Below are 72089 nucleotides of genomic sequence, written 5' to 3' on the forward strand. Positions count from 1 at the left end.
TTTAGGCACTTGTACATGAAGATACATTTCGATTTAAAGCTCAAGAAATGGTAAAAAGGGGTTGTATGGCAAAAATGTTTTAGATCAGGTTATAAACACTAAAAATGACATTATTTAGTGTATTATAATGGCATGAAACTTTGACATAAGTTTGATAGCTTTGCGTGTTGTACATATAGCTTAAAAAGTGGTAAAATATGTGAAATTTACATGATTTATGTGCTTTACTTAAGACCTGCACTATCATGAGTATAACCATTATTTTATTCAATAAATAACATGGGTTATGTTAAAATTTCAAGTCGTTTCGATTTGGGATGGTTCGGGTAATGTTTGATGCAAAACTATGCGGTAAAACGGTTAAAAATCGCCTTTTCGGAGGACTTTTACAAAACTTTTTTAGATCAGTAACCAAACTGATATTTTTGGTATAAAAACAAGTATTTTAACTTATATTAAGTTTACTTAGTGTTCGGTTAGTCATACGTGACTTCCGACGCTCAAAAATGTTACCGAAACGCTAAAATAAGTGTTTTTCGACATAACTATAATGGGTTGGTCATGAGTAAATTTTATGTGTTACAATGTGCTATGTGTTTTATAATATATGTATGATGACATGATAATACTTGACAAGATTATTTGTTTTACGCTTGAGTACATATACGCGAATATACCAAAATAATCAAAAATAATAACTTTTCGGGGAATCTCAAAGTTACGTGAAAATTCTAAGTATCAGAGAAACTTCATCATTTTTATGAATTTTGTTTATTAAATCATTCTTATTTAATTTAGGACAAATAAATAATTTGAGGGATTGTGTTAGCATATAAAAAGGCACCCAAAGGTGAGTACATAGTTCCCCTATTTTACTGTTTTCAAATGTTTTGGGGTGATTCATATGTATCAAAACGATTTTGATGTTTTAACGATGGTTTATATTAAACTAATAACGATTTCGATAATGTGAACGAGCTTGTTGGTTGTAATTACATAACAAATGACATTCATTAATTTCGGCCAAACCGACCAGTATTAGGTTATGGTACCATAGGATCCGACAAATCCCGTTATCAGACCGGACCCATGGTTATGTGTGGGTTAGGTGGGTAACGACCGAATCTGATGATTTTTAACTTACCCTTTGGTGGTTTGTTAATACGAGAACAAGTGGAACGATGAACGAGTCACAAAGGTTTGAATGTTGTTAACGAGACGACCAAAAGTAGTTTCACGATCTAAAACGAGAATGATTTAAACGACTAAAGCAGTGTTTAACGAATTAAACAATTTGGGAAAAACAATTGGAAGCAATGTCACACAAACGAGGTTTTCGGAACGATATAAACAATACGAGTTTTATTACGAGAATGATTTACGATTTGGTTTGCGAAAAACAAATGTTTTGGGTAAAGATCCATGGCTCGAGGTTTATAAATTATAGCCAAACTATTTTAATTCGGTTATTCATTTTACGATACAAACCTTTTATAAAACAAGGTTTTCTAATGACAATTAATGAGGTTGCACAATTTATTCCAACGTATAAACGAGCCATGAATCTGACACTCTCATAAAACCTATGTACTCGCTAGCATTTCTTTGCTGACTTTTTTTTTACATATGTTTCAGGTGAAGTTGCTTAGTCTTGATTGCGAATAGGAAGCATGCTCACTTAGGACCGGACGAGGCCTTAGTGATTTAATAATGATATTAGTCTATGTTTGATTTGCTTGTTTAACTTTAAAACCATGTTTAATATTTAATGAAATGAAACTCTTCGTATCCATGGTTTGAAACAATAATTCTGTTACAACACTCCCCGGCGTTTCCGCCACGATTTGTCATTTTACGTGGTCGGGGTGTGACAGAAGAGTTGGTATCAGAGCCAATGGTTATAGAGAATTAGGTTATTAGTAAAATTTCGACCTAGACTATAACTTTCTAGGACCCCAACGCAAGTTGATTTGCGTTTAGAATTTTAAAAACGAAATCCGAATCTGCTTCAAAAATTAATCGTCCGTTCTAGGATGATTAATTACTGGGTTTTGAACCCTCCCATTTTGATTCATTTTTGGCGTAGTGCCTTCTGAGTTTTCAAAATCTCGTCTAAGTTTGGGTCTAAATAATGTGAACACGTGCAAACTGGAAGAGTGAATGCCTGTACCCTGAGTTTTCTGTCTAAGGCTAGAGTGTTCGTACAAATCCACATAATCGGACCAGTCACTCTTACCTGGGAACTCTTGGGGTGAGTGTTCACTTATAGGCGAGCATGTCTTCGCGATACATTATTTCAATTCATTACTTTGATTAGTCACTGCGTGTTGTTTGTTTGTTCGAGGTAACGAACAAATGATCGCCTTCCTTATATTTCGTCGATATTTTCAAAACCTCTTTTGTTTTTCCTAATCGTCGACCTCACACATTTCCCATATTTCCTTATTAGACGATGCCTCCTCGACGTGATGCACAACCTTTTACCACTGAAGAAATCGCAGCCCTTGTCTCTCAGCAAATGGCTGCTGTGCTCCCAGGCGTTGTGACCCAAATCCACGAGCTGTACAACAACAATAACGATAACAATGCACAATGCACTTTTAAGAGTTTCAACTCTGCTAAGCCGCTAAAGTTTTCTGGGACACAAGGTGCGACTGCACTCCTCCAATGGTTCGAAAGTATCGAGAACACATTCAGACATGTGCAATGTCCGAATGGGCGTAAGGATGAATTTGCATCAAGTGTGTTCGAGAAGCGTGCCCTTACTTGGTGGAATGGAGTGATGCGCGATAGGGGTGCTGAAGTAGCGTTGGCACAAACCTGGGAAGAGCTTCGAGCTCTCATGATGAGAGAGTTTTGTCCCCGTCACGAAATTTGAACTTTGGAACGAGAGTTTGACGATCTAAAACAAGATGGGGGAGAACACCGTGCGTATACGGATCGATTTGAGGAGCTCAGTCTTTTGTGTCCTACTATGGTTACCCCGTTGGAGAAAGCGATAGAGAGGTATATCGATGGGTTACCCGATTCCATACAAGACATTGTGACTGGTGTTAATCCTACTACTGTTCGCCAAGCGATCGAGTTAGCTGCTACCCTGACTGAGTCGCAAGTCAGGAAGCGTAAACTTACCTGCAAAGGTGATAAGAAGAAGTCAACTGATTCTGCTAAAGACAAGGAAAAGGGTAAGGGTAAGAAGGGTGAGTCATCGAAGAAGTCGAGGAAGCGAAAGGGTGCTCAGAACTTTGCAGTAACTGCACAAACTGCTCAGAACCCTCAGAACCCAGCAGCTCAACCTCCTGCTAAGAAAGCATATGCTGGTACCACACCGCATTGTGCTCGCTGCAACGGTCATCACGTTGCACAACAAGCTTGTAGGCAATGCACAACGTGTGGTAAGCTTGGGCATCTGGCCAACGTCTGTCGTTTTGGTCAGAATCAGATTGTTCAAAATCAAGCTCCAGTACAGGGGAATGCTGTTAGATTCCCACCGGGTTCGTGCTTCAATTGTGGAGAGTATGGTCATTTCCGCAACAACTGTCCGAGGTTGGCAAATACGAATGCAAATCCGAACGTGAATGTCAATGTCAATGCAAATGCGAATCCCGCTCGTGGACGAGTATTCAATCTGAATGCAAACGAGGCGCGAGCTGACAACCTCGTCGTCAATGGTAAGTTTCTTGTTAACAATCGACCTGCATCTATTCTTTTTGATTCTGGTGCCGATAGAAGTTTTGTTTCATTATCTTTTGAGCCTTTGCTTGCGATACCTAGAACTAAACTAAGGAAACCCTTAACTGTCGAAGTTGCTACTGGTAAACCTCTTGTTCTCGATTCTGTTATCCGTGATTGTCAGTTAAACCTTGATAACCATCTTTTTCCCATCGACCTCACACCGATGCAACTTGGTAGTTTCGATATTATCGTGGGGATGGATTGGTTAACCAAACATCATGCTGAGGTGGTTTGTTTCGATAAGATAGTTCGTATTCCTCTTCCATCTGGTGATGTTCTGGAAGTTCGTGGCGAGAAACCATCAGGTGGTTTGAAGCTTATGTCGTGTACGAAGGCTCAAAGTTATTTGCGAAAAGGATATATCGCTTTCCTGGCACATATCACCGAGGAGAAAGGCAAGAGCAAGAGTATTCAGGATATTCCGATTGTTCGGGATTATCCAGAGGTGTTTCCTGATGAACTGCCTGGGTTGCCTCCAGTTCGTCAAGTCGAGTTTCATATTGACCTTGTACCCAATGCCAACCCGGTTGCGAAGGCGCCTTATCGTCTTGCACCATCGGAAATGCAAGAGTTATCAAAACAACTTCAAGAGTTGTCTGATAAAGGATTCATCCGTCCGAGCTTTTCACCTTGGGGAGCTCCTGTCCTCTTTGTGAGAAAGAAAGATGGATCTTTTCGAATGTGTATCGATTATCGTGAGCTTAATAAGCTTACCATCAAGAATCGATATCCCCTACCTAGAATTGATGATCTCTTCGACCAGCTGCAAGGTGCTTCATGTTTTTCCAAGATCGACTTACGTTCTGGGTATCATCAACTTCGTATTTTCGAAGAAGATATTCCCAAAACTGCTTTCCGTACAAGATATGGGCATTACGAGTTCACTGTCATGCCTTTTGGTTTGACGAATGCCCCAGCTATCTTCATGGACTTAATGAATAGGGTTTGTAAACCTTATTTAGATAAGTTCATCATTGTGTTCATCGACGATATTCTCATTTATTCAAAGTCTCGAGCCGATCATGAACGACACCTTCGTTTGACATTGGAACTCCTAAGGAAGGAACAACTTTTTGCTAAATTCTCCAAGTGTGAATTCTGGCTTAAGGAAGTTCAGTTCTTGGGTCATATTATCAATGAGAAGGGTATTCATGTAGATCCATCCAAGATTGCTGCAATTAAGGATTGGAATACACCAACGACACCAACAGAAGTTCGTTCTTTTCTTGGTCTTGCTGGTTATTATCGTCGATTCATTTCTAATTTCTCGAAGATCGCGGTTCCGCTCACTGCTTTGACTCAGAAAAATAAGCCTTTTGAGTGGGGACCTAAGCAAGAAGAAGCGTTCCAAACACTGAAACGAAAGCTCTGTGATGCTCCTGTTCTATCTCTGCCTGAGGGAAACGATGATTTTGTTGTCTATTGTGACGCGTCGAATCTAGGACTTGGTTGCGTTCTTATGCAACGTGGTAAAGTCATAGCTTATGCGTCTAGACAATTAAAAATTCACGAGAAGAACTATACGACTCATGATCTTGAGTTAGGAGCTGTAGTTTTTGCACTTAAAATCTGGAGACACTACCTCTATGGAACGAAGTGTGTGGTTTTCACAGACCACAAAAGTCTCCAGCATATTCTCAATCAGAAGGAGCTGAACATGAGGCAACGACGTTGGGTTGAACTCTTAAACGATTATGATTGCGAGATCCGCTACCACCCTGGTAAGGCGAATGTCGTAGCCGATGCGCTTAGTCGAAAGGAACGAGTCAAGCTTCATTCTGTTCAAACCCTATCTGATATTCGATCTCGCGTCCTTCAAACTCAACGATCTTGTGTGATCAAAGACTTATTGAAGTATGAGCTACCGCTCCAACTTGAGCTTAAACTCGAAAGGAAAGACGATGGTTTACTCTATTTTGAGAATCGTTTGTGGATTCCGAATCAGGACGATCTTCGCACCTTAGTAATGGACGAATCTCACAAGTCTCGATATTCTATCCATCCTGGTGCTGATAAAATGTACAAGGATCTTCGTACCCAGTATTGGTGGCCTGGTGTGAAGAAAGATGTTGCGTTGTATGTATCGAAATGCCTAACTTGTCTCAAAGTCAAGGCGGAACATCAACGACCTTCTGGTTTGCTTGTACAACCAAAGATACCGGTTTGGAAATGGGAGAACATTGCAATGGATTTCATCACCAAGTTACCGCGTACGTCTAAAGGTCACGATGCTATTTGGGTCGTAGTTGATCGTTTGACAAAATCTGCTCACTTCTTACCAATCCGTGAGGATTTCTCTGCTGAAAAGCTTGCCAAGATCTATGTAGACGAGATTGTATCACGACATGGTGTTCCCTTGGATATCATTTCTGATCGTGATGCTCGATTTTCATCTCATTTTTGGAAGACCATGCAATCTGCTTTGGGAACCCAACTGAATCTAAGCACTGCTTATCATCCCCAAACAGATGGTCAATCTGAGAGGACGATTCAAACTTTGGAGGATATGCTTAGAGCATGCGTGATAGACTTCGGTGGTAATTGGGATTCTCATTTACCATTGATCGAGTTCTCATACAATAATAGTTATCATGCTAGCATTAAGATGGCACCATTCGAAGCTCTCTACGGTCGAAAATGTCGTTCACCTGTCTATTGGGATGAGACCGGCGAAGCTCAGCTTACTGGACCTGAGATCATTCTGGAAGCAACAGACAAAATCAAGAAAATTCGCGATAATCTCTTGACAGCTAGAAGCCGTCAAAAGAGTTATGCGGATATGAAACGCAAGCCCGTAGAATTCCAAGTCGGAGACCGTGTCCTACTCAAGGTGTCACCTTGGAAGGGAGTGGTGAGATTTGGAAAGAAAGGAAAACTTGCACCACGATATGTTGGACCATTTAAGATTGTTGAAAGAATTGGAAAGGTTGCCTATCGACTAGAACTACCTCCAGAGCTTGGAAATGTTCATCTGACTTTTCACGTGTCCAATTTGCGAAAGTGTTTAGCTGATGCTGATCTTCACGTCCCTCTCGACGAGATTCAAATCGATGAAACGATGCACTTTGTCGAGAAACCTGTGGAGATAGTGGACCGTACATACAAACAGTTGAAAGGCAAACGGATTCATTTGGTCAAGGTTCGCTGGGAATCCAAACGTGGCCCCGAGTTTACTTGGGAACATAAGGACCAGATGAAGGAGAAATATCCGCATTTGTTTTCACAAGATACCTCTAAGTAAAATTTCGGGACGAAATTTCCTAAAGTAGGGGAGACTGTGACAACTGTGATATATAATCATCGTATTATGTAAAACAATGTCCGTTATCAATAAAACAATATGCTTTGGTGTTATTATGTGTTTTTTTGGTGTTACTATATGTGCAATTGTGTTTATTAATTTTACAATTTGATTCGATACCAATTTCAAGCTTTAAATTACTTTCTGGAAGGTTATACGCAAACTGGTGCTTAAACGCAATCAGTTTAAAGCAACATACACTCCGGAACTGTGACGTAAGCCAAACATACCCTAAATATCCCTTACATAACTTAGAAATAAGTTTCGAAGGATTCGGTATGGCGAAAACATGTTTATTTGAACTAAAGAACTAATTACGACAAAACTGCGAAACGAACGTTGGTGACCGCCCGGATAATATTTAAATCCCACAAATATTCTATTATGATTAAAATCTTATTTTAATCAGGTTCGTGTTGAAAAATAAATTAAAACGCTTAAAAACGTTATTTTTCAAGTTTAAGCGCGTACCGTGTGTTCCTACGCGACACAGTGCTTATACTGCAAAACACAGACAACGCAGCAAACCTAGGAATATACCAGGAATATGCCAGGAATATGCCAGGAATATGCCAGGAATATGCTAGGAATATACCAGGAATATGTCAGGAATATGCCAGGAATATGCTAGGAATATACCAGGAATATGCCAGGAATATACCAGGAATATGCCAGGAATATGCTAGGAATATACCAGGAATATGCCAGGAATATGCTAGGAATATGCTATATGGAAGGTCTATAAATACCACCATACCATAACTCCATCATTCCACACTCAACACTACACTCCATCTCTCCCTCTCTCTATCTTAATCTTCTTCATATCTTCAAGTCTTGTTCTTGAAGATTCAACATCCTTTCTAGTAAACTTCAAGATAGTGTGAAGATCTAAGGTTGTTCCCAAGGTGTTGTCAAGTGAATACAAGCTTCCTATCATCCCATAACTTACTTGAATCTTGAAGGTATAACACTTATATTTAAATCATACCTTTGGTTCATAGTTGTTCTTGATGATTTGAAGTTTCTCTTGAATCTTGGGATTTTTCACTAAACTTGAAATCTAAAAGAAATGGGTCATGAAACAAATAAAAAAAATGATGGTGTGTATACATATGTGTATAACCGTACATATATATGTGTGTATATGAGTTTGAGTTTTGAGCTTTATTTTGATAAAGTACTTGTTTAAGTGTTTCATGTTCTTGAATGATGGAAAAAAAATGCAAGTATTTGGTGATTTATGTATGATATGTTAAATTTAAATTACTTCAGCAAATAAACCTAAAAACAACACATATTTGATGCATTTAGATCAACATAAAATGTTGATGCTATGTTAGTATGCTTTAGGCACTTGTACATGAAGATACATTTCGATTTAAAGCTCAAGAAATGGTAAAAAGGGGTTGTATGGCAAAAATGTTTTAGATCAGGTTATAAACACTAAAAATGACATTATTTAGTGTATTATAATGGCATGAAACTTTGACATAAGTTTGATAGCTTTGCGTGTTGTACATATAGCTTAAAAAGTGGTAAAATATGTGAAATTTACATGATTTATGTGCTTTACTTAAGACCTGCACTATCATGAGTATAACCATTATTTTATTCAATAAATAACATGGGTTATGTTAAAATTTCAAGTCGTTTCGATTTGGGATGGTTCGGGTAATGTTTGATGCAAAACTATGCGGTAAAACGGTTAAAAATCGCCTTTTCGGAGGACTTTTACAAAACTTTTTTAGATCAGTAACCAAACTGATATTTTTGGTATAAAAACAAGTATTTTAACTTATATTAAGTTTACTTAGTGTTCGGTTAGTCATACGTGACTTCCGACGCTCAAAAATGTTACCGAAACGCTAAAATAAGTGTTTTTCGACATAACTATAATGGGTTGGTCATGAGTAAATTTTATGTGTTACAATGTGCTATGTGTTTTATAATATGTGTATGATGACATGATAATACTTGACAAGATTATTTGTTTTACGCTTGAGTACATATACGCGAATATACCAAAATAATCAAAAATAATAACTTTTCGGGGAATCTCAAAGTTACGTGAAAATTCTAAGTATCAGAGAAACTTCATCATTTTTATGAATTTTGTTTATTAAATCATTCTTATTTAATTTAGGACAAATAAATAATTTGAGGGATTGTGTTAGCATATAAAAAGGCACCCAAAGGTGAGTACATAGTTCCCCTATTTTACTGTTTTCAAATGTTTTGGGGTGATTCATATGTATCAAAACGATTTTGATGTTTTAACGATGGTTTATATTAAACTAATAACGATTTCGATAATGTGAACGAGCTTGTTGGTTGTAATTACATAACAAATGACATTCATTAATTTCGGCCAAACCGACCAGTATTAGGTTATGGTACCATAGGATCCGACAAATCCCGTTATCAGACCGGACCCATGGTTATGTGTGGGTTAGGTGGGTAACGACCGAATCTGATGATTTTTAACTTACCCTTTGGTGGTTTGTTAATACGAGAACAAGTGGAACGATGAACGAGTCACAAAGGTTTGAATGTTGTTAACGAGACGACCAAAAGTAGTTTCACGATCTAAAACGAGAATGATTTAAACGACTAAAGCAGTGTTTAACGAATTAAACAATTTGGGAAAAACAATTGGAAGCAATGTCACACAAACGAGGTTTTCGGAACGATATAAACAATACGAGTTTTATTACGAGAATGATTTACGATTTGGTTTGCGAAAAACAAATGTTTTGGGTAAAGATCCATGGCTCGAGGTTTATAAATTATAGCCAAACTATTTTAATTCGGTTATTCATTTTACGATACAAACCTTTTATAAAACAAGGTTTTCTAATGACAATTAATGAGGTTGCACAATTTATTCCAACGTATAAACGAGCCATGAATCTGACACTCTCATAAAACCTATGTACTCGCTAGCATTTCTTTGCTGACTTTTTTTTTTACATATGTTTCAGGTGAAGTTGCTTAGTCTTGATTGCGAATAGGAAGCATGCTCACTTAGGACCGGACGAGGCCTTAGTGATTTAATAATGATATTAGTCTATGTTTGATTTGCTTGTTTAACTTTAAAACCATGTTTAATATTTAATGAAATGAAACTCTTCGTATCCATGGTTTGAAACAATAATTCTGTTACAACACTCCCCGGCGTTTCCGCCACGATTTGTCGTTTTACGTGGTCGGGGTGTGACAGATGGCGTGGGCGGGAGTTTCGTTATTAAATCCATAGCTATACTCTCCCACTTCCATATCGGTATCGGCGGTTGTTCGAGTAAGCCGGATGGTCTTTGATGTTCAGCCTTGACTCTTGCGCAGGTTAAGCAACTTCCAACGTAAGAGCGATATCACGTTTCATACCCGGCCACCAGTACTTATAACGCAGGTCCTGGTACATCTTATCTGCATCGGGATGAATAGAATATCGGGATTTGTGGGCTTCATTCATGATAATCTTTCGCAAATCGGTCTGCTTAGGGATCCAAATTCGGTCCAGATAGTAGAATATCCCATCTGATTTGCTTACTAACTGAGCTCCATCGTGATAGATCCTCTCTTTCTTCAATGTAATCTCGTTAAAGCAAGCATGTTGAGTTTCGCGGATGAGGGTTTCGAGGTTATGTTGGGCTTGAATGTTTCGGATACTGAGCACATAACTCTTCCTGTTGAGCGCATTGGCAACCACATTCGCCTTGCCTGGGTGATAACGAATCTCACAGTCGTAATCGTTGAGGAGTTCTACCCATCGGCGTTGACGCATATTAAGTTCCCTTTGATTAAAGATATGTTGTAAACTCCTGTGATTAGTGTAGATTGTACACTTAGTGCCATACAGGTAGTGTCGCCAAATCTTCAATGCAAAGACAACCGCGCCTAGCTCGAGGTCATGGGTTGTATAGTTCTTCTCGTGGATCTTGAGCTGTCGAGATGCGTAAGCTATAACCTTGTCTCGCTGCATGAGAACACAACCAAGACCAAGGTTGGAAGCATCACAGTAGACAATGAAATCGTTGCTTCCGTCGGGCAGCGTAAGAATCGGTGCGTTGCACAGCATGTGCTTGAGGGTTTAAAAGGCAGACTCTTGTGCGGTTCCCCACACAAAAGGCTTGTCTTTATGAGTAAGAGCGGTAAGCGACACAACGATTTTGGAGAATCCTTCAATAAATCGTCAATAAAAGCCCGCTAGTCCGAGAAAAGAACGAACTTCAGACGGGTTCTTAGGCGTAATCCAACTTTTGACGGCTTCAATCTTCGCGGGATCGACGTGTATTCCCTGACTAATCACGATGTGACCCAGAAATTGAACCTCCTCTAACCAGAATTCACACTTGGAGAACTTGGCATAGAGCTGGTTTCCCTGAAGTAACTCGAGAACCAAACGTAGATGTTGCGCGTGTTCGGTCTTCGATTTGGAATAGATCAAGACATCGTCAATGAACACGATAACGAAACGGTCTAAGATGGGCTTACACACGCGATTCATCAGATCCATAAAGACCGCGGGTGCGTTAGTTAAACCAAAAGGCATAACAACGAATTCATAATGGCCATATCGGGTTCGAAAAGCGGTTTTGGGGATGTCTTCCTATTGAATCCGCAATTGATGATAGCCTGAACGTAGATCGATCTTCGAAAAATACTTGGCACCTTGTAGCTGATCAAATAAGTCGTCTATTCGGGGCAAAGGGTATCGGTTCTTAATGGTTAGATTATTCAACTCCCGATAATCGATGCACATCCGAAACGACCCATCCTTCTTTTTGACGAAAAGGACCGGTGCGCCCCAAGGAGAGGTGCTTGGGCGAATAAAGCCTTTTTCGAGTAATTCCTGGAGTTGGTTTGACAGTTCCCGCATTTCGGATGGAGCGAGTCGATAAGGAGCTTTGGCAACGGGGTTAGCTCCAGGAATGAGGTCAATACGAAAGTCGATATCACGACTTGGTGGTAGTCCAGGGAGATCGTCAGGGAACACCTGAGGAAACTCACGGACCACTGGAACATCTTTGACTTCGGCTTTCTTTTTCTTTTCCTTCTCCGCTACTACAATGTTGGCCAAGAAGGCTCGGTATTCCTTGCGGAGATACTTGCTGGCTTGAACACACGACATGAGCTTGAGATTTCGAAGCAGTTTCACCGTACACACATAACAAATCACCGTTTGTGAACGAGAATCGAATCATCTTATCAAAACACACAACTTCAGCATGGTTTTCGCGAAGAAAGTCCATGCCTACTATGACGTCGAAACTTCCGAGTTGCATCGGAATAAGGTCGATAGGAAAGATGTGATTGTTGAGCTCTAGGGTACAATCACGAAGAACAGAGTTAACGGCGACAGTTCTTCCAGTAGAGACTTCGACTTCGAATGGCGAGGACAGATAAGAGCGCTTACAACTAAGGAGCTTCTCGAATTTAAACGACACAAAGCAGTTATCGGCTCCAGTATCAAACAAACACGATGCATAAATACCATTCACAAGGAACGTAACATTAACCACGTTGTTATCCGCCTGAGCCTGACGGGCATTGATGTTGAAGGTTCGAGCATGGGCTGGGCTGCTTGCTGCTGTTGCTGAGGCTGCTGTTGTTGCTGCTGGGGCTGCTGGGGCTCTTGCTTAACCACCCTGTTCGGGCACCTGTTTGCAAAGTGGTTGGGACCACCACATGCAAAGCAGACTCGAGCATTGGCTGCAGGTGCTTGAGCTGTTTGTTGGCCTTGAGGGGCGGGGAGTAGAGCTTGGTTAGCAGTTGCTTGCACTGGGGCTTGACGGTGACCAATGCGGCAGTTCGCAGTGAAATGACCGTAAAGGTTGCAGTGAGCGCAAAAACGACAGGCTAGATCCACTGGATGATGATACGAACATGTCGGGCAGAGCAGGTGAGGGCCTCTGTATGCACGCTTCGCTGGTGGTGCATTGATCACTGGAGCTGAGCGGTGGTGCTGTTGCTGCTGAGCTGGTACAGCTTGTAGAGGAGCAGCAGTTGTTGCGGCAGCACAGCTCTTGTTGCTGGAGCTGTTGTTGTTGTGCTTCTTCTTTCTTCTTGATGACTTGGAGGATTGAGCAGATGAGTCGGTGGGTGTTGCGGTGATGGCATGGTGCAGAGACTTGGTATGCTTATCCTAAAAACCAGACTTCACTCGCTTGTCATTGATCTCAGCGGCGAGTAGGTAAGTCTCTTCAATCGTTGCTGGCTTGGCGGCGTGAACAAAGTCGGCTACACAATCGGGCAGAGCTCGAATGTACTTCTTGATGGTTTGATCTTGGGTCTTGACCTGATCGGGACATATGATGCTAAGCTGCTTGAAACGAGCAGTGAGAGCAGCGTTGTCTCCATCCTTCTGCTTGATGGTCCAAAACTCGTCCTCCAGCTTTTGGCGTTCATGAGGAGGGCATAATTCGTCGATCATAATTTCCTTCAACTCCTCCCATGTTAGCTCGTAAGCTGCATCATTTCCGCGCTTGTTTCGTTCGGCCGTCCACCAGTCTAGGGCACGGGACTGGAAGACGCCTGTTGCGTTGAGGGTACGGAGATTCTCAGGACATCCGCTTTGTCGCAGAGTGACTTCGACCGAGTCAAACCAGTGAAACATGGCGGTAGGGCCATCCTCGCCAGTGAACTCTTTGGGTCCGCACGCTTTGAACTGCTTGAAGCTGAAAGCAGCCTTGCTAGCATCTTTGGGTGCGTCTGTTCGTGATTCATCAGTCGACTTGCTGACGTTTTCATAAACATTGCTCACAGCTTTTGCCACGCTTTTGGCAATGATAGCGGCAAGACGCTTATCTCTCTTCTCTTGATGAGTCAGATGGTGTCGGGATCCAGACGACGACATGGTCTGCAATAGACATCGTCACAGGACTCAACACAACGAAGTCGAATCTCACCTCACACGTCTAGACTACTAAAGCTTAGGAACACGTCGGAACATATATCACATAAACACATAGGCACATAACCACAGATACACGTAAACACAGAAGCACATAAGCAATCAGGGCATAGAAACACATAAACACAGAAGCACATAAGCACATAGGCATCTAATCATAGATGCAGTCAGAATACAGAAACCTATCATTCAAAGCTCGCGTGTCGTTCGTATATAGCATGCTGAGTAGTATCGTATAATCGTATAGCATGTCGAGTGTAGTATAGCATAATCGTATATCGTAGCATAGTATTGTCTAGAATTTTAGCGACTTGTTAGCGTTTTGAGATAGGATAGCAATGCGAGTCGTGTGTGTCGATCGAAGTGATAGCAAAGATCGGGCGAACATCAAAATTAAACACATAAGCAGGTAAATACACATAAAACACGTAAACTCAATGAATCAAAACACCAAAAATCGGGAATTGGAGCGTCTGCGGCTACTAGACATTGACTACCCAAAGGATTCGACTATTCACAGTAGACTTGTCGTCACTTTCGACGTTCGGGATCGTGCTTCTGCCTCAATTCTTGGGCATTCAACACGCATTCCTTAGGTCATACTTGTGAGTTCAGGTCGTTGGAGTCCGTCAAAGCTTTGGTGAGATGAAATAATGTTCGGAACAATTTGCCAAGGTTAGGGTTTCACCCCTGGCTTAGCAATTTCTTCCTTGTTTTAAGGAAATCTAAGGAGAATTTTCATCAAAATGGGGATTTCACTCCTGATTCGGAACAATCGGTAGCGTTCAAATAGTTTGAATAGTGTGTTCGATTGTGATTTTGATAAGTAACATATGTAACACCCAAAAGTGCTAAAGCAAAAGGGGTTCGAGTATACTCACAGTGATTGATTATGGATTGAAGGGAGCGCTGAGAGTAGGGTTAGCCTGAATAGTTCGATAGCACAATAATGAGTAACACGGGAATGCTAACAATGTAAATGGATCGAATAGCCTGGTCGATCGAACAGCAGGTTCGATCGAACAGGCTGTTCGATCGACTTGAAAATCCGTTCAACAGTCCTATTCGATCGGCCGGTAGGCTCGATCGGCTGGTCCATTCAAGTGGATTGTTTCTTCCTCTGATGTGTTTGTGTATGATGGTTTGAACTTTTGAAGTTTTCGTTGTAGTATCTGAGAACACTGAAGTGTTCTTACCTTTCAGGTCGATCGATCGAACGGTCTGTTCGTTCGGCCGGCTTAACTGATTGGTTAGGAACTTCAGAAGTAGTTCTCAGTAGAATGTCACTTGATCGAACAACCTGTTCGATCGGCTGGCATTCCGTACTACGAGCGAGTTGTAAAATCGGTTAAGTGTTGAAGCATAGTATCTCATGATCCGAAAAGTAATGTTTACCAATCGAGTAGCATATTCGATCGAACATCACTTCGTCAATAGCATACTTCATGAGGCTTTTGAAAAGTGTGGAACCATGTGCTAGCCGATCGGCTGCTAGCCGATCGGCTGGCCCGGCCGATCGGCTGGTATGTTCGATCGGCCAGCATTTCTGACCTGGTCGGCCTTTCGTCTAACACTTGGCTGTTTTGGTTATTTGTCATGATTTTAAGGTATTTTGACAGCGAGTTAAACCATAGAACGTGGGTTCTTACTTGCTTCACCGGTTCGGACAGGAATCACCCAAGTCCGGCCGGTGAACTGTTCGGAACGGTAGTTTGATGTTTAACCCGAAATCGGTGAACCTCGTAGATAGGATCCGAATCTTGAACCTCTTGACTGTTAGAACGATTAGTTAGTTGGTTCAAGCTCCGTTTCTATCGGTTTTAAGGTTTTGAGTGTAAAAGGGTTGAAAGAAAGTTGGAAATCCTTCCATGAAATGTTAAGATTCTTACAAATCCTAGTTGTTTATGTGGAAAACGGTCAGATCTAAGCTATTCACGGTTGAATGAGGCCAAAGTATGATGTTCTTCAAGAACACCATGATGACATTATCCAAGAACACTTAGATCTTGGTGATTTCACGGTTAGAAATCAAGTTTTGAAAGATAGAAAGGTGTAGAATCGTGTAATGATTAAAAACGTACAAGAATTAGAGTGAAAACTTACCGAAGTTGAGAGAAATCTGAGAAAAGGTGAAGAATAAGGGCTGGTTCGGTCAGAGCTTTCCAAAAGTAGTAAGAGTGCCAATGACAGGACTATTTATAGGCTCCAAAAGAGGAAAGTGTCAGCCGATCGCCCAGGACCTCCGATTGGCTGGGCTGCTCGATCGAACAGCATGTTCGATCGGCTAGCCTGTTCGATCGGTGATTCCTGTTCGATTAGGAACACCTTCTTGAGTGTTTCACGACGATTTTCGATATTTCGATTTCGATGGACGATGATACGAATACGATAGAGTTCCTAGTCAAATTACTTTCAGTCCCAACTACTATATCTAACTTACAATCACCTATAAGTCACGTTTCGATGTCAGTTTCGATTGAGTTGATTGTTTTTCGAGTTTCGATTCGAGTTTCGATTGATTCGATTGAATACCACACAAGACATAAAGTAAACATGCACAAGTAACACATAAGGCACACACATACATATAGCAATACCAAAATTCGCATAATTCGAGGTTCGAGTTCGATGATTGATTTGATTAGCTTGATTATTGATTGATTAACTTTATCGCATTGTTACTTCCTACTATTCACAGTCGTAAATCGGTCGCATTGATTAAACATTCGGTCATTTCATTTAGACAACACTTACTCCACATAATACAAAAAGCAAAAAGAACCCTTAACAGTCAAAGAAGTCTAAGTTGACTTGGGCTTTGACTTTGACTTTGACATTCGAAAACACGGGGTGTTACATATGATGTCGGGTATGTCACTAGATGCTCAGATACCTCCACCCTTTGCGGGATTGTTACCTCCACCAGTTTATGGAGGCGAGCAGCAGACCCCATATGTCTATGGTCAGTATCCGGGGTATGACCAGTGGGGGGGGGGCAAAGTGGTTATGCTTATAGTGGTCAGTTCGGGTGGCAGCAGGCTGGAGGTTCAGGGACCCAGCAGATGGAGGAAGATTCAGAGGACGAGTAATGTAGCAGACTGCAGCAGCATATATATCCTTTCATGTTTTATTTTATTTATGTTGTTTCAGTAGTTCCATTTAGTTGTATCCGTAGGACATATATTTTATTTTTCATTTGAACTCTAGATGATGGTATGTTGAACACGTGGTACTCGTATGTTTGGTATGGTATTTATGTTTTAGGTTGATGATATGGAGCCGCTTTTCGTTCGTGTGTGAGAGAGTTTGGTATTGTTTGCTGAGCACGTTCGGTATTGGAGGGCGTTTATGTGGAAACGACTGGCACTTTGACAGTCTCACATATTCAGTTAAGTCGTTTTCCTTGTTGTTGTTGTTGTATATTTTTTATTTATTTCGTTGCAGTTTTTATTTTTAGGTAGTTGTTGAGTCGTATTTTCGTTCTTGCATTAGGGACAATGCAATCTCTAAGTGTGGGGATGGGAATATATGTAAATAATCGAGTCTTAAAATTGAAAAATACAAAAAAATTTGAAAAATAAAATGAAAAATCCAAAAAAAAAAAATTGAAAAACCAGAAAACGTCTTTCGAATAAAAAAGAAGTTTGCAAATTAAAGCGGAAAATGATAGAGAAGATGAATTTTTGCTTGGGTTCGAATAATAATAATAATAAGAGAATAAAATAAATCGAGCTTGCGTCTAGTTAGGGATATGTGGATAGGCCCGGGTTTAGTTTTAAGTCCCTTTGAGTTAATATACCATAATTGTCGGTCCGCTAGTGGGTTTTCGCCTGGGAGATATGGGAAACTAAAACTGCCGATAATAGTATAAGGGGCACCGTTATAAGTTAAAACCGTTAGAGTTTGTGATCATGCGAAAAAAATAGAATATAAAGTGGGCTAGAAACTGAATGAAAGTAATGCACTCATATGTAATTGGAGCTGGGGATAGCGACTCTACAGCAAGATTACCGCTAGGGTGTGTGAAATCGACCGTGCTAAAAAAGAAAAAATAAATAAATAAGTACCGAAACCTAAGTAATCTGTGGTTGGGGATAGCGACTCTACAGCCGGATTGCCTCTTGGCTAGGGAAAGCACTGTCTAGACTCACGAAAGAAAAAGAAAGAAAAAAAAAGAGAGAAAAAAACTGATTGTAAACTCTCTTGGTTTTGATATAAAACGGTTGGGAATTGGTCAAGTGATCGCTCCTTTAGTCCTATAAGCTTGAGGCGGGAGTAGGTGGACTGTTGATTCGAGTGTGAGACCCTAGGTGGATTGACCGCACTTAAATTAAAAACACATGATAAGGGCTTAGGATTGGGTTCGGGTTTAAAGTGGACAAGTATATTCGCAATCGCAGCTAACGTAAGCCTTGGTTTTAATTAATTATACCTATAATTTTCGACCCGAGTGATTATTTGTCTATTATTCCGTTGCATAATTCTTTTTCGAGGACGAAAAAAGAGTAAGTGTGGGGATGTTTGATGTACTGCAAAAGTACATATGTTTATAGTGTATATTTTGGTCAGTTTTCAGTCGTTTTGAGTCTAGTTTAGGTTAGAATTTCGATACTGCTGACGTTAAGCTTTGATTTCAGGTCCCGTAGCTTAAAGTGATGAAAAACGAGTAAAAACGAGCAGTTTAGAAGAAAACCGGGATTCGTACGCGCGTCGGAGAAGCTGGAAATCGAAATTAAATAAAAAATAATAAAATCAGGACAGGGAGGCGCCGCGTGATGCCCCCCCCCCCCCCGCGTCACGCTAAGCCCTTGAATCGTGGAAAATGTTTGGCAACTAGGGTTTTTGATTGATGATTCCCAAGAAACTTGACGAGAACCCTAATTACGAAATTGGGACATCTTTGGGCGACTTTGGAGCATTCTTGGCAAGCAATCGGAGATTTGAAGGCGTGGGAATCATTGGTATGAGTCGAGGGCGAAGAATCGAAGATTATGTCAGGTTTTCTAATCCCTTGTTTTGTCGGTTATTTGTCTCGAAACTTTGTTACAATGAATTCTGTTCTAGATTTCTTTGGATTGATGATACGTTTTAGTATGCTTGGCTAATTTCATAAACCGCCTAGACTTGATGAATGGATTAATATAAAGTTTTTACTGTTTTTATTAATTGCATGATTTTTATGGATTAATTGTGTTTAGTAAGAAGTTTGATTTAATGATTTGATGTATATGCATGCTTTGATTTGGTTTATCATCATTATTTGCTTCATATGATTCTTAGTGACGGTCTATATCACAACATAGAGTCATATTAGGGTTTAGGATTTCGGTGAGTGTCTATATCACGTTAGAAAACCTTAAGTCTTTAGGGTGGAATTGCGCAATAACCCCTAGAAGTAATTGGTAATAAGTTGCTAAGTCTTAGTGTTCTACTAGTCCTAATATCTGGGAAGTGAGGGGCTATTGATAGGTCTTACCCGGCGAATTGCTTTAGATAGTCCTTGGGAAAGGTCGTGTCTTGGTTTACCTGTCGGTTTTACTAGTCTATCAAGTCAAATTAATTATTCCAAACTACCCTAGATCTATTATTGGGAAAGAGTAGGTCAACATTAGGGTACTTACACAATAATTAGACAACTGGGAAGAAGTCTAATAACTGGTAGGATTAACAGCCTAGGTAGTTCCACAGATTTCTCCTTTAGAAGGGTCGAGGGGCCTCGTTGGTTCTTAATAGGTTTAGTATTATAAGATCCCGGTTCCATAACTCGCGCATTTAACTTAATCAGTAATCTCTTAAAAATGATCCAGGATTCTTGTCTAGGTGGTCTCGTTCTCATATAAAGAAAGTCCTCAGTCTTATTTCGTATTAGTTTAATTCTAGTTTAATTTAGTAGTTTAATATAGATTTCCTAGATTTTCCATAACCCCCCCCCCCCCAAAGCAATTAAAACAAGTTAAGTCGTGTCTGTCAGTGTCTGTTAGAGTCTAATTTGCGTGATACATAGAGTCCTGTGGTTCGATATCCGAATTTCCTAGGTTATACTACATTGATCGGTACACTTGCTGATTGTGTGGTTTAGGTCGAGTCTAGAATTTAAAGCTTTGTCGTGTCTAGCTTAGAGAGTCTAATTTAGTTAGTTTTTATAGTCTGTTTAGCACACATCACCTGTCATCATGGCTTCGTCGAGCGGCGCGTGAAGTGTACGAACCAAATGACGACATTGTCTGCAGCAGACACCGCCATATGATTTTAGACGAGATTTGATTATATCGGGTTTCAAAAAGTTTAGCGTTTAACCAACATACTTATTATTAATATTAGGTAAAGCACAGGAACACGTCAGCACATAAACACGTAAGCACATAAACCACATAGGCACATAAGCACATAGGCACGTAGGAGCACATAATCCACGTAAGCACATATTTTGCACGTATTCACCTATATTTTGCACGTATTCGCCTACATATTTTGCACGTATTCACCTATCTTTCAAATCCGCGAACGCATTTGAGAGTTGCGAGCGATTGCGAGTAGCGCGTGCGAGTAGCGTTGCGAGCAGTATAGCGAGTAGTATAGCGTGTAGTATAAGCGAGGAGCATTACGTACGAGTGTTCTTAGTTTGTCTGTGATTTGCTAGCGTTTTAGATTTCAAGAGCTGTGCAAGTTGTGCGCGTTTAGTGAAGCGAGGAACGATAAGCATAAAATCTCCAAAGTCGAAACATATAAACATATAAAACTCATAAAATGGATAACTTATAGAATCAGCGGTTGCGGGCTCAGAATCAAAACAGAGTACCTTGGGTGTTAGGCATCGACTACCCAAAGTGGTTCAATTATTCACAACGACCTCGAGTACACGCTTTGGCCTAATAGACTGTGCTCTCGCCGTTACACGGCGAACGACACTCATCCTTCTAGTTACTACGTGACTCGAGTCATCAGAACGATCGAAACTTTGGTGAGTTTTGTAAAATCCAAGTAGAGGGTGGAACAAATCATTAAGATGCGGGTTTCACCCCTAACTTAACGATTTCGTTCCTGAAAGTATGGCAAAACCACGAGATAGAGATGGAGAATTTTGTCGAGATATGGATGTCACTCCTAACTCAACGAAGATTCTCGTGCTGAGAGTAAAAATACGCGTAGAGTGAGTGATCTTATCGAGAGTTCTTGGTTTTCACACCTAATCTCGACTCAATCACTTGATTGTGTTATGCGAGTGTTTTCGAAAACGTGTGTATTATTCAGCCTTAGGAAAGAAAAAAAAGTTTTAAACCTTAGGAAAGGTTCCCTTGTGCGAAGCTGTAGTATGCGGTGTTCACACAAAGTTGTAGTTTTCACGAGTTCGAGCAAGAATAACAATAGTAAGCTCGTACGAAACCCCTACTAGGTTCGCACAAAGCGGTCTGTTGGTACTTAGACTGTAGACTAGGTCAATCCTAACACACGACCTAATTCCCTATAGTTATGGCTCTGATACCAATCTGTCACACCCTAATCGATGGCGGAAACATCAGGGCGCGACACTAGGCGAACCAGATTGCTCAAGAGATCCATAACAACTAATTGTTTCCAATATTTTTAAACGTTAATTGTCCCATACCAATCAACAAACATTCAACAAGTAATTATTACAGATAACGAGTTCCTCTCGAACAAAACAAGTCTGACAAACTAGATTTTCTATTTGTGTAGTTTCTAGACTGCCTATCTTGATTCATCACAGCATAGCAAAGCATAGCATCCTATTAACCTGTCACATATGTTAAAATAAAGTCAATACATAAGATATAAAGGTGAGTACATAAGTTTGCATAGCATATAGTAGAGAAAGCGTTTACGCATAACCAGCATGTAACACGTAACGGGCGATGCAAGTAACTATCACAACTATGTTCACATTTAACCACGAGACTGCATTGTAGAGTATGCGCGACACATGTTCAACGAACACGTGAAGTAAAAAGATGTGATCCCTAGCAACCCCTGTCCACGACAGGTGCTGAGTCCAAACACAGTACTATCGTTGCTAGAGGCGGTATAGTGTAACACTGTCTAGCATAGTACAAGCATTCAAAGTACACGTATAGCATGCGGGAACGGTTAGCGTTAAAAGTGTTTGCGTTGTATGATGTGTTTTGATATAGTGAACGTATGTAACACCCAAAAGTGCGTTAAAAGAAAATTGGTTCGAGTATACTCGCAGTGTGTGTTTAACAAATAAACACAGCCTTGATTGGATTAAAGGGAGCGCGTTGGAGTTTAGCCTGAGCATAGAACAGTAGCGTAAGCATTGAATAGTGCGTAAAACAGAGTGTCGGATGTGATGAGTATCGAATGGTGATCCGGTCGAATGAGTATAACCCATCCGAGCGGATGACCATTCGAACGGATGTCCATTCGAATAAGCTGTGGGTGTTTGTAAATCGTTTTGAAAATTTGAAGTTTCCGTTGTAGTGTTTAAACAGTGTAAAGTATAGATGTCAAGTCATCCGGTCGGATGGTCATCCGGACGGATGGCCATTCGATCGGATGGCTATTCGATCGAGAAGTCGGTAGTTTGAAATTTTTCATAAAATTTTCTAAGTAAAAAGTTTCGAAGTTTAGCGGAGACGGCATGATGACGTGTCAAACAACAGAAAAACATACCAATGTCAGTTCATTCGATCAGATGGGAATCACCCCATTCGATCAACTTTACTGTTCTTGGTGAAGTTTCATGTTCAACATGTAAATTGGTCATCTCTCCAGTGGGAATCCGTTTTCAAGCCGGCTCTCAGCTAAGAAACGAGTAGAGAGTCTGAATGAGTCTAGATTCCATCGGTTTTGTGTAGATAGTTGAAGAAAAGTTTGAAAATAGAAGAAAAGTGTGGAAATCTTGTTGAGATTATGGTAAAAAGTGTGGAAATTCTTTAGATCTGAACCAAACTTGATGAGATGATGCCACACAACAGTTTGCATAAGCAACTGAGGGAGAACCACCTTCAAGGAGTCCAAATCAGGCGATTTCGAGAAGAGAGCTAGTGTTTATGTGTGATTTTGATGAAGAAGATGATGTAGAAGTGTTTGGTGATGATGATTGTACAATATTTGAGGAGAAATACTTACGAAATGGCCTTGAATCGAGAGAAAAGCGTCTGAGAGTGACTGGAGTGCAGGTGGTCGGATGAGAGTGTCAAATCAGTGAAAGGGACGTGTACGGCGGTATTTATAGAGGGTGAGAGAGTGTAAGTCGGTGGAGAGGTGGCGCGTTCGGTCGGATGGCCATCCGAGCGGATGGTCATCCGGACAAAGGTCCATCCGATCGATTATCCATTCGGTCGGTTCAGTTGCGTTTTGTTGGTTTTCCAACTTTCGTTTCGTGTGTTAAGCGTTGCGTTACATTTAAGCGAGTTGCGAGTAAGCGTTTGAGCGTGTAAGCATTGCGTTTATACCACATAATATTTAAAAAATTAAACACTAACACACATAACAACTAAAATGCATAAAAGTAAATACACGTTTCGGGTTTGCATTGCGATAGCGTTTAGTATAAACATGCGATGTGATATGTCGTAATAATGCGTTGTAAACAACGTTTAAATGCGATAACCGCGTTTGGAATAAGCGTTGTAAAGTGTGTTGTAATATGCGTTTGAAATCATGGTTTGAAATAGTTAACCCATAGCGATCGATATCTCGAGAGTACAAGCAATTAAGCAGGAAATGACAGATACAAGTAATGACCCGGAAAGTCGGGTTGTTACAGTTCCCAAGTCTTATTAGCCATAAGGGCTTGAAACTCGTCGAGCATGGCGTTTTTCCAGTCCAGGTTGGATAAGGCTACGTGGGGTGTTTTAGGTAACGGTGAGATAGGGTTAGAGGTGTGGAGATTAAGAGGAGCTTTAGGTTTAAAAATACCCGCCATAGAGCTGGTGGTCATGGTTCGGTGTTGAGTTGCGGGTGGAGAAGGGAGCGTAGGAGAGGGATTAGAAGTGAGAGAAGAGGACATGGTGAGAGGGATTAGTGAGGGTTAGGTGACGTTGGAGAGGATGAGTAGGGTGAAGTGTGAGTAGAGGTTGGAGAGGTAGGTGTATGAGGGGAAGTTTGAGTAAAAGGGGTGTGTGGTGGATTGTCAGTGGAAGTGGCAATAGGGTTAAGCCAAGTGTAGGGATGCACATCATCGGTTAGGAAGTCATAGTTTTGAGGGGTAGGAGATTGGGTGGTAAAAGGGAAGATGCTTTCATCAAATATAACATCGCAAGAGATAGTGATTTGCTGTGTTGCTAGGTTGTAGCATTTATATCCCCTGTGATTAGATGGGTAACCAAGGAATACGCACGATGTGGACCTATCCACCAGATTGTGAATTGTGGAGGATGGTAGCAATGGGTAGCAAAGACAACTGAAACCCCGTAAGTGGTCGTAGGTTGGAAGACGAAGATATAAGTGAAGAGTGGGGGTAAAGTTGAGAAGAACTTTGGTGGGTAGGATGTTAAGGAGATAAATGGCATGTTCTAATGTCACACCCTGGCTTTTGCGGAAGCGTGGCTATTTGGTGTGACTTCTTAATACCATAGCAACAATCACAACAATGCTATATGATAAAAATACGAGATGTTCATCCATTAAATAAAGTGAGAAAATACCATAACACCATTGTTTGAAAACATAGACACTTAAAATAAGTTACAAGCCATTACAAGTTTAACTGAGTTCACAAGGACTCAACAAAAGTACGTAAATAAAAACCCGAGTTTAGAATTATGTACCCCGTTCAGGAAAGGGATACACCTTCTAAACTCAACAACCCCGGATGACATCTTTATTTCACTACGCAGCTTGACACATGCATACTCCGCCAGATCCACTAATTCCCTGAAATACATGTAGTTTGAAAAATCAACAAAAGTTGAGCGAGTTCATGTGTAAGTTTGAGTGTATAAACCTTTAAAGTATGTCTGTATGTATGAAAATCCTTGGTATGTAGCAATTAAGGAAAAAGAGATCACCAATGGGTTGCAAAGCCAATGGTATGTGTGAAATGGTGCAGGAAGACTCAAACCTAGCAAATTTGTCTCCGGGATGAAGACATAGTCACCACATGGGCCACCCTGGTCCCCATGGGTGTGGGCTCGCTACACCCAAATAGATCTATCACTCATGTCCCTTGGTCCTACAATGAGGATTAATGGCCTTAAGTGTCGTACCCACCACTCACATGATCGCGCAGTAAACCCTCCTTAAGCTAATCATACCATGTATAAAACGTTTGTAATAATTGTAACATGTATTTCACCCCCGAAGTATAAAACTGAAAACAGTTAAAAGAAAAGGGGGACATGAACTCACTGTAGTGCGTCTCCTGCTCGTAACTCAAGTTCTGTCAGCTACACGACAACCTACACGTACTAATGTCTATTAGACGAATGGGTCGTGCCTTTACTTAGTATGAAGGTTTTTGAGTTACGTTTTCTTGGGTTTCCCAATATTATTCCAAGTATAATTATTAGCTAAAATAATAATTATTTTAACCTTGAATTATATTTAATTTTGGAATAATTGTGTAAACAATATTCTTGTATTAATACTTCACAGGTATTTTAACTTCCGTATTTCCTTCCCAAGGATGGGGGTATTTATACATGTATTTTGTAGCTCCAAAATATTATATTTTTAAGTCTCACTTAATATATATAACTAGGTTAGAACCCCGTGTATTACACGGGTTGACTAAATGTAATTTTATATACTAAATAATAAAACAATATATCTTTAAACACTCGTTTATTACAGGGTTGAGTAAATATAATTTTATATAATTAAAAACTAAAAAGTTATATCTTTAAAATCTTTATGTATTGTATGGGTTGAATAAATGTAATTTTATTATATCAAATAATAAACAAAGTTATATCTTTTAAAACCCAGTGTATTATACGGATTGAATAATGTAATTTTGTGTACTAAATGCTAAAAAAATATATCTTTAAAAAACCCGTGTGTTGTATACGTTGAATAAATATAATTTTATATACCAAATAATAAAGAAATTATAACTTTAGAAACCCCATGTAATACATGGGTTAAATAAATGTAATTCTGTATTGTATCTGTTCGAAATTCAGAGTAAGATAAGATTTAATATTGATTTATTATTTATTTAATTAATACAAATTATGTAAAAAAAGAGGCAGGATAATATTAACATATTATTAAATTTTTATGCATGATAAAATTAGTATAACATATTATTAATTATCCAATATCTTTATTAATATATATTATTAGTTATCCAAACGGATTATATAAATCTTGAATGATTGGATATATTAATTAATTAATAATATAATATTTTAGGCGATGATTGGATATATTAATTAATTAATAATATAATATTTTAGGAGAAAAATCTCATATAGAGTACACCGTAGAATGCCATGTGTCCCTTATATGGTTTCTTTTATCATATAATATAGATTTATTTGTCAAAAATAATGTATTCCAAAATATATATTTTTCCCAAAAATAATATATTTTCACTTCTTTAGTTTCCAAAATAATATTTTACCAAAAATATATGTGTAAGAGTATTTTCTGGAATATTTTATAAGTTACGTTTTTGCGTTCGGTTTCACAATATCAAGCGTGTAACTTAAATATTTATTCCTTGTGATTTTTGGTATCATTTTAGAGTTGTGATTTCCATGGTATTGTTAAGTTATATTATTTTACCCTAAAATAATATAACTATTCCATATAGTAAACAAATATTCACACAAGTGTCTTAATATAAAATATATATTCTAAATATATATTTGCCCATTTTATTTACGAAAACCAACATCCGATACTTTGTCTTTTTGTGACAAAACCTATGGCGAAGTTTAGTTTGAAAAACAAAGCTAAAACATATTTGTAAACACTTGTTAGAAAATAATTTCTATGTGTTGGAATTTTTAGAAAATTTCGCCATAGTTTCCTTTGTAAATGGAGGTGTCCATGCTAATAAGCATATCATTTACTTTTCGAAAAATCATTCAAATCAATCAACAACCATACCCTAAACAATATTACACTTACCAAGTGCAAAACTATTCTATTTATAACACAACATGAACTTGATGTTTTATAAAAACGCATAGTAACTTGGTAAGGTGCTTAGTGGCTTTAGTTACCCTCCAGAGTGTGTTTACTTTTGTTAAAATCTCATTCTCGGGATTTTTAGATGTTCACAACTTGTGAACATATTTTACAAAAATATTTATTTGCAACATTTTCTTGTTTTACTAGCATCCATATACTTCTTTTATTTCTAAGAATAGTGTAAGTATATGTAAGAATCATGATCTTTCAAAAACCATCTCTTAAACTTGGTTTGTTTAGCAAAATCATTCACAAGTCTTGGGTTTACAAGTTTACTAGTTCATTTGGTTGTTACCTTGCAAGAAAATCATTTTTACTTTCAAGTTCATATTAGTCTAGAGGATGATTATTTCATGAAAGCACATAATCATCTCTAACTTGTTAAACCATGTTTTTAATCATGCTCTAACAAGTTCCATATGATGATCAATCATCATATTACTAGGAATCAACAAGTATTCATCAACATAACCAAGACAATATCATTCTAGTAATATTTCATTATGTTTCATCCATTTTTCATATTATGTAAAGCTTTATGTTCAAGACTTATGTGCATGATCTTTAGTGTTCTTGTAAATTTCAACATACTATATCTATTAACCACCAAAAATATGAAGTAAACAAGGGTTAACAAGAAGCTTACAACTAGCTTAAAGCTAGGGAAGATCAAGATGAAAAAGTGATGGATAAAAGCACACTAGAGGGGTCCTTCAAGATCCGAGTGTTCCACACCTTCTAAAACACCTTTGTGCACCTTGTAGTAACCTTGGAATGGATGATGGAAAATCGAAAATGGATGTGGTGTAAGGGGGTGTTCGGCCGAAATTTGTAAGAGGGGAGAAGAGAGAGTGTTGTGGTGTGTTTAGTGAAGAAGATGAAGGTACTTATAATCTCTAACTCTTTTATCCATAGGTCCTTGTGTTACTCAAGTACATGACAAGATCAATATCAAATCCCAAAGCAAGATTGTGGAAGATTTAGCAAGATCACAAATCTTGGAGTATTGGGGTCCCCTTTGGGGACGGTTACTATAGGGGGGGGAGTTAAAATGTAATTTGTTGTGGTAAAAGGTAATTAGTGGAAGGTAAATTGTGAAAGTCTAGTGTTTAGTGTGTTACATGTATTATGTAGTATGTTTAAGTGTTCTGGAACCAATACTAGCTCAGAAAAAGTGAAACAATGTTTTTAACAATATTTTTGTGTTCCGGGTAATGTCGGTTGTTCGGTTAGATACCGTTCCGTTAAAGTGCTAAGTTATTCCGTATAGTGTCTTTTATGTAACTTTTTTGTGACACTTTTAATTCCCGACACTTAGGAAAGCATACAGGACCATTTTGCCATATTTTTGCACATTACCAGCATGTTAAAATGCTGAATTTTGTTAGTTAATGCAGAATTCTGCACTTAGAGTGGGTTTTAGGCACTTTCTGACACTTAAACTATCACCTAGTGACGCAGTTTTATGGTCCTTACTTCCCTACACTCCCTACTAGTGTAGTACCCTGTCTCTGGCTCATAATGGGCCTCAAAACATTATGTACTGGCAGTGTCAGTATAATTCTGACTTATCCGCTCACTGTGCTAACTGTGCTTTGTGCATCAAGTATGTCACTAAAGTTTGTATGTAATGAATGGAGTGACAGTATGAAATGTGATGCATATGTATGTATGTAACAGTAATCAGAAAGCAGTTAAATCGTCAGTTGAAATCAAGCACAATCATTAAGCACAAACTTAATATTAATTAATTGTACAGATACTTGTAATTGTGAGGGTTGTCACATCTAATGCATGAGGCCATAAATTATGAGGTACGAACAAGTGGGACAAAACGGTTCACATTATGTTATTTATTGAACGAATTTTGTGTTCTGCTTTGCCATTTTGAGATGAGGTGTATGGACAAGAGAAGCGAAATACCATGCCATGGGATTTACAAAAATTATGAAAAGAATTATTATCATACTCTCGACCATTGTCACACTGAAAAATTTTTATGGATGTATTAAATTGGGTTTTAACTAGTTGTGAAAATTCAAGGAAAGCAGTGAATACGTGGGATTTGTTTGAAAGGACATATGTCCACAAGAAGTTGGTTTTATCATCTAAAAATAATATGTAGTAACGACAACCATTTGAAGATAAAACCAGGGAAGTCCATAAAACACTATGAACAACGTCAAAAGGTAACAAAGTACAAGTTGCAGAATCACGAAAGGGAAATTTTATTTGTTTTCCAAACACACATGATTTGCAAACATTAGAAGTCTTGTCAAAACGAGAAGCAGATGGCAAACTAGATTTAAAGAACATAAAGTATTAATGCTAGGGTGGCCAAGACGATGATGCCATGTGTCTTGGGATACATTGAGGAAGGCGGATGAATAGGAGACTTGAACTTGAGGTCTTGAGGTGATGCTGAGCGGATAAAGATCGCCGGTACTGTTATATCTGATGAGTAGTGTCTGGGTATGGAGATCCTTCACATCAAAACCAAAGGGATCAAATTCAATGGAAACATTATTGTCGGTTGTAAATCGACGCACGGAGATTAAATTTTTAACTAGATCTGGTGCAAAAAGAGTGTTGTTGATTTTAAAGGTTGAAAAAGGTGGTGGTAAGGTGTGGTGGCCAATGGTGTGGACTGGAATTTTATTGCCATTTCCGACAATAATGTTTCGGGAAAACCCCTTATTTAAATAAGATATGAGTAAACGAAAATTGTTTGTCGTGTTACCTGTGGCCCCGGTGTCTATGTACCATTGTTGATCCGGCGGGTGCAGTGACATGGTATTAAAAGCTTGGTCCAATTTGGTTGCTGTAAAACCCATGTCAAAAGTGACATGGGCTTGCTATGGTCTTTGTCCTAAGATTCCGTTGTGTGGGCTGTTCTGATTGGGCATGTTTGTTGCAGCTGGGGCTGTAGGGTAAGGGCATGGTGGGATGACCCATTGATACATTTGAGTCCAAGGGTGTGGCCTCCATTGCCCATAACCTGGTGAGAATTATGATGCTCCAACCGGAGGTGAGGACCAATTTTGAAATTGGCCAGAACCACAACCACGGCCACGACCCCAAGCTCGACTGCCACGATTGTTGGAGGAGTGGGGAATAGCGCCGGAACCCGAAGAGGGTGCTTGAGTAGAAGCATTAGCACCCGAACCTGAACCTGTTAGTAAGGCCGAATCAGTAGAAAGGCGGTTGGCTTTGTTAGTTTCTTCAAGCACAAGAGCAGATCTGGCTTCGTAGAAGTTGGGGAAAGGTTTCTGGCTTTGAAGAATTGTGGCAGTAACACCGTAAGCTTCACTAAGGCCACTGAGAAGTTGAATAACCAGTCCTTTTTCGGTTACCGGTGAGCCCACATTGGCTAATTGATCTGATATAGTTTTTCCACAAAAATCAAAGTGAATTAACAAATGACTTGGTAAATCCTTTATAAAAATGGTAAAAATGGATTAGCTAACGGGTGTCGATTGTTGTGATAAGTTTGCTTCTACACGATGGTTGAGATTTGTAGGTAATTACATGTTCGTTGGGGACGACCATTTGCATTAGGGATCGAGGAGCACATGAAAAATGAACAAACCATGTGCATACGTTTCTTTTCTTTTAATTTTTAATTAATAAATAAGTGGAATGTATTTTGTATATTATTAACCGAGGTGAAGTTTGGGAAATTGGTTGTGTCACATCCCTTGTGCAATTTAAAAGTCACATTCTTACGCATTGAGGACAATGTTAACCTCAAGTGTGGGGATGGGGAGAAAAAGTTTTTGATTTTGACCATTTCATTTAAAACTACACATTGAGGACAATGTTGATCTCAAGTGTGGAGATGGGGGAACAGTTTCAAAAAATTTTCAAAATGTCTTTGTTCGAGCGATCTAAAAAGCACAAGTAATTAAGTCAATGAGGGATGACATAACCCATTTGGTCTTTTGTCATGGTCAAGTTCGATTTATTAACATGATGGGTATTTAGCGGGTAGTTATTTGGAAATAATTCGCTTAAGAAACTAATGTATTTTGCATATTACATATCCTACCCCTTTTACGTGAGATTTTGAGCCACTTTTACACATCATATGTATATATATTTCTTTGTTTGAGTGTGCCATTAGTTACGTATTGTAGAACTTGCAACTTTTGATGCATTTGAGACCATAGACCGAATACGACACAGGAATGATTAAGGCATTAGGTAAACCTTTTTCTTTTTACACCATTATCTTATCCTTACCCAAAATCAATCCCTTAGTCTCCAACTTTGAGCCTAAACCTTTCGTTTGACCAACCATTTAGCCTTTGACCGTTAAACCGTTTATTTTTAACCTGTGTGATGAAAATTCGAATTTAGGACTAGTTTGTTTTGTATAGTTTTGATTTATATTCGAAAATAGACGAAAATTCAAAAAATAACATGAAAAATAGCAGAAAATTGTTCTGAAAAAGCACAAAAATATGTGTTGTTAGTTGGTTGAAAAAAAGGCGAAAAATGTTGCCTTGTAGTTTGATGTTCGTAGTTAGTTTGTTTAATAGTCTTTGTAATAAAAATCGAGTTTTCATCACCTTAGCCACTTTTAAAATATCCTATTCCATACCCTTAACCTAGCCCCGTTACAACCCTTAAAGACCTTTTGACTTGTGCTTAGTATTCGTGTTCAGTGGTAGAGAATGATTGAGTTGCAAGCCTATGCGGGTACGTGTTCTAATCGGTTTGAGTGATCAGTTGAAACATGTTAATGCATCATAATTAGCTAACTTTTTAAACCGAGTGGAAAGAACATTGTGAGGGAAGTGTATGATGTGTTAGTTTCAAGGGCGGGTTAATCTTGGGTAACCATTTTTATGTGATTAATCACTTTATCGCTAAATATTCTAAAACTTGTGAGAATTGAATCATGAACCGGGCATGACATTAGACCTTAGCTTGAGTTTCAAGAATGGAAATTGAATTTCTTGTTCGAAGTAAAAGACAAGTGTGGGGATGTGATACGTGGTTGAAAACCGGTGCTTTATTATGTTTAAGTTTATGTTTTTACATAACTTTTAGTTTTGAATGGCCTACTTTTGATTAGAATTGTATTTTGCAGGTCTAACGGAGTTTAAGGAGTTATATGGAGCATCGGGAGCGAACGGGATCAACCGGGAACGCGAGATAAGCAAAACACGAAAAAGTACCCTACAAGGGGTGTCGCCGACGCCACCAGGGCCGTCGGTGACGCACCCGCGTCAATGGAAATGGCGTAGGCAGCAGTTTAAAGCGTCCCTTTTGGCATTTCTCGGGGGAGTCGGCGACGCGGGGGGTGGAGTCGCTGACGCCCCCTCCTGGTGGCCGACGGCTTTGTTTCGCGTTTTTTAGCGAATAAAAACCCAATTCTGGGTTATTCAAAAGGGGGTTACGAGTTTTGTGAGTTTTGAACTTTATCTTGGAACCAAGAACACTTCAACCATCATTTTCCATCAATCCCAATCACCTTCATCAATCTGAATCATCGAAACCCTAATTCTTCATCATTCCATCCACAATCCATTCTCCTCCATAATCCACCACAAACCCTAAACCTCATCACCCTCATCCTCAAAGCTTCAAGATGACAAAGTTTGAGTTCTCATCATCCGTTGATCATGTTCCGTTCACCATGAACGGCTAATTCTCTCGGGTTTCACCCCGATGTAGAATTTTGTAAGGATTACTAGGGTTTGCTACTTGTTTAATATTTGGTTTGTTACAATTTGAATTGCATTTGAATCATTACATAATTGTCTTGCATTTGTATTGAATCCATAAATTGTTAAGTGAGTTATGAAATTTGACTTTGTGGAATGTTTATGTGCAATTATGCTTTATCTTTTGATAGGATTTATTTGTCCAAGGTAACGAAGTGCATTACGGTCTGTCTTGTACGTTGATAGCAATCGGCACCTAAGCCTCGTGATTCTAAACCGTTTATGAACTAATTCAATTAAGCCAAGTTAAAACGTGTAGTAACCCTAGGTCCTACAATTGTCGAACCGGGTGTGAACCTTGTTCTCCACTATTGTTTTCAATCCATAAATCAAGTTTTCGTGCAGGTCTCAATTGATCAAGTTTTCGTAGTTAAGTAATTAAAAACAAATTTGCCGGTTTAATCTGACATCTCTTCAAACAAATAAACATTCAATTTAAATCATTAGCAAGCTTCATAAAAGTGACATCCGTTAATAATCAATCACATCCATACACAAACCACAAACTCTTCGTGGTTCGACCCCTTACTACCACTAATGCATTGTTAAGGGTAATTATGGTATATAAATATTATCTTTGACCAGAGCGCGACACTCCGATCAGTATGCCAAAACCACATGTGCATCCGGATGTCGATCTAATGGCTCTTCTGGCGTTGATGATTAGTTTATTTCTCTAGCTTGTTTACATTTATTTCTCTAGTTTGTTTACGTTTATTTCTCTTAAGTTTGTTTAAGTTTAATTAGTTAGTTTGTTTAAGTTTTACTATTTAGTTTGTGGTTGTTTAATTATATAGTTTATCCACGTTTAATTATCTACAATATATGCTTTATAATTTTAATTATGCAATTTGATATTTTTATTTATGTAAATTTATATAATTTTTTTTTTGTTTTTTTATATTTTAAATTCATATGATATATTTATTTATATAAAAAAGGAAAAAGAAATAGGGTAACCCAGTCTAAGTAGCGCCACCAAATAGGGTTGGCAAAGGTAGTGGATGGTCTAAGTGACGTGGCGAAAGGAGATTGATGGAACTTACGGTAGGGGTTAAGTGCCCCCTCCCCCTTATTGAGTTGTACTTATTGTATTTTGGATGTTTTATGCAAAGATTGATTGTATTTTGTATTTATTTGTTTATACCCCTTGTGGGTATTTTAAGCCTTTCTCTTAGTTGATTGAGCCTTATTTACTTCACACACACCCACAGCGTCTCTACTTACACCACATCCTCCTCCGCCATTCAGGGTCGCCGATAAACGCCTTTATTCTTGTCGATTTCTCTCCGGAAAACCTTTTAAACCTTAAGGTAATGATGGTTTGTTTGGTTAGAAAGTTGGGCTAGGGTTTTGAAATTATTTTCTGTTCGTCCTGGATCTGTTTTGGTGTTCCATTTGTCGTTGAATGATGGTTGTATACCGTTTACGCCTTTCAGGGCTGTGTTTGGAGACTTTTGGGGGCAATTTGTTTTTTATAGCTTGATTGTGATGTATCTTCGATTACTTTCTAATGAAGATGAAATCGTTGTTTCACTAGAGGAATTTTGGTTAATAAAATTTGTTCATCTTTTTTCCTTTCACGTTTTGCCTTTTAGGCTAATGTGTGGGATGTTGTAGACTACTGTTTATTTGTTGTTACTGTTTCGATGACGATGAACATGTTTGTTCGTCCGAGAATCAGGTTGATGGACATTGTTTACGTTTGTTTGGGATGATGTTGATTACTCTTTTTTTATGAAACATGTGTTGATTTTGTGAGTTGTGGTTGATGTTTTGGTGATGATGAACATCTTTGTTCATCTGAGACTTTGTTTGATGAGGATTGTATTTGTTTGTTTTTGGTTATTTTTGTTCTTTGAGATATTGTTTTTGACGACAATGAATATATTGTTTCATCTGAGAAACTATTGCTCGGGTGGACGTTTGATTTGTTGGCGCAAATAATTCTATCCTAAAATGTTTTTTGTGTTTCCAAAGAGTATGTAGAAATTGTTTAATTGTAGAAGGTTTTGTTATGTTGGATACTAGGCCAATTTGGGTTTGCCCGCTTGGTAGAAACACATGCCTCTTTAGGGGGACAGGTTCAAACCTGGGCAAAGGGGAATAATTTAGAATTATGAGTGTAAATAAATTTCAGATATTGGTGATCTCTATGAGGATGGGTTGTAGCTCATCTAAGAGTTTTTTCATTGTGTGTTTAATGAGGCGATGATGTTGCTTTTCATTTGGCATGACATGATGTAATGTATCCATGATAAGCTTTTGAGCCTCAAGGCTTGCTGATTGAAGTCGTTTAGGCATGTGATATGATTGTGTTATGCTTAATGACTCGTGTATTTGTTACTTTATTGTAATACTATCGATTTGCAACAAGTGGATGCTTTATTGAGTTGTACCTATTGCATTTTCGGTGTTTTAAGCAAAGACTGGTTGTATTTTGTGGTTATTTGTCTGTACCCCTTATGGGTGTTTAAGCCTTTTTCTAGGTTGATTAAGCCTCATTTTCTTGACACGTAGGTGCTTTATTGAGTTGTACGAATTACATTTAAGTTGAGTTGTATTGTGGGTATTTTTGGTCGTACCATGTTTGGGCATTTAAACTATTGTCTAATTTGCATACCAAATTGTAACACCTATGTTAACACTTGATTGTACATGGCGAACGGGTATAATTACTATCATGGTGCACTTTGTTTGGCTAGGTGTAACACCTTGAAAATTCATACCCAATAAAATAAAGACACGTGTCATGTAATACAAACGTGTTATGAAAACGGATCCAGATAAAGATGTATGGTAGGATTTAAAAGCGTCGATATGTTAATTAATACCTCTGAACAACCTATTAAAAAATCCCTAACCATGATATACTTAATCAACATCTAAATTATGTAAATAAATCTGGTTGTCCTAAATAATAAATTGATTATAACCTAAGACATGGATCCAATGTGAATTCTCGGTATTTTCGACATTTTAAAACCTCCCACAAGATCCAAAATGTGTAAGTACATGCAAAGCATGCAAAGTCTGAACACTTGGTCCCTCTACTGAAAAGGAAAACATAAGATTCAGACTTGTAAGAAATGCATGGTCAAAGCTTGGAAGTTTACAAATTTTTGGATTCTGGTCATCGGATACGGACCGTATGGCCTTAGGCTTACGGTCCGCAAGCCCTGCAACTGGGCGATTTAAGCAAGGGTCGGTTACGGACCGCATCCGTTTAAGCATACGGTCCGCAAGAGGAGCATATGGACCGCAAGGACTTCTGCTTACGGTCCGTAAGCCAGTCGCTGGCAGCAGAAATTGGACAGCTGCCTGTTCAGCAGGTTGCACCGCCTTATATGGATGGTTTTCAAAAACAGGGACCTTGCAACTGGTATTGGGCAACATAGGGACACCTGGGATCATCCCATAACATTTGTAGAGTGGCTTGGCATGATTTTGTGCATTTGGGTTCACTATATAAAGAAATAGAAGTTGCAACATTTTTGTTCACTTCAACACTCACTTGGAAACATTGCTCTGGAGCTTCTCTGGACTTCAACAAGTTTTCTTATAGTCCCTAATCATACTTAGGACCCTTGTAAGTGTCCTTAATCCTTGTTAATTCAGTTTAGCTTAGTTAATTAGCTAAAAGTCAAACCGTCGTAATTAAGGTTTGACTTCGAGATTTCTCAATAATTATCCAGTCAAATCTCGAATTAAAAATACCTATGAGTAGGTAATTATGTGGGTAACAAACCCTTAAAAGGGTACCCTCTGATTCCCACTCTAACTAGGTCAATTGTCGGGTCAAACTTGATCTTAAAAAGTCAACAGAAAGCTTTATTTCAGATTAATGCATAATTAGCAATGTAGGATCCATGCAACCTGTTTATTCATTAAGATAACTTGGTAATTAATGTAAGAACATGTCTAAACGTGTTCACCGTGACAATTTTCAGTTTAGGTTCGGTTCGGAACCGAAAGTCGTAAAGTTTGACTTGTACTTTGACTTTTAGTTCTGACCCGTTTAAGCCTAGTTTAGGATTGCCTTAGAGCTTCTTTTGGACCTAGTTACATGTTCGTATAACCCTCTGTGATTATACGGCTTGGTTCACTAGTTGTCCAATTATTATGCAAGTTTCCGTTAATTGCCTAAATGTTGACTATTATGCCCGTTTTACCTTAAAATATGATTTTTGAAAAAGTAAAAGAGTAGGAACCTTCACTACTGATTTATAAACTTGTACCCAAAATTTGATATCAGTTTGAGGTATAGAATAGGAGTTATGCTCATTAGCGTAAATAAGAAACTTTTTAGTAATTAAATGGCATAATTAGCATATAGCATATCTAAACTCAAATTTTTTGATATCAAACTTTGTACCTGATATAAAATAATATTTTGGGATTTTTGGATATTTTTATTTATTTTTAGGCTGAGCATAACTTAGAGTTCTAAGCTTATTTCGGTTATTACCGGTTTTGCCCTTTCGGGCTATAAAATGAGTTTTGCGAATCCTTCTGATATCAAACCTTTTTCTACTGGTCTAATATGATAAGTAAATTATTTTGAGCCTTCTAGAATAATAAAAAATATCAGTTTTCCTTTCAAAACCCGGAAATGGCTCCAAATCGCCTTTTAAGCGTTTTTAACGCATAGTATGTGTCAAAACTATTTTAAACATATAAGGGTTAATGCCTACTGATATATGCAGTAAATTTTCATATTTTTACAGTAAGCAAAAGACTTAAACTCAGATTTCCAGTTTTGACCTTTTAGGCTTATGTGAAATTACCAAAATGCCCCTACGGTGCTTAGTATGGTTATAATTAATAAATTTCACATATAAGTTATACCCTACTGATATAACTTAGTAAATTAAGTATTTTTACTGTTTACATCAGACCTGAAACTCAGAATTAAATTTAAACTCTTTTATAACCTTTTAAATGACCAAAATGCCCTTACGAGGCATAGTTTGGGTTTAAAATCATTTTGGGCATAATAGAAGATATCTTACTGATGTCACAACATATTTAGTGCATGTTAACTCAGGGAACTTGTATATGATTCATATGGTTACTCATTACGCACTTTTCGCGTTCGGATCGGCTTATGTAACTAGTTTACACATATTAGCCGAAGCAGGTCAAACCATATCATTATTGTCTCAAAATCCAGAATGTGTTTAAGTTACCCATATTAAACAAGCATGCAAGCTTGTCGGGTCAAAACCACATTCTAAACCAGTCTTCGCCTTTTCATGCGTTTGAACCGTATCTTCTTTAAAACTAACCGGTCTAAGCTTAGGCTTAATTAAAGACCCGTTAGAAATCTAATAGGTTATTATAAACCTTCGTTCCAGAATAGGAAACCCGGTAAAAGCTAGGTGCACTTGCTTGTTGTGAATTATACTTGCAAAGGTAAATAATTTTAACTTATTTTCCCTTATACGGGCTTGGGGTACGGTATATAAAATACCGCTTGGTCGGGCATTTGACCTTAATTCATTGGTGGTTAAGTATTATCAAGATGACCCGTTTAAAAATTTGGTTTTGTTTGTTTAACGCCATTGGGAGTTTAATGACCATGTCCCGGATATCCTTGACATCATTCATAGAATGGCCACGACCTTAGCACACGGGTGTAGGCGTACACCCGTCAGTGCATTTATAATTATTAAGGTATAACCGCCAGTTACAAGAATATCACGGCGGGACTATATCATGTGGTGTGTCTATTAATCTTTAACCCGGCACGAACCGGGCAACTGAACGCATAACAAACATGTAATTCTTTTACAAGTTTATATTCAAATAATTATCCCAAGTGATAAAAATCTTTTTGTGCCATGTGCATTCAAATCAATTTTAAACCTTTTCAAAATGAGTCAGTTAAATTGTATTTACCAGTGTAAACTAACGTATTTTACCAAAAAGGTTAAGTGCAGGTACTACTCGTAATAGGCTGGCCTCTCCTTAGCATCAATAAGAGTCTCGCAAGCTTGGATGCATTAAATCTGTTGAACAAGTTTCCTCTTTAATTTGATCCGCCTGTGGATCTGTTTCAACTGTTTGTGATACTTAATATTACAATTCATTCAGTTGAATTAAATCGATCTTTTGCTTCCGCTGTGCATTTAAATATTGTGTTGTTTGACTATGATGATATCAACTACGTCACGATACTCCCCACCGGGCCCACCGGTAATACGTGGAAATATCGGGGTGTGACACTAGGAAACATTTGTTGCGGTCATGTCACGCTTCCGAGTAATAGTAAGCCAACGATTTGTTGTCAATTGATAGTATTATAATTTACAACATTATTTGGAGTTTGTTATTTAAAGTTGGTTGTTGTGAATTGGCTATGATGTTTTGAATTTGGTTTCATAAAATTTGTGAAGGCTTAATGAAAGCAACCGGCATGAACCAGATTTCAGAGCCCAAATATTCTTTTTTTCATACTTGAAAAATAACTCTCGATTTTGATTTGTATTTTTTGTTTTGGATCTTTTCGTCTGTGTTTACGCTATATTTTATTGGCGATGACAAGCATTCAGTTTTTGATGGTCTTTATGGCTACCATCACGTTAACAGAAAACATTGCCACAATTATGTATCGAGCCTATTTGTAGCAACGTGCAAATAAGTTTCAATAATTTTTATAATTATGTTTTATTTGGTTATGGTACAACTTAAATGACGTCTTAATTCATTTGTATTAGTATGTCAACTTCCAACAATATGTGGACGTCTTGGAACGTCTAGCTCGGCTTTTTAGAGGACGTTGCAGAGTTGGAGCGTCTAATAAATAACAAACTAATTGACCTAACTGAAACAATTAGCAAGATACATTACACGCTAAACAGGTCGAGTTGCAAGTTGAAGTAAACGCGCTTATCTTACGTTTCGATAGGCCTAATGTTGTTAGCAGGAAGAAATAAATCTACACATATATTTGTGGTTATAAACGTTGAATGTTAATTTGTTGCATTAGTATAAACAATTTATCTAGTTTCAAAACAACTTCCCTAGTTAGTTGCTTAGGTGGAATTATTTTGTCATCAACCACATAACAACATTTGGCAGGGACGTAGTTCATCTTTGAACCACTTTCCAATTTTAAGCACGGGGGATCTGTGTGCTCTATCATTGTGCCCCACTTTGTCTTAAAGTAGTACGTAAAGCATGACTACCTGCGGTGGTTCCTTCCCTACAAGATCTGTTAGTACAAACTGAATATCTTTTGTTAGCTCGTCAGTCACTCCAAACATGATATACTTCTGGTTTGAAGGGCGATGAGTCACACCCACACTCAGTCCAGCAACACCAGCTTAACATCGTCTATAAACATTGGGATGTTCTTGGTATGCTGAATTTGTGGAAGATACTCTAAAAGGAAGTAAATAACATGCAAATTCATAAGATTGGCATGGAACGATAGTCTGTATACATTACCAATCCGTTAGAAGTGAGCTTCAGCTTCTGGATAGATCCTCTAAATGCAGCAGTACCATAGTGAAGGTCGCCTACTGGTCGAAGCGATGGGGGAACATGGCTCCAGCAACCAAAACCTTTAGCTTGAAACGATGTGCCTTCATTATGGAATTCAATGCCCACAGAACATCATAAAGGACACTCTGAGAATTTCCATCCAAGAAATGTTGTAGTCCTGAAAGGTTTAGGGTTTACAAACGTGATTATGCATGGATAAGACTTGCGAAATCTTTGAACATGGTAACATCCCTCTTGCAATGGAGCTGCACTATATAAATGGGCTCTGCCATTATAAGCTTTGGGGGGACTCAGCAGAACATAACTTCTCCTTGATCAATAGCATGTCTGATTTTGGAAGTGATGTTTTCATGCACGAACTAGAAGAAGAGGTTGTCTCTTGTTTAAAAGCAACATAAAATTTATAAAGAAATATAGTCGTTGACTGATTAAACGTCACTAGGAAATGATTGACGAGAAGCCCGATGGATCTTAATGCAAGTGTGTTAGTATTGGAATGCCCAATTGGTACAAGATCACTAACTTGTATATCATCCTAATCCTCGTCATCATCCTCATCCTCATCCTCAAGCTCTAGACCTAATTAAAAAAAATAAAACATCACACGTACACATAATGACACTTGACATTTAATATTAGATATGAAATGAAATTAACTAATCATAAATATAATAACTATCAATTGCAATTGAATGATTTTTTTCTCTAGTGGTCAGTGAGTGACGAACTCAACTAATAACACACTTACCATGTGGCCCCAGCTTGTCCATAGCATCAGGAATCATATTCATGGATCTAATAATATTAAATATGAAATTAATCATGGATCTATATATGAAAAGCAAACTCGAACAAGTTATATGAAAATAATCAGGGAAATTAAGCACTGGCGTAAAAATGTGGTCCAAGCTTATCGTACAGTTGCCAAGAGGCGAAGCATGTCTGACATCCGCAGGCAGCGAAGCATATCCATCCAATGCTAAAGCTAGTGAAACGGATATATCGTCACCCATTTGCTTCATAAGTTTTAATCACACCATTAACCCTTTAAGGTGAACTATGACTGTTGGAGTTTTCCGAGGGATTGTGAAAAATGAATATTTTTTTCTTCTTAATGAAAATGATATAGAGGGTGGATATCCTTATTTTTAGAAGATGCAAGCACTTGTCCTAACAACTTTATTTGTTGTTTACAGCTATAAAGGTTTTGAAAATGGCCATATTATGATGTATGTCTTTAATAAAGGAATTAAAGTCCAAGTCTAAAATCAACACTTCAATAAGGGTCTGGCACCCCTGATTTATTTGGACATCCTGGTTACCTTATACGACGCGTATAGGATTCATTAATTACTAGCCAATCATTGGCTGGCAGCAAATGACTGGTTCAAATATTTGCCAAAAACGTAACTAATGTCCTAAAATGACATCATGATACGAACGCTTTTATCGGATTGTTTCGTTTGTGAATTTTCATTTAAGTCAAATGGTCCCCGTATTCTTGGCTTTATAACAAATTTCTGGACCTATACGACGCGTATAGAGCTCTATACGCATCGTATAGGGTTACCTTTTCAGACTATTCCCCTGCAAAGTCAATAACATTCTTTAAGAATCTCGTACATCATACATATACGTCGTGTATAGGGCTATACGTGTTGTATTAGTCATGCATTTAATGCATTGAAACTCTGTGCAACACGTATAGCCTATATGTGTCATATAGAGGGGTGCCCAAACAATTTTGGGGGATGTCAAATAGATTAGCATTTAGAATTTTGAGGTGCATTTTGTAACTTATTTTCCCTTTTTCCTTTTTTAGTTTATTCATTTTGTTTTCTGATATTTAGGGCTGCAAACGAACCAAACTTTCGGCGAACAGTTCGTGAACTGTTCGACGGGAAGTTCGTTTGTGTTCGTTCGTTTACTAAACAAACGAACACGAACAAGAAATTTCGTTCGTTTAGTTAAATGAACAAACATAAACAGAGGTCGTGTTCGTTCGTTTATGTTCGTAAACGTTCGGTAACGTGTTCGTTTTTGTTCGATACTTTATTAGTGTTTTTAGTTTTTATATTTAATTAAATACTTCAAAATTCCAACAAATTAAATATCTAATAAGTGTCGGTGTATTATATATTCTGTCCATGAACGATTGTTTATGTTCGTTTGTTTCCATTTGTGTTCATGAAGATTAGTTTGTGCTCATTTGTGTTCGTCAATGTTCGTTGCCTAAAATTAACAAACAAACACAAACGAACACGAACAAGTTCATTTCCTTAACAAACGAACACGAACATAAAATCTCGTTCGATAAGTGTTCGTGAACAATTCGCGAACACATATATTTCTTAACAAACGAACATGAACAAGGTCTTGTTCGTGTTCGTTTGGTTCGTTTGCAGCCCTACTGATATTCCCCAAATGGGAGAGAATATATGGCTAAAAAATGACAAAACATATATTGTAAATCATGAGGGTCAGCAGTTTACTTAAAAAACGTGCCTCATTCATCAGATCTAGTAAAAGGATATTTTAGAAAATCACCTCATAATGTCTACAGATCTAACGTTTTAGGAAGGGTGAGAAACTTACCTCATTCAACAGATCTGGCGGTGGAAGTTCTCCAAAAAAACAATTGAAAAGTTCTATGACCACAGATCTGAAAGTTGTAAATCCTATAGAGCTTGGATGAACATAGTTATGGAGTTTCTTGATTCAAAAATCGAAAGTGGAGCTCCAAGAACACAGACCTGAAGATTGACATGGAGAAAACGAGATGTGATCGTTGTCAGTCCCACAGATGGCGCCAATGAAGAAACACGAAATCACATTCTTACCGTATTCTACAAGATACCAAGAATCACACATTGTTCTTTCTCATGAATCTAGATCTGCAGTGCAATTAGGGAAAAGGAAAGAAATGTGGGGAGTAGAGATGGCTGCTAGGAGAAGAATCTCCTTTCACAACTACAAAAATGTGGTTGGCTCCATGTCTTGAGCCATAAAAATGAGGTGAAGACCTCCTTATACAGGGGACATGAGTCACCTCTAACTTTAATGGGCTAGGCCCAGTTACAAGCCCCCAACGCATTGTAGTGTAAACTAGGGATAAGTTTTTTTCCCAAATACCGTATGCCTACTAGTACATGTGCACGTACCGGTTTTAGGTATTTGGCACACGTATTGGTACCCAGTTTTATTTATTTTGATATTCGGTATCTTCAGTATCAATATGAGTAAAAATGGTTACTGGTATTGAAATTTATATAGACCTATAAAAGTTTTTTTATATTATATTTTACTTCGTATTATGGTATTTGTGGTACTCATATTGATTTTACCTATTTGGTACCCGTATCGTATTGGTACTCATACCAGTTTTACTTATCTGGTACTCTTACTATATTGGTACTCTTTTCGATTTTACTTATTTAGTACCCGTATAAGTGCTCAATAACTAAAATAAAAACAAAGTGGTATTAAAGCTGCTACCGTATCCGTACCAATTTATTTGATATGGTATTTGGTACCCACTTTTATTCAAATTTGGTACCGCTAGGTACCGGTACGAGTACGTTTACGGGTACCGTACCTAATAATAAATAATATCATAAATGCGATAAGTGATAGAGAAAATCAATGTCATTGGTTCAAATACCATACCTCTTCATAAACTAAGCCTGTCTTCAAGGCGCGTGTATCATCCCCGCCCGTGCCAAGCTGGACTTGTCCTTTGCATTGGAGATATGCGTCCGACAATGTCCGAAGATGAGGAGCCCAGGGCGTGGTTTGCCTTGGTCTAAACAAATGATGGGTGGGCCTAGATCCGAAGGAAATTGAAGGAGACGAAAGGTTTTTCACTGGAAGTTCGTGGGAAAAGAAAATTTTCACCCAACTTCAGCTATTTTGATTTCTTTTATTCTGATGAAGTTTGCAAGAAATAATAAAAACTCAAGTTGCTGGTGACTGGCTTGTTGTGTAAATCAGAGAAAGAAGCTAATATTTTGAAAGAAAAAGAAAAAAAATACTCCCTCTGTCCCATCAAATGTGTCTTATTTTGAATTTTCAAAGTGTTTATTTATAAACTTTGACTTTAATTATATATTTTTTGTGTTATATAAACTTGATGAAAATTAACCCGATAAAAACACTTGTAAAACACACTCAAATCATATAACTTTCATTAAGTATTATCTAACACAAACAAAATTATTTAAGGTCAAAGTTTATAAATAAAGACTTTGAAAATTCAAAATATGACACTTTTAATGGGACGGAGGGAGTACATGTTTGCAGAAGGTTGGCGTGAAGAAGAAGCAAAAAACTCAAAAAGTCAAAAAAGTTGATTTGAACTTAATATATATTAATATAAGAGTAAATTACAAGTTTTCTCCTTTATGTTTGCGTCAAATTTCAGGCGCTGTCCTTTAGCGCAAAAGTTGACAGGCGGTGTCCTTTACCTTTCAAAATCTTGCACGTTTTGTCCTTTAGGCCAAACCCAGTTAGATTTTTTTGTTAAATCTAGTCATGTGCCTTGCACATGAGGGCAGTCTTGTCATTTCACCATTCCAAGGACTATTTTGTAAAGAAATTTTATGCAGGGGCTATTCTGTATTAAAGTTAAAAATAAAAAAAATTCTATCTTCAAACACAATCAACCATTCTCCCTCACTCAAACAAAATCACCAGATAACTTGCCCCCTCTCTCTACTCTCTCTCTCTCTCTCTCTAAAACAACCACCACAACTCATCTGCCGTTGACACCAGCCGCCACCGCACCCACCTTCGACAACCACCTCTCTCTACTCTCTCTCTCTCTCTTCACCTTATGACGCCACCACCACCGTCTTCACCAACACCACCATATGCAACCACCACCGTTTCATCTCCTCCCCTGCAACCACGACTGTCTTCACCACCGCCACCGTTGTCTTCACCATCCAACCACCACCTCCTCCACTGCAAGCACCAACTCCAACACGCCTCCCCCATCGTAGGGTTTGAAACAGTTGATGTGCGTGTGAGGTATAGTAATATTGAATGACAGAGAAAAGTACTGGCGATTAAACAAACCTGAAAATGAAAAGTGTCCAGCGATGAGGTGGGGAGAAAGAATCGAGTTACGGGTGTCCGTGAAGAAGATGACTTGCAGAGCAACCTTCAGCCGAGCTGCTATGAATTAGGTTAGATATAAGCCCATTTTCAATTAGGCCACATTGAACTATTGGATTATTGGAGTATTGGGTAGAGGTGTAAAGAAAACCAGTTTGGTCTGCTTGTATGGGTTTTTGATTTGGGTTTTTGATTTATTATATGATTTTCTTGAATATATGTGTAATTAAAATCCATCCTCTGTTTTGATTTGGTTTTTGATTTATTACTAGGATTACGACCCGCCGCAATGCGGCGGGATGCTTTATTTATAACTAAGTCGATCTACGACCCACACGTTGTGTTAAACCTGTCAAACGGGGTAAAAATAGACGATGTAAAAACGTTCACCCACACACGCACGTTGCGTCGTGTTAACTCGCAAAATTTAGAACGAAACGTAAAAACGTTAAACCAAAGACGCACGCTGTGATGTGTTAAGTCACAAAATTTAGAACCAAGCATAGAGCGCAAAATTTGCGGAAAATGAAAACTATAAAGGACCAAAGTTGAAAGTAAAAAAAGTTATGAGGATAGATTGTAAAAGATAAAAAGTTTTGGGTTAAAAGTAAAAAAACAAATAGTTTTGGGTTAAAAGTAATTTATGAAATACTTTTGGGTGAAACGTAAAAAAATCAATTTTTTTTTTTTGGAAAACCCCCAAAGCCAACGTTACGACAACCATATGCATAACAATTTTTTCTTTGAAAAATCCCCAAAGCACACCCCGCGTTGCGGCGGGGCATAAAACAGTGTCAAATAGTACTAATGTCACACAACCGTCATCGACAACCAACACTGACTCGACCTATAATATGCGTATTGCGACGAACCTGTCAAACATGGAAAAATAGAAGTAAAAACGTTGAACCACACATGTACGTTGCGTCGTATTAACTCAAAAATTTTAGAACTATACGTAAAACGAAAATTTGCGAAAGATGAAAAGTATAAATGATAAAGGTTGTGAAGTTAAATTGCAAATAATGAAAAGTTTTGGGTTAAAGTTAAAAAAATAAATTATGTAGGGTTAAAATTGGAAAATGTACAAACCTTTGGGTTAAAACAAAAAAATCAAGTTTTTTTTTGAAAAACACCCAAAGCACAACTTACAAGTCCTAATGCACAAAAACTTTGCTAATTTATATAGGTTTTAATATGATTTTTGAAATATATTTTGTTTTGTTTTGGGGTTTTAATCTGCACAAGTTTATGGGCTGAATCTGGTACAAATATTTTATTCTGGGACAAAAAAGTGCAAATTTGGTCTGATTGTATGGTGGTTGTAGATGAAGGGTGGTAGTGGTGGCGGTGAAGGGTGGTGGTGGAGGTGGAGGATGGTGGTGATAGGTGGTTCTCAATTTCAGAAACATATATGATATATTATTTTGTTTTATTTTTACATAATAGCCCCTTGATATAAATATCTTACACAATAACCCCTTGAATGCTGAAATTACAATAGTACCCTCATGTGCCTTGCACATGACTAGATTTAACAAAAAAAATTAACTGGGTTTGGCCTAAAGGACAAAACGTGCAAGATTTTGAAAGGTAAAGGACACCGTCTGTCAACTTTTGCGCTAAAGGACAGCGCCTGAAATTTGATACAAACATAAAGGACAAAACTTGTAATTTACTCTTAATATAATAAAAATTATACATATATATTAACTAAATGTTATAAATTATAAACTAAATAAATATTTTAATTATATTTTAATAATGTGAGTATATATATTAAAAATAAATATAGGTGATGATGTGTAAAATGTAAGGATATGTAAGGATGTTTGTAGAGTTGGAGATGAAATTAAGGGGTTGTTTGACAACTTCTGAATGGTTAAGTGTTGAACCAGTAAGAGATCATTAAGTGCTGAACCAGTAAGAGGTGTTAACCATTAAGAGCCAGTATAATGCTTAACCATTCAGGCGCAAATGTTTGACCAATTCAGATTAGATGTTTTAACCATTCAGACTCAGTATAATGCTTAACCATTTAGAGGCAAATGTCTGAACCATTCAGACATCTGCTCGCGAAACAAACAGTCTGAACCATTAAGTACTGAACCAGTAAAAGATCTGAATCATTAAGAGCATCGTTAAGAGCTAAACAAACAGCCCCTAAGACTTTTTAAAGATTTGTAAGGATATGACATGGCAGCTGACTAAGCAGCTAAGGGCGCCAAAGGGCGTGCTTAGCAGTAGAGATAGTCTAACCACTCTTAGGATGCTTGATATTCAAATTTTGGGAATTGGGTCATGTAAAAGCAGAAGGGGTGTTTTACATTATAGGCAAATTAGATTTAAATAATCCTAGCTTTTTCAATTTGACCGATAATAATCCCAACTCAGTTATTGGTGGTCCACTTTTGGCAGATAATAGTCCGACGTTAAAAATAGTTTAACGGAGTTAAGTTTTTTTCCGAATTACAAACTGATGTTTTATGGATTTTGATCAGAATGAGGATACAAGTCGAGTTATGTAAAACTTACCTCGAAACGATGCTTCAAATGACTTAATTTTTGTTAATTAGAAGTTTAAATACCCGAATTGAAGCACCGTTTTCGTCGTTTGGGGCAGTATTTCGAGGTAAATTTTACATCAATCAACTCGTATCCTCGTTCTAATCAAAAGCCCTAAAACATTAATTTGTAATTCGGAAAAAAACTTAACTCCGTTAATCTAACGCAAACTATTATCGGCCAAAAGTGGACCAGTTCGGATTATTGTCGGCCAATAACTGAGTTGGGATTATTATAGGCCAAATTGAGAAAGCTGAGATTATTTAAATCCAATTTGCCTACATTATATTCCGAACATTCATATATCTAGCAGATCAATCTAGTTTAGGGTATTTAGTAAGTATACTGTCTGATAGGGATGCTGATGATTCAGTCTTCAAAACAAACACATTTAGGTGTTCATTGAAGTTGGTTATTTTACTGCTCATGGTTTTATGTTTCTTCAGGAATATATCCATTACGTGCACAAACAACAATAATTAATTACCTGTTTTGGACAAAAAACGTTCTCAATCTGACCCGAACCAATTTAAACATATAATTAATTACCTGTTTGACACGTTACCTAACCTGCCTGCTGTTCATTGTCACTTCTGCAAATAAACTATATGCTTTGACTCATTTCCATACAGCAACTGAACGAAGGAAAAACACGCATAACGATTACACGACGATGGAGAGAGCGTTGCAAGTGAAAAAGGTCAACTCGACGTTTCATGTCAAAATGGGTTGAGAGCATAGCAGACGCAGCTAAGAAAGGTGAGTGTGGTCAGCAACAACTAGATTGAAAAGGAAATTGCTCTTCAACAAATTTAGCAGTCTGTTAACGTGGCAAAAGCAAAAGAAATGGCACGAATACGGGCAGAGAAACGCCAAAACCAAAAGCTGAGAAAGTGGTATCATGTTACAAGAGTAAAGGGTACACAAAGAAAAAGTCAAAGGAGGGGAAAAAGTGAAACTTTTTCTTGTGTGGTTAAAGACTCTTATAAAACTACTTGCTTGCTAATTGTCATACAAGTTTCTTCAGTTCTCTCATCGGCTATTTAGACCTTCTCTTGTTATTTAAACACTTCTACTAATTAACCAGCCAAATATTGCAGTGATCATTGGGTAAAATTTGTAACTGTTACTATGATACAGATTCACAGGAAAAGGTCTGTAAGCAGTCAACTGTCGAGATCAAAGAGCTTGGGAAAGACTTGACCTTGACCTTTTGAAAAGAGACACAAGGAAAGAAGACGTTTCTCTTGCAGATCAAATTCGCAATGTGAAGAACAAAAAAGCTCAGGTTTTCATCAATGGAGCTATGTGAACGACAGCCCATAACCCATTATCATCCATTCTCTTAAACGTTGTATCAACTCTATGTTTTAGTCATCGTTTATTCGTTTTTGTAAAACCAGAAGACTATTTTGTTGGATTCAGGTACTTTGATAGAAGCTAGATGAGTATATTATGATATGAGAGCCAGTTGTTGTGGACTGGATATAGCTTTTGTGGTGATACAAGACCATTCTTTGAATGCATCACAGTTTCTAGTCAGTATACATGATAAAACTTTCTATATACAATAGATATATCATTTTCTTCTTGTACATTGACACCTCCAAAGTTTACGTCTCGAACTCGCAAGGTTGTATAAATAGCTGAGTCGAGTTCAAGCTAAAGGTAGTTTACTCTCTTGCTTGTACTAGACAGTTTGGTAATGTATTATGAAGACTTGTATTATTAAGATTGCTCGTTCAAACGCTCTCGACTCATTCTAGCACTAGTTTGAGCCCGGGTTGGCTCTCACTCAGTCACTCGGCTTTAACTCATGTAAAGCCCCCTCATGTGGTCATAGAAATGGCCAAGTTAAAACATAGCATAATATAACGTGTGACATGAACCAAAATACAATAAGTTAACAACCTGATTATCAAGGCAAGTAAACACCTCAAAATTAACCGTTAAGCAGTAAAAAGTTATTAAACTAAAGCAAAGATTATATAACAATCTTATGAACTAGACAAAACTCATCAGGTCCAAGTAACTGAAATAAAGTAGAATTTGCGCTTCATGTCTATTATATGCTCACTGATAGTTCTGTGAATAGTTTGCTGGAGGGGGCATGTCTCTTCCAGGTATGTCCTGGCTCTGGTAAGGGTTCCCACCACCTCCATTTGGTCCATAGCTGTTTGGTCCCGGTCCAGACTGATAAGGTGCACCCCCATAGTTTGGCCCTGGTCCAGACTGATGAGGTGCACCTCCATAGTTTGGCCCTGGTCCAGACTGATATGGACCGCCTCCACTGTTTGGCCCCGGTCCAGACTGAGATGGACCGCCTCCACTGTTAGGACCTGGTCCATACCTTGCCTGTTGCTGGTAACCGGGAGCATTTGGCGGCATACCACCGCCCATGTTGTTTTGTGGCGGCATACCACCACTCATGTTGTTTTGTGGCGGCATACCACCGCCCATGTTGTTTTGTGGTGGCATCCCTCCGCTCATGTTTGGTGGGCCCCCGTTGTAGCTTTGACGGGGAGGGCCCCAGTTAGATTGACCACCAGCATTAGGTGGTCCTCCCATGCCGCCACCTTGTTGCATTCCACCCATGTTACCAGGCGGTGGTGCACCGCCAGCATTGGTTGGTCCACCTACGTTGTTTGGAGGTCCTCCCATTGAACCACCGGGTGGTCCACGGTTGTTCTGCATGTTTTCTCTTCTCCTCTCAAAGTTTCTTGACCTATCAAAGTTGCGAGGCCTGTCATTTCTTCTGTTTCTCTCGTTTGCTCTAGCGTTGTTTCTGATCCATTCCTCATGGTACTTTGGATCGTATGGAACAGCTTTCCCATCAATAAACGGTTCCCCTGCCACATGAGTATGCAAATGCAATATAAACTTACTTTTCACACGTAACCTCGCAAATTGAGCTAGTGAAATATTATATTGAATGTGATACCTCCATAATCCTTGTTCTTAACATCCAAATAAGAATCAGGTAGCACCCAACGAACACCCGGTAACTCTGAACAAAAGCAAAAGAATATTTGTAAAGATTGTAATAAAACCCGATGAACAAAAGCAAAAGAAAATTTGTAAAGCCTGTAATAAAAAACCCGAGAGTAAAACAAAAAAGCAGCTAACTTGTTACCTTTTAACTTGTATGAATCTTCTTCAGAGACAAGGGCTCCAAAAGCATAATAGCATCTAGTAGAGACCGAATAGATTTTCATCCTTGCTTCATCATAGCTAGAAACAACAAATTATAATTAAACCCAACATAAACTTCATAAGATTTTATACCTAAAAAAACACAAAGCAATGCATATATGTATGCAACCAAACAATCCTGTATATTATAGTTATACACAAGCTATAGATTGATGAAATGATAAAACGCTTGATATTTGATGGTCTGAATTCTAAAATAAAAACAATGATAAATTATCCGAAAAGTTATTTTTGACCAATCCAAAAGTGAACTTCATAAACTTCAAATCAAACTAGAAACACAATACAATGCATACGCAGCCAAACAGTCCTGCATATCGCCATATTGTAGGTACCCAATCTAAAGTTTAACAAATGATAAGGTGTTTGATCTTTGATGATCTAAAATGATATTAGTTCTATACTATCCCAAAAATGCATAGAGTCCACCTTCAATACTAAAATCAATACTATTCAACAATAAACAAACCCTAACACCTAAAAATTACAAACAGACATGAATATATACATTTCATACAACAAACAGCAACTAAAAAGGTTACATAAACTTGCTTTACAAATAAAAATTAGGTTAAAAAAGTACCTTCCAACAACCTTCGCTAACGTGTTAATATACGAATCAATAATCTCATCTCTAGTAGGTTCACCTTCAGGTTTCTCAACAACAACAAGCCAGTGTTCAAAATCACAGCCATCAAGCAGGATCGTCTCCTTAGGGGGGCGATTAGACCAGTTAGGGTTTGAATCGTTTAGAGAAGATGTGGTTTGGCGCGTGGAGAAAGTACGGATCCCAGTGGCCACAAGTGAGGCGTGACGGAGGCTGTTGGCGGCGGCGACAAGCGGCCGGAGGCGGAGGATGGAGGCGGAGGTGGTGGTGGTGGTGTAGAAGCGAGGGGTTAGGGTTTGACTGGCGGTGGTGATGAGCGAGCGAAGGAGAACTCGAGTCGCCATTTTCAGGGTTTTTGAAAGTGTCTAAAACCCTAGTTGTTGATCAGGATAAGGGAGATGGGAGAGTGTATAGCGTATAACGTACATTTATACTTATTTTAGTTTCATACTTTTGGTTAATCATTTTTGGGTGAATATAATTCAAAATTAGGTATTTGGGTGAATATAATTCAAAATTTGTAGTTTAAATGCAAATTGGATTTAAATAATTTTAACTTTCTTAGTTTGATATTAATTTCAACTCAGTTATTTGCCGATAATAATATGAATTTGTCCACTTTTGGCCGATAATAGTTTGCGTTAAAAATATGTTAACGAAGTTAAGTTTTTTTCCGAATTACAAACCAATGTTTTAGGGCTTTTGATTAGAACAAGGATATGAGTTAATTGATGTAAAATTTACCTCGAAATGCCTCAAACGACGAAAACGGTGCTTCAATTCGGGTGTTTAAACTTCCAATTTACAAAAATCAAACCGTTTGGAGCACCGTTTCGAGGTAAGTTTTACATAAATTGACTCGTATCCTCTTTCTGATCAAAATCTCTAAAACATCGGTTTGTAATTCGGGAAAAAAAAAACTTAACTCTGTTAAGCTATTTTTAACGGCGGACTATTATCGGCCAAAAGTGGACCAGTTCGGATTATTATCGGCAAATAACTGAGTTGGAATTATTATCGGCTAAATTGAGAAAGTTGGGGTTATTTAAATCTAATTTGCCTAATTTAAATTATGTTAAAACGAGTTTTTAGAATTAAATGTCTGGTTGGTCCATGTGATTTGCAAATATTGCAGACTTGGTCCTAGTGGTTCAATAATTACACATTTGATCCCGGTGGTTTTAATTTTTACACTCGGGTAATCCTTATCAGTAGACTAGGTTAGATTTCTCAGTTAAGTGCATGTTAAATGACTAGAATACCCCTTCACAATTAAAAAATAATAAAAATATAAAACATATTAGCCTACCTTCTTCATCATCTCTCTCTCTCCCTCTCTCTCTCTCTCTCTAAAACCTACCACCACCCTTAACTACCGGCCTGATGGAATGGATCTTGTGAAGTTAAGTGGATTCTTTGGATCTCTTATGCAAAGGAGCACACTATAACGTATGAGCCATTTCCGTCCGCCATCATGTGAAGAGGTTACATCCCTGCTTTCACCACCCATTGTCGATAATTGTAATTTGCTCCAACTGTTTGACAGAAGACATCAAAGGCTTCATCGTAAAATAGGTTCCAGTAGCTGGAAAGATAAACACTGAACCAACAACGTGAACGGGTTCGTCGGAACTTAGAGACGATGACCGGAAAAGGACTTACCTCTGAACGGCTTCACCGTAAAACAGAGTTTAAGCGGTTCACTGTCGATAAACTGACCTGCTATCGCCGGAAACCGGTTCACTATCGATACTGGCAACCGGAATAATTATTGTGTATATGATTTGGTTTATACGTGTTAGAGTTTTGTGAAATTGTAATGATTTGTTCACTTTGACTTGGTCTATATGATTTATATAATGGCAGTGTATTATTCTAACTTTTGGTGAGATGGTGGTTGTGACGGAGATGGTGACGGTGGTTTGGGGAGATGGTGGTCGGTGATGGTAATCCACGGATTGCATGGTGGTGGCGGTTTGGGGAGATGGTGGTGGTGGTAGGTGGCTCTTAAGAGGTGGAGTGGGGAAGAAGAAGAAGGGTGGGATGGGGTGGGGCCTACTCATTTCTATTTGTTCTTTAACCTTAGGGGTAATATAGTCATTTAACACATACTTAACTGAGATATTTAACATAAGTTAGTGATAATGATTACCCGAGTGCAAAAATTACAACCACCGGGATCAAGTGTGTAATTATTGAATCACTAGGACCAAGTCTGCAATATTTACAAACACAGGGACCAATTAGGCATTTAACTCTAATTTTTATAAACAAATATTTCTCATTAATTGAAATTTGAAAGAGTAATGTACATAGATGGTCTTGTGGTTTACCAACTTTTGGATTTGGTCATTCTCTTTCCAAAAGTACATAGATGGTTCCTATTGTTTGCACTTTGTAACGCATTTAGTCCCCAACTTTTCTCAAAAGTGCGTAGATCGTCCCTGTGGGTTACACTTTGTAACGCATTTAATCTCTAACTTGGACATGCTAAAACCTTTGGATTTGTTGGCTTAGGACTAAATGTGTTACAAAGTGCAAACCACAAGGACCATTTGTGTACGTTTGGAAAGCTAGGGACCAAATCTAAAATTTTGGTAATCATAGGGACCATCCGTGTATTTTACTAAATTTAAAAATATTAAGCATGTCAATTTAAAATACCAGTTGTTAACCGCGCTTCATGGCGGCCGGCGGGTCTTGATAGTGTCGTGTTTAAGCAATTTACGACAACAATTCATATCATGTTGTTTATATACATTCATATTGTTTGTGGCATGTATTAGGAATGGTGGATTATTCATATTGTCGGTCACAACTATTACAAATGGCAGTTTTCAGTCTCATCTTTAATTTCAGGACTACTAATAATGTATATTGGCATAATCATATCATTAAAAAGTAGCAAAAAGAAATCTAAAATCTACTAACATGTAACATAGTGAATGTCTCATTTACAACACATGTATTATGAGCAACAAATCAATGATAGACGGTTTAGATTTCAAATTTGGAATGTTTGTATAAAATACATACATAAATTCATCTTTAGACTAACCCTAATTCAAAGTATTCTGAACTATATGCAAGAGTTGCGTCAGAGATTTCACTTATGTATAATCAAGAGTAAAGTGCAATTTGTTTTCCTGTGGTTTGGTGGCAGGAACAAGTTGCCCCGTGAAACTTTTTTTTTTTGCGCTCCCCCATGCTTTCAATGTACCACAACCTGCACCCCTGCCTCTAACGAAATTAGCTTTTCCTATTTAACAATTTAACGGTGGAGGGGTATATTGGTCCTTTCACCTTCGATAAAACCCTAACCCCCCCCCAATCCAAGAAAATCCCGCTCGCACTTTGCCTCCCCTTACTTCCCCAATTTCCTTGAACTCGCTCCCACCACCGATAGGAAATCACCAAACCGCCCATCTCCCATAACCGATCGGCCGCATTCGCTCCCACCGTCGGCTAACGCCACTAAACTGACCAACCCTACAACCTGCAACATCTGATTAGCACCCGCACCACCATCGGGCTAACACCACCGCACCATCCACCACATCGAAGTCCGCCTTGAAATGGTGTTCCAATTTAAAATGGTGATGGATTCATCGCCCGTCAACAGTAAACACTTCGATTTTATCTTATTTCACTTAGATTTGACTTGATTTTTGTTAGTGTAATTACTTTTAAATTGAAATTGGAGAATAGTACAAGATTACTTGAATATTGTAGCTAGGATTAGGATGAATGGTAGCGACACCCAACATCTTGTTATCCACGTGAGGGTGGTTCTTCGGTTCCCGAACAACTAGAGCTTTGATTTCTGCTTTCAACGTGGAAGGCAAAATAGAGTGGAGTAGTTTGCTTTTGTAATTATGGGTAGATGCGTTTGTAATTATGGGTAGAAATAACATTTGATTATGCGTCATTGTGATAATTATGTAGGTTATGGTTTGGATGGTCACTAGGAAATCAGTAGTATACAAGGATTCGAAATCCGAAAGTATGCATTCTAGGAGTACATTCTAAGTATATTGGTTGGAAGAAGAACAACCGGGAAGTGAAAGTAGATATCGTCTGGTAGAAACGAGAAAGGTTTCAGGACGAAACCTCTTTTAAGGGGGGTAGACTTGTAACGCCCCAAAAATCGAATTTTTAATTCGCTAGCATGTTCCCTTGTTTTATGGAATGAAATGAGATAACTAAGTTTTTTAACTTGGTTAAAATATAAGTTCAATAATAAGGAATTCATTTTATGGCTAAATAAAATAACAAACAAAACTATAGGGGATGAAAGCAGACAAATTGTAAAGTGTTTTAATTAAAACATGGGAGAAAAAGAAAACCCAGTATTTAGGTTGATGTGTGTGTGTGTTCTTATGAATCAAATAAGGAAGAAGAAGAGGATGGATTCAAATTTTCATGGATAATATGTGAATTTCAAGGTGTTCATCACCTTCTAAACGTCAGGTAAGTATCCAATTCATCTCTTAAACTTTCTTGGTTGAAGTTCTTGGTGGGTTATGATGAGTTACCCTTAGTTGGGTAAATTGAAGGATTGGATGGTTGAATTAGTGTTTAAATGCACTATAGTGTCAATAATGATATCAATTTAAGACTTTAACGTGAGAATCCGTGTTCAAGAATTTGGGACTTTTGATTGTTTATGGTGTAATATGATCTGGAAGAAATGTGGTGTTATACTATATTTAATGTTATGAAAAGAATGATAATTGTTGTAGATAGGAAACTTGATGAATGGGTTTATGAGATAGGAAGACTATTGCTAAGGAGGCATGTTAGATGATTATGAGTGTGGGAGTCTTGTATGAAATCATGGTAATTATATGTGAATTTAGTAGGAATTATGTTAAATGTATGCTATGTTAATGTTAATGTATGAATGAAAATTGTTTTGGGAAGAAACACGATGATTCATACCATGAGCAAGGAAGTTAACTATGTGTGTACTTTGTGCTTTACATGTGGTACGTATGCCAAGTGTTTGATAAAATGTCTAAATGGCAATAACATGTGAAAATTGTATGAAAGTAGTGGACAAATATGTATAGAAAGTGATAGGGATGTATTTGATAGTAAACTAACATGAGGAATGTGTTCTAGACGAAGTTCATATGGAGATTTGATTTGTTAGTATGATGCAGTAGAAGTATGCCTTAGGAGTAGTACTGTGTGCTTAAATGGTGTGATGCTCACTGTGACACCTGTGCCTCCACGACCATCGGACAAATACCAAATCAATGAAATATTGTATTTCATACTTGGGATTTGTATAAATATGTGTATCATTTGCACATATCAATTCTTGTTTGATTTCGAGCTCTAAATCGCTTTCTGGAAAGTTATACGCGCACTGATGCGTAAACGTAATCAGTTTAACGTGACAAACACTCCGAAACATCAATATATGCTTAACATACCTTAAATAACCTTTACATATCTTAGATATAAGTTTTGAAGGCTTTGGTGTGACAAAATCAAGTTTATTCGCTTACAGGGACTAATTTCGACAAACTGCGAAAGTATGCCGATTTGCACTGTAACTGTCACACCCCGACCGCGTATAACATTCAACCGCAGCGGAAACGTCGGGGAGTGTTGGGACATAATTAATTGTTTCATAACCATGGAAATTAAAGTTACATTTTATTTATCAAACAAGCGTATTGCATTGTCTTTAAACAGGAAATAAAGAGTTTATAACATAATTAAACTAGTCTATCTTCGTTTTATGTCTCTAAGGCACAGGTCCGCCCTAGTATCACAATCATCATCCTAAGCAACAGCTCCTGAAAACACATGTGAAAGTAGGTACGTCAGCATAAAAATGCCTGTGAGATACATAGGTTTTGTGAAAATGGGATTCATGACTTGAGTTTAAGGAAAACGTTTAATAACAGTCAGTCATGAACCTTGTAAATTGTTTAGCCTTGTAAATCATATGAGAGACGATAAGATCAGATGATATGTATAAATAAAATTAATGAGAGTAAAAAATGAGTTTGTATAAGATAAGTTTGTTTGTAAAACAATGTCTTGTGAAGAATATGTTATTTGTGAAAAAGGTAACATGTCTATACTGAAATGATTTAAATAATGCTACGATAGGTAATATTATACAAACATTTATATATAGGAAGTACCAGCGGCGTATCCACCATGTTTGTATCATATTACATATGCCACGTTACTCAAACCATTTACCCAAACCAACCACCAAGTAAATTGTTCATGTATAAATCAATTGTCAAGTGTTATTTTGTTAACCACATCGAAATGTCTATGTTCAATGTAAACCACCCAATGTGTATATCAATGTCAAAATGTTTATGTTTAATGTAGATCATGTAATGTGTACCAAAAACATATCATGTATGGTAAGTGAAATATATCAACTAAACCATATGTAAAATGCACAAAAACAAGGTATTGAAGTAAAACATGGTTTAAATCAAAATTATGTTTTGTGGAACAAATGCATGCTATACAGATACAAACATCTATGCGGTATTGTGAAAATGCATGCATCCAAGCCTTGAGACTGTGGCGATAAACCCTTAAACAAATTAAAGGTTTATCTAAGTTATGTATATCGAATTCGGTCATTCCTTCCATCCAAACCAACCTAGGATGTCCGGAACGGGAGTTGTCAATTCCTATGGTACCGCTACCTACTAACGAACGGCGTAGCTAATGTTAATGAATGTATTGTTCCATGTTAAACAAACCAAATGTCATACCAAAATGAAAGCATGTGATGTAAACAATTGTACTAAGTATGCACACAATAGGCATAAATAGCATGAAATGTAATGTGAAACAATGTACTAAGTACGCACACAATGGGCATACATAGCATGAAATGTAATGTAAAGCTATGTACTAAGTACGCACACAATGGGCATACATAGCATGAAATGTAATGTGAAACAATGTACTAAGTACGCACACAATGGGCATAAATCGCATGAAATGTAATGTGAAACAATGTACTAAGTATGCACACAATGGGCATATATAGCATGAAATGTAATGTAAAACAATGTACCAAGTACGCACACAATGGGCATACATAGCATGAAATGTAATGAAATCATGTACTATAATGTACTAACGAACATAGCAGGTATATGATGTGAAAACATGGAAATCATGAAAGTAACAAGTAAGCACATGTGTTTCACCCCAAAATGTTTGGAAACAGTAAAAGAGGGGTCTATGTACTCACATAAACTCCTCGAAAACATGTAAAAGATGGGGTTCTATGTACTCACCTGAGATTGCTTTGTAGTTCTTGTATAACAACCAAATAATGCTAGAGATCACGGATATCAAACGGCACCTAATAGGTAGCTATATTAATATACCGGACCAAAATCGGAAGGATCGGATAGTATGCGGGTTCATAAACCAAAACGAGTATGGAGACTCGTGTAATATGGTTTAACAAAGCCTTTATACTAAAATGAAACCTAACCTAAGTGCTTACGACCCATTACGACCCGTTTAGGTAGTTTATGCTACCTTAACGCGTCGTTCGCGTAGAACGCGTTTGGAACGCCTAACATCGTGACCATAAGGTATAACCTCGGAAGGTTACAGCTATGGTCACCTAATGTGTTTGGTCGGATCCTAATGATCGACCAAATGGGTCGGGTTCGAAAGTGTAAGCGATTGTTTAGATCGCTTACCTTACGACCCTATATAGGCACTAAACTAAAAGTGACAAGCTAAGCATGTTAGAACATGCTTAACTAAGTTTGGAAAACAGGTTTGGTATCAAAACAAACGGTTTTGACACTCACGAGTAGTTTGGTTACAAAATACATAAGAATGCGCATTTTGGCCGTAACTACGACTCGTCGCTGAGCCTAGATAACGTGGTGATCAGTAGGTGTAGTCACTAGGGACTATAACCATCGTGATCACGCTCACGTTATGAAGTTCCAACGAACTTCGTGTTGACCATAAGCTGGTCAACGCAGAAAGTCAAACAAAGTTTGACATTAGCACTAGAAAGCGATTAAAAGAACGAAAGAACACTTACGAAGGGTCCCCGAAAGCTAATCTCGATCCAGGAGCTCAGGTATGAAGCAAAGGCCTCAACTTAGAGCTTTAGATCAGATTTTGTGGGTTTTTAACCAAAGGGGGGAGGGTATTTATAGTTTTTCCCGAACCGTTAGGATCGTTTCTTGAATAACGTGATCGAATCTCGTGCGTACACTTGTTGGAAAGTTGTGGTAACTAAAAATGGCCCCTAATGAGCTGAAAGGGCAAGTGTGATTGTGTGGATGAGGTTTAATCAGCTGAAATCTGCTGACTAATTGATCTTATCTGTTCTGGGAGCCTGACGCGGCCCGCGTCAGGATACACACAAAACTCAGGCGGGCCGCCTGGCCTTGTCTGATCAGCACAAACTTTCAGAAATGACAGTTTTGGTCCCTGTTGCATATTTAAGCCATTTCCAACACTTCTAAGGCCCGTAAAGCCAACTTTAAGGCCCTAAAATGATGCCTAAACATTGTGGACATGAAACATGCTCAAAAATATTCCGGATGTCAGTTCGTTTGGTCGTACGAACGCGATGTTCGCTTAATTACAACGGAATGCGCATAAGTGCGAAAAACGATCCAAATTGCGCGACGAATGGATTTTTCTCATGCCAAACACTAAGGCATAATATAAGGATACTTACATAAATTTTTGGATGTCCGGATGTATTCAGAACGTAAGTTATGTGCGAAAGTGCAAACTTATGCACTTTTTGACACTTTTAGTCCCTGAATGATCCAAAAGTTTATTTTAGCATACCAAACCCCTCAAAGCCTGTTTCTAAGCTATGTAAAGGATATTTATGGTATGTTTAACTTATGGACATGTTCTGGAATGTCTGTTTTAGTTCAAATTGGCATACTTTCACAGTTTGTCAAATTTAGTCCCTGTAAGCGAATTAACTTGTTTTTGCCATACCAAAGCCTTCAAAACTTATTTCTAAGTTATGTAAAGGTTATTTGGGGTATGTTGAGTATATGTTGATGTTCCGGAGTATTTGTCGCATTAAACTGAGTACGTTTACGCACCAGTTTGCGTATAATTCTCCAGAAAGCGATGTAGAGTTTAAAATCGAACAAAAGTCAAAACATGAAAAATGTAAAACACAACCAAACAAACATTGGGATCAAATAACATTGTTTTATTGATAATTGAACTGTTCATAATGATTTCGAGCACAAATGTTACAGTAACGGACATTCCTGAACTTGATCATAAGTTAAACATACCCTAAATATCCATTACATAGCTTAGAAATAGGCTTTGAGGGGTTCGGTATGCTAAAATAAACTTTTTGGTCATTCAGGGACTAAAAGCGTCAAAAAGTGCATAAGTTTGCATGTTCGCGCATATCTTACGTTCTGAATACATCCGGACATCCAAAAATTTATGTAATCATAAAAATATTTTATTTTAGTGACTGGCATGAGAAAATTCCATTCGTCGCGTAATTTGGATCGTTTTTCGCGTTCATTCGTGTTTCGTCGTAATTAACCAAATAACGTGATCGTACGGCCAAACGAACTGACATACGACATATTTTTTAGCATGTTTCATATCCCCTATGTTTAGACATCATTGTAGAGCCTTGAAAATGGCTTAACTGGCCTCAAACGTGTCAAAATGGGGCTTAAAGGCATGCAGGGACCATTTCTGCAATTATTGAAACTTATTGCTGAACTGTGGATCTCAGGCGGGCCGCGTAGGCCTCCCCTGACTCTTACGCGGGGCGCCTACTACTGTCAGATCAGCAGAAAGTGTTTCCCAACTGTTTACAGCCTGTTCCAGCTCTTGCAAATGGTTTTTCAACATTCTATGGGCCATTTTGAGCTGCCCATGGTATTACAAAACCATGGGTGCATGTGTACGGTTGAGATCGAAGCACGGTTTTCAAGGAACAATCTTAACGGCACCCCGAAAACTATAAATACCCCCACACATTTGCCTTCAAAATCACACTTGGTCTGATTTGTTCTCTAAGTTGGAGTGCTTTCACTTCATACCTGAGAATAATCGGATCAAACTTCCATTCTTGGACCTTTTGTAAGTATTCTTTCGTTCTTTTACACATTTTTAGCGTGAAAGTTAAACTTTGTTTGACTTTCTGCATTGACCAGTTTATGGTCAACACGAAGTTCGTTTGAACTTCATAACGTGAGCGTAATCACGATGGTTATAGTCTCTTGTGACTATACCTACTGATTACCACATTATCTAGGCATAGTGACGAGTTGTAGTTTCGGCCAAAATGCGTATTCTTGCGTATTTTGTAACCAAACTACTTTTAGGTATCAAGACCCTTTGTTTTGATACCAAACCTGTTTTCAAACCTCGTTAAACATGTTTTAACATGTTTAGCTCGTTACTTTAGGTTTAGTGCTTATATAGGGTCGTAAAGGTAAGTGATCTAAACAATCGCTTAGACTTTCGAACCCGACCCATTTGTTCAATCATTAGGATTCGACCAAACACATTTTGTGACCATAGTTGCATAAGGAATAACCTTCCTAGGTTATACTTTATGGTCACTTTGTCTACTTAGTTGTATGATAGGAAATTATATGCCTTAGGAAAAATGACCAAAATGCCCTTTTTGCGCCAAAATTCATTTTAAGCATATATAACATAAATTTTGATATCTAAACTGATTAGGCAACATTATTAGACATGTTAAGGCATATTTTACTTGTCATAAAACTAGTTAGGCGGTCCGAACGCGTTTTACGCGAACGACGTGTTAAAGTAGCGTAAGCTACTTAAACGAGTCGTAATGGGTCGTAAGCACTTAGGATAGGTTCCGTTTTAGAATGTAGGCTTTGTTAAACCATATTACATGAGTTCTTGCACTCATTTGGTTTACGAAACCACATTTTATCTGATCCTCCGATTTAGGTCCGTTTATTAACATAGATACCTATATTAGGTACCGTTTGATTCCGTGATCTTTCTTGCTTTGCTTGGTGGTTATCTAAAGACTATTGAGCAATCTCAAGTGAGTACATAGTACTCTCTTTTACTGTTTTTCAAACATTTTGGGGTGAAACACATGCGCCTACTTGTTACTTTCGTGCTTTTCATGTTTTTATATCCTATACTTGCTATGTTCATTAGTACACTTATAGTACATGATTTCATTATGTTTTTGCTATGTATGTCCATTTAGTGCATACTTAGTACATTGTTTTACATTACATTTCACGCTATGTATGTCCATTTAGTGCATACTTAGTACATTGTTTTACATTACATTTCACGCTATGTATGTCCATTTAGTGCATACTTAGTACATTGTTTTACATTACATTTCACGCTATGTATGTCCATTTAGTGTATACTTAGTGCATTGTTTTACATTTCATTTCATGCTATGTATGTTCATTTGTTGCATACTTACTACATTATTTTCATAAAACATGCTTACATTTTGGTATGACATTTGGTTTGTTTAAATGGGATAAAAATACATTCATTAACATTGATCACGCCGTTCGTTAGTAGGTAGTGGTACCATAGGAATTGACAACTCCCGTTCCTGAAATCCTAGGTTTGTTTGGATGGATGGAATGACCGAATTCGATATACATAATTCAGATAAACATTTAACTTCGCTTAAGGGTTTATCGCCACAGTCTCAAGGCTTGGATGTATGCATTTTCACAATACCGCATAGATGTTTGTATCAGTAAAGCATGCATTATTTTACAAAACATAACTTTTGATTATAATTTATCAAATACATTGTTTTGTACATTTCTTTCTTATAGGGTTGAGTAAATGCTTTTAAATCAATAAATGCTTTTATTCACTATACATTACATTTGTTTAATACATGAACATTTTAACATTGGTGGTTTGTTTGGTAAGTGATTTAAATAATGAGGCGTGTGTAATATGATAAAAGCATGGTGGATACGCCGCTGGTACTTCCTATATATAAGTGCTTTTATGGTATTACATATCGTAGCGTTATTTAAACCATTTCAAGTCAGACATAATACATTTTACACTTATATCATATTTTCATGAAACATTGTTTTACAAACAACATATTTTATACAAACTCATTTTTACTTAGTTATTCATTTCATTATGCATTGTTCTTTTATATCATCTGATTTCTTATCACTTATGTATAATTTATAAAAGAAAACATTTAACAAGGATCATGACTAACTTTTGTTAAACATTTTCTTTAAACTTATAAGTCATGAATCCTAAATCAATAAAACCTATGTATCTCACAGGCATTTTTATGCTGACGTACCTATTTTCACATGTGTTTCAGGAAATGATGCATAGGATTGATCAAGATACACCCAGGCAGACTCGGGCCTTAGTGACAATAAAAGATGCAAGATTAGTTAATTTTGTTATGTTGTTAAGACATTGTAACTCTTTTAATCAATAAAACAAAGTTTCAATTTCCATGTGTTATGAAACAATGATTCTGTTACAACACTCCCCGACGTTCCGCCACGATTTGTTGTTTTACGTGGTCGGGGTGTGACACTCACCATGTGTTTGTTGATTTCTTAATCGTGATTAAAAAGTAAATGTGAAGCATATGAGATTTCCGGAAAGGGGTAATGTTGGAATGATGTTAGGTTAGCTAAGTAAGGGTTATGGTGTTAGTTATAGAATTATGAAAATGCTAGTATGGATGGAATGGATTATGTATGTGTGTGTGCATATAACTATGTGATCATGTGGCTATATGTGTCTTACAACATGAGTATAAAATGTGTATGGTGTCACTAGTATAGCCTGCTATAATAATATGGATGTATGAGTATAAGTTGAAAGTTTATACGATAGAAAAATGACTTTCTGAAATTCAACAATGTACGAATAGCATGGGTAGGCATTTTGAGACAAATGTAAGATTAAAGAGATCACGCGATATGTGTTAGACCAATTATGTGTTATGTATGGTGAGGTATTGGATTTCATGGATGTTGAACAATGTGATAATCAATTCATGTCTTATGCATATTAATGATTGGCTAATAAAAGTCAATGTAACTATGAGTTGGAAATGAATGTGATATGAATGAACATGGATGCTAATAATGTTGTGTATATAATGGCATGAAAGGATAGGAATCGCATTAGCATGGACTCAAACATGAAAGGCTAACGAGTTAAGAGGAGGCAAGGAAGCAAACACGAACACGGACGCTCAAGGTAAGTGATTTTTGATTCACTTCTGAGTAGGTAAAAAGAATTTTGGTATGTATGAATATGGGGAATCATGTAAGAATGTGTAATTAATGGAAGTACTAAAGTAAGTATTGTTGTAGCGGGTCAAAAGTAGTTAGCTACATCGAAAACTACATGGTAGAATCAAACGGGTCAAAATCTAGAAGGTAAGATAAATGTATAGGTTTTGGTTATGGGGTAAAGTGTTAGAATGATTTGGGGGCTTAGAAAAATGTTATTTTACGATTTGGGATTTCGGGACGCGCGAGCGGGGGTCGAAACGCGCAAAAGAAAGAAAATCGGGTGCTGTCGTTGTAGACGAAGTCGCCGATGCCCAGGATTGGAGTCGCAGACGCCGTGGGGTGATAGACGCCCCAAGTGGTTGTCTACGCCCCTATCAACGTCGGGAAACCCCGTTTCTTCGTTTCTTCAATCCCAGACCCCGTAGACTCATTCCCAAGCCCCATTAAACTTCCAAAATACACCCCAACCTTACCAAATAGTTGTATGATGTAACAACTCTCATTAAAATTAATAATTAGAATGTTAATTATCTATTAAGAAAACCCTAATTGAGACACCCAAGTGATTCTACACAAACCCTAAAATTTTCAGAATTTTCAGAATCAGGATCAGGGCCCCTAAAACTCAGGGGGGGTATTTCCTAGTTAGTATTATCCAAACTGTTTTCGATAGAAATTGAATTTTAACAAACCGTCGACTCACCCAAGCTACTGAGACGCGTGGCAACACCATATTAAAAGTGACCTCTCGCGCCACGCGCCAGGACCAGGTTTCCCTGTCGTGACACGCGAGGGAGGACATTTTTCAGCTATAAATAGGGGGCAGTGGCACTTGAAGTTTGCCGTTAATTCGACGTAAAAACTCACAATATACACAGAGATATCGTTCGTTTACCACACAACACACACCGATCACGAAACGCTGCCGCAATCAGGGTAATAACTCGATCGCTATTACGTTCATTTCCGGGATCAATATATCCAAAGAATGTCTAAGTGCCGCCCACATTGGGTTATGCTTTGTCGTTTGTCGATAATTCGATAAATGAGTTGAAGCATTATACTTTGTCGTTTGTCAATAATTCGATAAATGAGTTGAAGTATTATACTTTGTCGTTTGTCGTTAATACGATAAATGAGTTGAAGTATTGCACTTTGTCATTCATTGTGAGAATTTGATCTTGTAAGTTATCGTAACTGCTGTATTGATCACTAACCCTGTTTTGTGTGCATTATTGTTAAATTAGAAATAATCAAGGCTAATCAGTAGGCTTATACCACTGCTCGTTAAATCTGCAATGTGAGTCATTCTCTTTTTATCAAATTTTTTACAATACTCCAAATTATTTTCAAAGTGTTATAATTACAGGGACTAAGTCGTGGATATCTTGATTTATTGGTTAGTGGGGTATTGTGCACATTACTATTTCTCCCAGTTAGGTTCATTGACCTACTAGGGAGGAACGTCACTATTAGAGTTCATTGACCTAATAGTGGTATGACCATCGTCACCATTGTGACTTGTCACCATTGTGACAGAACGCCAGATAAAAATAAGATATGAACCATTGTAATCGCTCTTATGCTGTAATTTATAACTATGGGTCATTTCCTAAAAACTGAATGAACTCACTCAGTATTTCCCCGCTGACAAAACCTTTTTCAAACATGTTTCAGGTAATCTGTTGTGAGCGAAGAAAAGTGCCAGAAAGCACTACCAGCTTAGAAAAGTGGCTCAGTGTATATAAATAAAGGAACATGTTTTAAAAATAAAGATTTCCATGGAAATCACATTATTGTAAATTACTGGGTTTTATCCCTAAATTATGTAACGAGTAGTTTTAATACTAAAGATCCTGTTTTAAAAGACTTCCGCTGTCACCTAAATTAAAATACCGCAGGATTTCTGTCCCGCGGCTCCTGAAACGGGTCAAACTGGGTCGGGGGCCGTGACAGAAATAAGGTGGTATCAGAGCCACTTCTCAAGCCACTGATTTAAGCCAATTAAGTATTTAGAAAATACTTAATTTTTATTAATTGCTATTTTGTGATTATGTGTTCTATTATCTGAATAATTGTGTACAGTATGAGCAGATCTTTATATGCTAGTCAATGTAGTAAGTAATGCAAATTCTTAAATAATTTGACTCAAGTATTAGTACCTTTATTATCTACAGTCTAGAAGTCTTATTAAGAAAATCATAAAATTTTCAAATAAAACCTCGTGTGATGTAAATTTCAAATAGTACCCAGTAGGAACTAATATTTAAAAAGTTTCCTATAAATTTTATGAATTCTGACTATATCTATTTTACTAAACAGCATGAGTAACTTGTCAGAGGCCCTTCAAAATTTAAATCTCTATCCAGTAAGAGTAGAAGTTTCCAGAGATTTCAATAGGTATATACCAGATATAGAAGAACCTATAGAATTCAATGCTTTACCTCCCAAGAAACCCAAGCCCAAGGAAATAGAAATTGGGGAAAGTTCCAGGCAAATTGAAAAGTTACCATCTCAGGAAAAATTAGACTCTATAATGGCAAGCCATAATACTATTAAGCCTGTTAATGAAACTATTTTTAATCGCTCTTTTGAAACACAACTACCAATGAACTTAGAACCAGCTTTTCCAAACCCTTCAATCCACTCGCAAATAGACGAATGGTTAATTAATGAAATACAGTTACAAAACCATCCCTATAAGCTTTTTCCTCAAGTTCCATCTAGAACCTTTACCAAAATTTCCCAATAAGTAATAAGAATATAACTGAACTCCGCCACTTTGACCAAAAAACTAATAAATGTTGGGAATAGGATCCAAGAGATTGGGAAACAGATCTCCTGGAAATATGATAAGAGGGAACACAATTACTAGAAAATCGTTGACAAAAGGATAGGGGATTTATGAAACTGTTATTGTGTAATAGTAATAGTAAAATCAGTATGTGTAAGATAAATAATAAAACGATTGTATATAGAAGCATGAAATTTTAGAAAATTTATAAATTTTGTTCGTATACGTAATTATGTGCAATTAAGTATGATATTGGATTATTTCTTGTATACTAATTATTTATCTATAAATTAGTTATCAAATGGAAAACGCTAATAATGAACCAGTTAATGATTCTGAGCAACAACCGGGGGATCAATATATGACTAGGCAGGATATAGAAAATATCGTTGCTCAAGGGATAGCCAACACTATTCCAACAATGATAGCTCAAGGAATAGCCAACGCTATTCCAGCCATCGTTGCTGCTGTTAAAAATCCAATAGAACCACGACAACTCGTTCCTAGCAAACGTATTTCTGAAGATAACTTCAGTAATAGCGTAAACGGAGGCAATGATCATGTTAATCATGACAATGAACCACAACCAGCGCCGCTCCCTAAGAAAATGAAAGTTGCAACGCCTGGTTGCACTTACAAGGAATTTCTTGCTTGTAAACCATCTGAGTTTGCAGGCAACGAAGGAGCGACTGCGGCACTACGTTGGTTAGAGAAAACTGAGGCAGTAATTGCCATAAGTAAATGTGCTCAGGATGATCAGGTCATGTACGCGTCAAATCTTTTCAAAGAAGGAGCGCTAGAATGGTGGAATACGGTGTTACAATCAAAAGGAAGAAGGATGGCGTATGCTATGAACTGGGAAGAATTTAAGAGCTTGGTAGAAAGAAAATTCTGTCCCGAATATGAAAAGGAACAAATGACAAACAAATTTTTAACCCACCGAATGATGGATGTAGATTGTCGAAAATATACTACGACATTCTTCGAATATGCTCGAGTAGTACCAACCCTGGCTTCGCCAGAGCCAGTACTTATTTCTCGATATATTTGGGGATTGATTTCTGAAATCTGTAACATAGTCAAGGCTGCGAAACCTCGCACGATTGATGATGCGGTGGATTTAGCCAATACTCTGACTGACGAACTAGTACGGACAAGAGAAGAAAATAGAAGGAAGGAAGTAGCCCAAAAGATTACCCAGGTAATCCGTTCGGATAACCATAACGATTTCAAGAAAGGAGGGAATGGGCAATCTTCCACTAGTCCATTTTGCAATTTTTGCAAAAGAAAGCATTTTGGAAGATGCAAAGGATACTGCAATTTTTGCAAAATTCCGGGGCATCAGGAAGAAGACTGCAGGAGGAAGAAATTTTCAGTTTGTTACAACTGTGGAGAAACTGGACATCTTAGACCAAATTGTCCAAAACTAAACAAACCATCTGATACTAAAGCCAAACCTGCAGAAGAAGCAAAAAGGAATGCAAGAGCCTTTCAATTGACTGCTCAGGAAACAGAGCTCATTCCAGATGTAATAGCCGGTACGTCCTAGGTTACAACTTTTACACAAAAAGTATTATCTGACCCTGATGCACACTAAAGTTTTATAAATACTTCATTCTGTCAAACTCTTAACTTAGACAAATCTTTACAGTCAAAACAGGCAAAAAGGAAAATATAGAACTCTCAGGTCATATAATTCTTCGCTAACCTAATTCCTATGAAATTAGCCGAGTTTGATGTTGTGTTAGAAATAGATTGGTTAGTAGCCAACCCTACTCGAATTCTCTGTGATAAGAACTTTATAGAAAATCCAGGTACCCGCCGGAGAAGTATTTATGATTATAGAAAATAAACCACGTAAGGTCACATGATAAATTATGAAGATATTCACTTAAATCCTGCTAAGATAGCAATGGAAGAATTCGCAATCTTTAAATGGAAATTAGGAATCTTGTAAATTTCGCCGGATACTATAGACAGTTTATTAAGGATTCTTTTAAATAGGTATATCCTTAACTAAGCTAAAACAGTTAATTCTAAATAAGAACCCAAACAAAAAGAAGCCTCTAGCTAGCCTTACCAGAAGGAACATAAAATTTTAAAGTATACGGTAATGCTTCAAAGTTAGAATTTGGATGTATGGTAATGCGACACAAAAAGGTAATTGTGTATGCAACAAGGCAATTGCAAAAGCACGAAGAAAGCCTTACCCCTTGTAAACTTAAAAAAATTAGAAACCACAAGTTACCCTTAAGATTAGGAAACATTATCTAAGCAAGCTTACTATCCATATGGGTCATAAGAATTTAAGATACATATTTGAGCAACAAGAATTAAACATGAGGAAAAGGAAATCCTCGGTGATTACGACTGTGATATTTAGTATCACGAAGGAAAGGCTGAAGACGGTTAGAAGAATTATACAAATAATAAACAAAAGCCGTCGAAGTTCGAGTTGGAGACAAAATGCTATTGAAAGTATTTCCTTGGAAAGGAATTTATAAATTCGGTAAGAGAAGAAGCTAAGTCTCTGATACGTAGGACCATTTCCAGTAATCCAACGCATAGGACCAGTAGCTTATCATTTACAACTACCAGAAGAGTTAGCAGGAGTACATGATGTGTTTCATATATCCAATCACAAGAAATGTCTCACAGACGAATCCCTGGTAGTACCTCTTCAAGATATAGAGATAAATGAAAAACTGAAATTCATAGAGAAACCCCTACAAATAGAAGATCGGAAGATTAAGTTTCTCAAACACAAACGACTAGTACTAGTAAAAGTCAAATAGGAATCCAGGAGAGGACCAGAGTACACTTGGGAACTGAAATCAAAGATGAAGTGAAAGCACCCTTATCTATTTCACTGAATCTCGAGGACGAGATTTTTCTTAAGGTGGGGAGGATGTAACAACTCTCATTAAAATTAATAATTAGAATGTTAATTATCTATTAAGAAAACCCTAGTTGAGACACCCAAGTGATTCTACACAAACCCTAAAATTTTCAGAATTTTCAGAATCAGGATCAGGGCCCCTAAAACTCAGGGGGGGTATTTCCTAGTTAGTATTATCCAAACTGTTTTCGATAGAAATTGAATTTTAACAAACCGTCGACTCACCCAAGCTACTGAGACGCGTGGCAACACCATATTAAAAGTGACCTCTCGCGCCACGCGCCAGGACCAGGTTTCCCTGTCGTGACACGCGAGGGAGGACATTTTTCAGCTATAAATAGGGGGCAGTGGCACTTGAAGTTTGCCGTTAATTCGACGTAAAAACTCACAATATACACAGAGATATCGTTCGTTTACCACACAACACACACCGATCACGAAACGCTGCCGCAATCAGGGTAATAACTCGATCGCTATTACGATTCATTTCCGGGATCAATATATCCAAAGAATGTCTAAGTGCCGCCCACATTGGGTTATGCTTTGTCGTTTGTCGATAATTTGATAAATGAGTTGAAGCATTATACTTTGTCGTTTGTCGATAATTCGATAAATGAGTTGAAGTATTATACTTTGTCGTTTGTCGTTAATACGATAAATGAGTTGAACTATTGCACTTTGTCATTCATTGTGAGAATTTGATCTTGTAAGTTATCGTAACTGCTGTATTGATCACTAACCCTGTTTTGTGTGCATTATTGTTAAATTAGAAATAATCAAGGCTAATCAGTAGGCTTATACACTGCTCGTTAAATCTGCAATGTGAGTCATTCTCTTTTTATCAACTGTTTTACAATACTCCAAATTATTTTCAAAGTGTTATAATTACAGGGACTAAGTCGTGGATATCTTGATTTATTGGTTAGTGGGGTATTGTGCACATTACTATTTCTCCCAGTTAGGTTCATTGACCTACTAGGGAGGAACGTCACTATTAGAGTTCATTGACCTAATAGTGGTATGACCATCGTCACCATTGTGACTTGTCACCATTGTGACAGAACGCTAGATAAAAATAAGATATGAACCATTGTAATCGCTCTTATGCTGTAATTTATAACTATGGGTCATTTCCTAAAAACTGAATGAACTCACTCAGTATTTCCCCGCTGACAAAACCTTTTTCAAACATGTTTCAGGTAATATGTTGTGAGCGAAGAAAAGTGCCAGAAAGCACTACCAGCTTAGAAAAGTGGCTCAGTGTATATAAATAAAGGAAC

General features: G+C 37.7%; 2 protein-coding genes and 3 long non-coding RNA genes across 5 annotated transcripts; 1 reads left to right on the forward strand and 4 right to left on the reverse strand.

Moving 5' to 3' along the window:
* Positions 1–30088: 30088 nt before the first annotated feature.
* LOC110882767 lies at positions 30089–30629 on the reverse strand. Its single transcript, XM_022130705.1, has 2 exons — positions 30548–30629; positions 30089–30459 (listed from the first exon to the last, which is right to left on the reverse strand). Exons 1-2 carry the CDS (start codon positions 30627–30629, stop codon positions 30089–30091), a joined length of 453 nt encoding a protein of 150 aa, XP_021986397.1.
* Positions 30630–39747: 9118 nt separating this feature from the next.
* On the reverse strand, positions 39748–41123 carry LOC110885873. The gene is made up of 2 exons (XR_002562474.1): positions 41070–41123; positions 39748–40900 (listed from the first exon to the last, which is right to left on the reverse strand). It is a non-coding gene; the product is annotated as an uncharacterized LOC110885873 (long non-coding RNA).
* A 428-nt stretch (positions 41124–41551) lies between these two features.
* LOC110885872 lies at positions 41552–43439 on the reverse strand. The gene is made up of 2 exons (XR_002562473.2): positions 42917–43439; positions 41552–41908 (listed from the first exon to the last, which is right to left on the reverse strand). It is a non-coding gene; the product is annotated as an uncharacterized LOC110885872 (long non-coding RNA).
* Positions 43440–44974: 1535 nt separating this feature from the next.
* On the forward strand, positions 44975–49444 carry LOC110885874. Its single transcript, XR_002562475.2, has 2 exons — positions 44975–45507; positions 48634–49444. It is a non-coding gene; the product is annotated as an uncharacterized LOC110885874 (long non-coding RNA).
* A 454-nt stretch (positions 49445–49898) lies between these two features.
* On the reverse strand, positions 49899–52264 carry LOC110885875 (multiple organellar RNA editing factor 8, chloroplastic/mitochondrial). The gene is made up of 4 exons (XM_022133594.2): positions 51798–52264; positions 51135–51232; positions 50943–51008; positions 49899–50850 (listed from the first exon to the last, which is right to left on the reverse strand). Exons 1-4 carry the CDS (start codon positions 52163–52165, stop codon positions 50075–50077), a joined length of 1308 nt encoding a protein of 435 aa, XP_021989286.1. The 5' UTR covers positions 52166–52264; the 3' UTR covers positions 49899–50074.
* Between the last annotated feature and the right edge of the window lie 19825 nt (positions 52265–72089).

This window comes from Helianthus annuus, chromosome 10 (genome assembly GCF_002127325.2).
Source record: "Helianthus annuus cultivar XRQ/B chromosome 10, HanXRQr2.0-SUNRISE, whole genome shotgun sequence".
NCBI lineage: Eukaryota > Viridiplantae > Streptophyta > Magnoliopsida > Asterales > Asteraceae > Helianthus > Helianthus annuus.

Coding starts and splice junctions, on each gene's coding strand:
- LOC110882767 (XM_022130705.1), bottom strand. CDS start 30,629: ATGGTCGTCCCCAACGAACATGTAATTACCTACAAATCTCAACCATCG. Junction 30,460..30,547: donor TATCACAACAATCGACACCC/GTTAGCTAATCC, acceptor AAACTATATCAG/ATCAATTAGCCAATGTGGGC.
- LOC110885875 (XM_022133594.2), bottom strand. CDS start 52,165: ATGGCGACTCGAGTTCTCCTTCGCTCGCTCATCACCACCGCCAGTCAA. Junction 51,233..51,797: donor TTAGCGAAGGTTGTTGGAAG/GTACTTTTTTAA, acceptor TGTTGTTTCTAG/CTATGATGAAGCAAGGATGA. Junction 51,009..51,134: donor AGATTCATACAAGTTAAAAG/GTAACAAGTTAG, acceptor GCTTTTGTTCAG/AGTTACCGGGTGTTCGTTGG.